This window comes from Cupressus sempervirens, chromosome 3, assembly GCF_028749045.1.
Source record: "Cupressus sempervirens isolate cs-2001-9-10 chromosome 3, ASM2874904v1, whole genome shotgun sequence".
Taxonomy (NCBI): domain Eukaryota; kingdom Viridiplantae; phylum Streptophyta; class Pinopsida; order Cupressales; family Cupressaceae; genus Cupressus; species Cupressus sempervirens.
In genome coordinates this window covers 145,602,901-145,674,989 of record NC_143120.1, presented here as the reverse complement: position 1 = coordinate 145,674,989, position 72,089 = coordinate 145,602,901, and the positions used below count along the sequence as shown (strand labels likewise).

Here is a 72,089-nt window from a genome sequence, read left to right as displayed (position 1 = left end):
TAGCTTATATGTTTTGAAATTTTTGTTAGGCCTTGTAGTTTGTATAATTTGATTGTTGGAGAGCTTCTACAGCTAAGCGAGAAGGCCATTGCACAAGTTATAGCTGCGCGCTCGGGTATGAAAATTGTATATTTTTTATTCTAATATATATTTTAACTAGACTTTTAGCTTATATGTTTTGAAATTGCTTTTAGTGGCTTAATGTTGTAAGGTCTCTTGAAATAAGACCTTCAGGCGGTTGGTCAAAGTTTTACAAATAATCTTAGGAATAAAGTCAAAGAAAGTATTTTTAAAATATTAAAGTATTTAGCTAGGTCTAAGAAGATTTGTGTACTTTTGACAATTTTGCTTAGTTTGTGAAAGTTGTAGATCGAAGTTTTCATAGCCCGATTTTTGCTTCCTGCAAAGAATGATCATGTTAGATAATATAAGTGAAGAACAAAACAGGGAGATAATCGCTAGATTGTGGTCTAACTTGAAAAGAAAAGGTGATGGAAAATGTTACTGTCCTTGCAATATTTGTAAGGGCTTAAACTATAGAAGACTGCTAATCAAAATAGTTAAGAGACATTGTAGGAAGAATGGTCACATTGAAGGGGGGCATGACTATCATCCACTGGTAAGTCGTTCATTATATCATTTTAATAATTTATATACATATGAAATCACTTGATGATGATTTGATGATCATGGTTTATTTATGTTAATCAATTTTATATAGGTTGATCTTCCCAGGGAAGTACATGATATGAACCACATCAATATGAAGAATATGGTTTTTGAAGTGGAGGAACATGGAGGTGCAAATATCCAAGGTGAAGATAATGATCCCATGGAAGATGACGATCATGCACCAGAAAACATAATTGAAGAGGATGGTATAAATACATTGATCCATGACACATCTAGTCCAAGCATATTTGATCATCATGATGATGATAGCCTCAATGTACCTCTACTTTAGAAGGCATACGAGCCCCTATACAAAGGCTCCCAAAAAAGTCTTCTCTCTGGTATATTGTTGTTGTTGAACTTGAAGGTTATGAATGGTTTATCCAACATAAAAATATCACGTATGTTAAGGTATGTCATATATGTCTTTATAGTTAACAAAGGGTGAATAATGTACCACTAATATTGTTTATATTAACAACTTATATTTTTTGCTATAGATTGATAGGTGAGTTTCTGTTACCATCATCAAATATTCTACCTTGCTCATATCGAGAATTAAATACTATTATGAAAGATATTGGAATGGAGTATGAAGCAATACATGCTTGTCCCGATGATCATATTATATATTATAAAGAACATGAATTTGAAACACAATGCCCTGTATGTCATACGAGTAGATATCGAACAGATTGACTAACAAAAAAGGTGCCTCAAAAGGTTCTTCGTTACATCCCCATTATTCCACAGATGCGACAATTATTCAGGTGTAGTAGCTTGGCTCAATTTATGGATTATCATACACGCAATAGAAGTCAAGATGACATTATTCAAATCCCTGCAGATGGTTCGACATTTATGCACATAGAGGAAAAGTGGCAACACTTCAAAGAAGAACCTTGTAATCTTAGGCTTTCATTGGCAGCGGACGGTGTCAATCCATTTGGAGAGATGAGATCTGTTTACTTGGTGTGGCCTATTTTTGTTATCAACAATAAAATTCCTCCGTGGATGTCAATAAAGAGGGAGCACATTATGTTGAAAATGATTGTTCCAAGTATCTTATCATTTGATAGTTATTAATTTACATGTACTTACAAATCTTGCAGTAAAACAGTCACTGCAATAATTATGTAATGTTACTGTTCATTCAAGTAGGTAAATATCAAGTAAAAGATATGAATGTATATATTGAGCCTCTTATCGACGAGATGGTGGAGTTATGGAATGGTGTCACTATGTCTGATGTGTCTAGACCAATAGGACAAAGACAATTTCAATTCCATGCAATACTTGCATGGACAATACATGATGCCCCAGGGCTAACACATTTTTGTGGTATGTTATAGTGAATTCAAGTTGCGCACAATAATTCTAATTATAAAAATCAACATATTTAATAATCCAATTATATCATTATCTTGTAGGTCTTCAAACAAAGAGAAAATTTGCATGTCCAGTTTGTGGTCCAAAGATTAAATCTCATCATTCAAAAAGTTTAGGAAAGTAGGTGTTTGATGAGTGTAGACACTTCCTCCACAGGAATCATAAGTATCAAAGTACAGAAAAACATCTTTTCAATGGGAAAGAAGAGACTACATCAGAGCCACAAAGAATGACACCTCACCTATGAAAGTTGGAATATAATAGAATTAATCGTCAAGGTAATGCCGTTCCACCTAATGGTTTATGTTTGTAATTTATATATTTCTATTGTGATTTTTGTTGACTAATTATGTAATTGATGATCATGAAGTTCATCAAGGCAATACTGACAACCTTCCAAAAGGACTAAAAAGCTAGCCTAGACAATTTAGTAGGTTGCCCTACTACGAGCACTTACAAATTGTGCATTTGTTTGATACTATGCATATTGGAAAGAATATAACAGAGACTCAAAATGCATGATTAGCATACTTTCATCAAGGTAAGTTATGTTCTTCTGTATTTACAATATATTCATAAACTACGTGTATTGTTCGTTATGTTATGTTAGAAAACAATGAAATGATTGGTTTATAATTACTGCAGTACGTGCTTCCTCTATCTCTCCCAGAGCACTTCAATAATAACATCAAACAAGTGATATACGATCTTGGAAAATATATGAGGTAAGCAGTAATATCTGTTCAATTTGTTGTATATATTTATTATATTCACGATTTGTTTTTCTTGCTATGTAATCTATTGTATATTATTTTGTAAAGTCTCATATCTATATATTTTTTGTGACTTGAATATCTTAATGTAGGTGGTTGTAATCTAAAGAAATCCATAAAGAAGATATAAACTATTGGAAGAGAAGAATTCCACATTTACTGTGTGAAATGCAAAAGTGTCTACCTCCAATTTTTTTCAATGCATAGGAACACTACCTCATACACCTAGTTAAGGAGATTGAATTGTGTGGACCTGTACACACTAGGTCAATGTGGATGGTTGAGAGGCATTTGAAATCTTTGAAGGCTTTGGTTCGACAAAGAGCACATCCTGAGGGTTCTATGGTAGAGATATATATGGTATACCAGACTATGGTGTACATTACTGAATATCTTCCTAAGTTTGCATCAAATATCCATGTAGATCGCACTTGGGATCTCGAGCCTTTTAAAAAATTAGAAGGGGAGTACTTGATGGGGAAAGGTACATTGAGGAAAGTGAGAGGTAATAAATTATAAGATGTTATTGTAATAAATTATTTCTTAATCTTCAAAATAAATTGGTTGTAAGTTGTCTATTTTTTTTTTTGTATAGGTGCTCGAGAGTGGGATGAACTACATTTGTATATTGCAAACAATCTTGATTGGATGACAGTATAGATTGAACGATGTCAACATTTTGGTCGCACATTAACATGGGAAGGTGTATCTTCATTGGTTAAAGAAGCTCATCATAATGGAGATTCTAATGTTATGCAAAGGAAAATAGATTTAGCACGTGGTTCAAGAGATTTTTAGGTACGTACAAATTTATTAATCACCCGTATGTTTATCAACTCACGATACAATAATTTTGATATGTTTCACATATTATTGCAGGTTAAACACCACAAGGCTATGTTCTATAATGGTCAGAAATTTCGCGTCAAAGTGTTGGATGACACGAAGAAAACTTGTGATTTAAGAATAATTACAGTCTTTCTAGTGACTAATATTTCATCTAGAAATGACTTACATCGTCAAGAGTTTGAAAATCGATACTATGGTATTTTGGATGAGATACTTGAGTGTGACTTTAGTTCCTTCAAATTAGTACTCTTCATTGTCAAATGGTACAGGCTACGACTTAATCCAAATGATCCTGATAGAACTGTTATTGAACATGATAATGGATTTACAATGGTTAATACAAGGTCGTTTGAGCCAGTTGGGGATGAGCCTTATGTTCTTCCAAGCCAATGTGAGCAGGTATTTTACTCAGAGGTTCCACATAAATCGGGTTGGTCATTTTTTGTTAGACATGAACCAAGAGGAAGGCCAATAAAGTATAATGCAATGGAAGAAGAAGATACCGAAGAAGTAGAAGATGATGTAGATGGTGATCATGATTGATAGTTATTGGATGATGTTCCTGACACAAATTTTCATGAAGAAGAAGAAGAAGATGATGATGATGATGATGCTACTGATGATGATGATGAAGATGATGTTGATGTTGATGATGATGTTGATGATGAAGATGACAATGATGATGATGATGATGGCGACGATGATGATGATGACGACGATGATGATGATGATGAGGATGATGATGACGACGATGACGACGATGATGATGATGACGAGGATGATGATGATGGAATTTAGAGGTATGCCATCAATCCTTAATCTATTTAATATTCATTTCTTGATAGAAATATATTTGTCTTATATATATGGTTACATAGTTTATTCATTATCTATTTAAAAGCTACAAGTTTCAACTACAAATAGAATACTGCTAATCTAAATTAACTATTAATCTAAATTAATTAAATAATACTATTTAAAACACATATTGATGTGTGAATGTATTGAGCCTTATTTTCTTTCAGTTCAAAAGCATTTGTAAGTGTTTAGTTTAGAAAAGGGAATCCATTCAATATCTATAAAAGGGAGTTGTACCTAGAATAAAATTCATAGGGAAAACATAATATAAGTGCTTACCCAATTTTTTGGTTAATAATTCTACCTCTGTAGGTGATGTAGAGACCCTAGGTGGACTTGCAATCATTCATAACAAGAGGGACTTCCATAGTGTTCTCACAACACCAACCAAGCATCTTCATAACATCCCTCTCCTTGATTCAAGCCAACTCCATAACCTATCAGAGTGTGCACCAAATCCTTATGCCACCTTAGGTTCTACATCTTTGGAATAATATCATGAATGTCCCTCAATCCATCCAATGGATTCATCCAAGCAATCTAATCAACAAACTATCAAATGCTCACAATGCCTCAATAGGCACCAAACTTGACTTCACCTTAACTAGGTGTTTCCTCCACCTCCACACACATCAAACAACTTCAAATAGCATGTCCCCAAGGTGACTAAGCCCTCAACTCATCAGCTGATACAAAAACCCAATTTTAGCCCTTCACTAGGCCTACTTCCCTAGTAGGCTTATAATGTGAGCTTGATTTAAGTGTTTTATTGTGTACCTTTTAATTTTTTTAATTTTTATGTGATGCTAATGATGGATGTGATTATGATTATGATGTGATTATGCTCATGATAATTGAATTACATTTGCAAGAAATTGAACCCCTTTCAAGAGCATCCCGCATAGTCTCATGGATCGACAGGTATAAGTCAATACTCCTTATAGATAGTCTATTTAATACACTTATCAATAGTAAGATTGATGTCTTCTAAGATCTCTCCCATTTGCAGGTACTAGTGAATAGGTATTTGTCAGAAGTGTCTTCCTCGAGTGAGGGAAATATAGGAATAGAAGAGGAAAGTGAGACATGCAGTTTATCTTGAACAGGGAGATTAACTAGAGGTCAAAGGACTAGAAGGAAATTCAATAAACACATGAAATTTTTCCTTGCTCAAGGGGGGTCATGTTCTTATGATGATGAGACAGAAGGTGACATCGAGGTGCCCTTGAGGTACCAACATCTACAGAAACATTGGGTACCCAAGGGACTTCCTCCAATAAACACTAATTTTTGTGTTAACAAGAGGATATATCGCATAGCACCATCATCACTACATGGTTTGGGCCTATTTTCTATGGACGGCATAAAGGTGTCTTACAAAAAAGTCTCTAAATTGATGGAGTATGTTGGACCATGTTACGATTACAAAAGTTGGATGCATATTGTTCAATATAAAAAAAGTATGCGTAGGTATGCCCTCTCGGAAAATTATATACAACAGCAAGACAATAATCAAAGTAAAAGTGTGGCTATATACATTGATGGAAGGCCAAAAGCAACAGGGAATATTGCGAGTTTTATAAATAGTACACGACCTGGGTCAACTATAAAGCAACCCAATTGCATATTTGAGGTGCATGAGGGAAATCGTGTATTCATCTGTGCGATAAAATCAATACGTGCAGGGGAAGAACTTCTTATTGATTACAATTTGAACTACATAGATACAAACGAGGCTACTATCATGGGGGTGGTACATACTATTAAACCAACTTCTAATCAATGACTCCAACATACCATTTAGGCAATAAATTTTTGGCTAACATTTTTATACTAGATCTTTAAAACAGGGGCACAATATGGAGCAACTGCTCGGAGGGGATGCTGGAGATGTTCCTGACTCATCTACACACGAGCAGGTAAAACTCATTGTAATTGTGCAAACTAGATAGAAGCAAAATGTTATTTTTTTAATGTTGTTTTCTTCATTGTTTTGGAGTAATTTTCATAATACTAATACTATTGTTGTCACAGAGGGCCAGTGGTCAAAGGGAGGGAAAGGAACCTGCAGTTCTTGATCAACAACCCTCCCTGAGGAGGACCCTTTTTATATTGATTTAGTAGACACCGATGACCCGATCGGTTCGACTAAAAAGTTGCTAAAGAAAATTAGCAGAGAAATTTTACATTTGGCAACCATAAAGCCTACTACTCAGGAAATAAGAGAAAGGGGAGTTGAATTGATGCACACCTCTGAAACCTTAAAAATAAGTATTAATGAAATTTTTAATTATAACAAGAGTTCAATAATGGTTTTTATGTTATGCTCTTTTATGGCATTAATTAAAATATGGATGCGTTGTCTTTACAGAGTTTTTTGCGTGATTTCGAGCCCCATTCCAATGATGAGGGTGCTACAGGTGGTTCTGGTAGATCGCATGTTCCATTCCCCACTTCTGTTTTCCACTGAATATATATAGGAATGATCATAATCATTAACAATACATGCTCAAACAATCCTTTTTTTAATGCTCTAACAATCTTGTCCATGCTAGTCCACACGTTCTATATTTATGAATGCTTTAACAATTTTATTCTTCAACTTCAGATCAATTCAATCCTATGATGACGCCGCCTCCATCCAGGATAACCAAAAATCTCTTTTTGACTGTTGAGTTAGCAACACGCAGCTTACAGGCATTGACCTTTGCACCATCTGCTGGTACACAAATCCCTCTTTTTCTCTCTTATGACAGCAACAAACAATTTTTTTTTACAACTTTTTAACATCAATTATCATTTGTTCTTTTATACTTCGTGACAAAGACTTATGAAACTTATGAAACTTTTTGTAATAGGAGTTGGAGCATCATTTCCTAGATGTTCCTATGTTCCTAGTACGGGAATGGTGAAGGATGTCATATTGATCATCAGCGACAATGAAGGCATTCCATTAAAAGTAGCCAAAGTTTTAGGTACTTTAAAGTTATTATTATTCTATAGTGATATAATAGTAATTTAGTTTTTGATCACTCTTCATTGACTAATGATCCCATGATTGTTTTGTAGGGAATGATCTTTTTTGGAGAAAACTTGGTGATGAGTGTTTGTGAATATTCGGGCCCACCTTGCGTACCTGGTGGAACATCATATCCTAACTAAAACCCCAAACCACTATTTTGATTCCATATCATTGCTATAATATTTTTCCTTTTCATCCATTTCTTGAACTATATTAAAGGTAGCTTCACTTCATTTATGAGTCTAACATGTTTTTTTTACTTAAAAGGTGGAATAACCAACACAAACTGTTGAAGGATGATCTTATAGAGAGCATGAACCAACTCTTTGGACCTCGTGCATTCAAGAGAAACAAGCTCCTTGAAAAAGCTAGTTTATGTTTGAGGTATATTAGGGACTAGTACAGAAAAAATTTACGGGATAACCCCAGATATGAGCGTCTGCCCTATGTTCCTAAGGCTGAGTGGCAGGCTCTGATTTTGGATGGAAAGTATAAAGCTGACAAGAAAAATAATATTACACTAGTGGAGAGTACAGCAAGGTATGTGATACTATTGAGAATCTAATTATTTACTAATTAACCTCTATATTTATACTATCTAACATATTTCAAACTTTTCATAGATTGCTTGACACATCAAAGGCAACAAAGGCAAGACCAGAAAAGCATGAGACACACAAGCTCGACTCTGGTGGTTTTTTGAAACTTCAAGCAAGAGTTGTAAGTATTAGTAAATGAAAAATTGTATCAAATTTTTTATATAATGTGATGGGAAATGCTAGAATAGACTAGCTTGTCTATGCTCCTGATCCTCAACTTGGATCTCAGTGTTCCTCCACACCAATTTATGATGCAGAGTAACACGCTTTGGAAGCACTGGTGTAAGATAAAACTCCTAGGCTTAGTTTTCCACTTCCACCAAGAGATTTCTTTTATCTCCTAGTATCCTATGCTTCTATAGGATCTCCTAATAGGATTAGATCATTAACTAAATCCTATTCACTCTTTACTACAAGAGTCACACCTTGAAAACTCCACCTTGGATGATCCACACCTTAATTTTGGTTCTCTTTCTCACTTTCACTTAGATGGATCTAAGTGCCAAATCCACTAAAACATCACAAATTTCAAACTTCATTGTGGGGACCTTCTTCACATTGAATTCATTCAGATTCCATCCCAATTTACTAATTTGGGAAGGTTCTTGGCTCTTAGGTTTATCATATTCAAGATTTCATCCAAACCCTTAACACATAACATGAAAAAGTCTTCAAAATGACTATAGAACACACCTCAACCACTATATCAACACGTTTTAGGCTTCAAGTATGACTGTTCCTTCAAAAATTGAAATATCACTTCAAAAATAGAGTTTTCCAGCCACTTCATTAACTCAAACTTTTTACAATATGCAACCAATGCTTGGAGATTCAAGAAATCAATCCATTAGGTGTCTTCTCCACCATTCTAGGGCCTATTTGGTCGAAAATAACCTCCCACAATCAAAGGAATCCAAGGCTATCCATGTTGCATGGAATATTTGCAATGAGTGCAAAATGTTGTTATGACAACATTCTTACAACACTTGGCAACTTTGATAGATGCCTTAATCCTATATTATAGGCTTCTTATCCTCACATATTTTGAGGATCCAAGATCATTCATGATCATCATATTAATTTAATAACCATTAACCATTCTTAGGCCTAAGAACTAATCTACTATTACAACATCTGCTCCTTTAATTCATGGACCCAACTCATCACGTAAGGCTGCATACTAGTTACTTCTCCCTTGTACCATTCAAGGCCTCATACACCCAACCTTGACACCAAGTGTTTTGGAAAACTCCAACCCTCTAACATAAATGGAAACCAAAACAAACATCAACACAACCCAAAACAAATTAGGTCCAAGGAAAACTTGTTGTTACCAGTGACAGGGCAGATTGCAGCACTTGACCTTTATTCTACACACCCAACCAAGAGTGAAATTGGATCCTCTAGGACTCCCAAAGACTAGAGACAATTTAGAACAACTCCAACATGACCAAAATAAGGTGTAACAAGGGTTGGAAACCCTACTAACTATTTACCCTTTCCTTTTGATATTTTAACTACCCTCCATTGATTGATGAAACAATGCAAGTAAAATTCACCATACCCCGCAAAAATGCAGGGCTCAGAGTTCAAGAGATGCCTCATAGAAGAGGATAAGAGAATTGGCTTCCAACAAGGCTATAGAGTCGTGGCTAAATGGCTATGAGCTAAAATCAGTGTGGAAGGTTCTAATAATGATGCATCTAAGCCACAGGTAAATAAGCTAAATGAAATTTATTTCAAATTGAATACTTTACCAATTAGTCTATTTGATGTTAAGTTCCAATATAAAGTGAGTATATCTGTTTTAAGCAAGCAATGATAACAATGTGTAGGATGTTGGAATGCAGCCTGACAATCCTTCTACAGAATTTGTGGATGCCAAAGGTTCGCATGATGTGCATCCCAGTGGTGGAGGTATACATTTGCTATTAAATTTTGTATATGTAATTGCAATTGGTGTTTGGATTAACGTAACATTTTGTATAGCAGTTGTAGAGGATTGAGGGGTCAATGTTCATGATCGTGTTGACGTTGAGTCCAGACAAAATGATGTGGTCAGATCAGGTAAAGAGCGCCACAGTTATGTTATTTAAAATAATTAAATACTTGTAACAATTCTAATAAATTATTTTTAATTTAACTCTTTTATTTGTTATTGCAGAGGACCCCCCTTTGCAACAACATAGGAATTTGAGATCATCAAGAACAGAGAACAGAACAACTAATGAGGGGGGAATTCATGATGACACTGATGCTCCTCTTAGAGCTTACATAGAAAAAAGAAATAGAAAGAAAAAAAGAAATGATTGTCATCTACATACCTTAATTGATACTGACAAAATTTTATGTCTCAATGAATTTAATTATGTGCTAATGAATGTTCATGAATTATGTGTTAATGCAGAATATTGATGAATGTTGCATGTTAACGAATCTAATGTGTTAATGAATGTTATCATGTGATATTGATTGAATGTTATCATGTGATATTGATTGAATGTTACATTTTATTAATGATTGAAAGAATGAATGAATGTTAGATGTTAACGAAGAATGTAGAGTGATGTTAGGGGGAGGGGGGTGGGGCCAAATGAGCTTCCACCTTCATGTGGTTGGCCCTGTTTAGTAGAGAATATTAAACTATTCTTGAAACAAAGTGAAGCTCAATAAGATACTAACAATAGGTAGAAACAAGAAGCAATAACAAGCTCCTTCTAGAACATAACTCTTACCAATTATTGCTATCTTCCCCACACTAGGAATCTCCATCATATTCTCATATGCTTGCAACAAAATTAGAATAATAAACCAAAAATAACTCATATTTTCATACTTCTCCATGCTTGGAATATAATCACCTTGTTTAGCCTTCCCTTGGCTCTTCATCTCCATTGTCTTCTCATCCTTAGTCTCTTTGCACCTTGAGACCTCTACTGCTATCTACAACATGTCTTCACACCCTTGCCATTTGCCTTGGTATACCAACTCCTGTTTGGTGGTTGTTCTATCTGATTCAGTCATCATTGTCTTTGTGAATTTTCTTTGTCCAACTTTCAATGGACACCATATAGAACCAATCAATATCATATCTGCTTCTCCAAGCCTTGTTTCTTTGCTATTTACATCAGCATTTGTACTTTTCATCTTTTTTCCAATCATCTCCTTTCCCTCAAGCCCTTCAAGACCTAATCTTTTTCTATCTTCATCAACATCCTTTCTCTTTACCTCTACTACAACCTTTTGAAACTTTTTGGTGTTAGGTTCTCCTTGCTCTTCAACACTTGATTGTTGCTCATTTGTTATTTGTCCTTCAAATGGACAACTTGTCTTCATATCATCCTTTTCTAGGTTCTTTTCCTCAACCTCATTCTCATTAGCTGTTTGCTTCAAAGCATCATCCTTTTTTATCAAAACATCTTCCATTGCCTCACCATGTTCCTCTTTTCTTAGGAACCTTTCCCTCTCAAAGATGCCAATGCTCACTGACACCTTCCAAGTTATCTTGTGCTCCTCCAATGGTGTTAATACCATCTTCTCTCCATTATTTGTGAAAGTGTAGGTGTTCTTTCTGCCATCATGTAGGGATCTCTTCTCAACCTGCCAATCCCTTCCTAAAATTATATGACAACCACTCAAAGGTGCAATGTCACACAGTACAACATCATTATATGATCCAATGGTGAAGGGAACATAAGCTTGCTCCTTCACATCAACAAAACATCCAACATCCAATCCTTGTGCTTTGTAAGGCCTAACATGTGCTATTCTTGGTAGATTCAATTTGTTAACCATCTCAAATGAAACAAGATTTGTAAATGAACCACTTGAAACAATAACCTTTTAAAATTTCACAGATCCAATCTCTAATCTCTAAACTTTTAAAATTTAATAAAATTCATATTCTGACTTGTTTATTATTTGACAGGTTGTTCCTGGAATCATGATTGTAACTTAGTTTCATCACAATGATCCTTATGAACTTACATGTACATTCACTAACAAGTAACTCTAGATGAAACTTTAAGTTTATTTATCACATTTCAACATTCTCACCAAAATCTGAACTACATTATCTCATGATTGTTGTAGAGTACCACTGCTCACATGTGAAATATGCATCTAGATTATTGAACCCTTCTTAAAATTAGTTTCATTGAATTAATATACGTTATGCTATCACTGGGTGTGTAACTTGAGCATGAGAATAATTTCATATCTATCTATGTGTTTTGCCTAACAAACTTCTGAAATATAATTTCTATAAGTTTTTAAAATTAGAGTAGATGAATTATTCTATGCGAAAAGGTGTTGCATTTAAGCATTTATTGATGGGTTTGGACATGAACAATTTTCTATTTCTAGTAGATTATAATGATGATAGTATGATAAAAATATCGTTAGTATTCTAATTTAAAAAAATCCAAAATAATATAGTTATTTGTTTTCACTCCAGGATTTTCTAAGACAACTAATTATTTTATCTAACTGTCTTTCAGCTTGCATAAGCAACTGCAAGATTATTATTTTATCATAACTCTAATTTCTTACGATACCATCCTTATCTCTTTGGAAACATTGTAGGTAACAATCACTTCCTTGGCTTTGATTTTTAATGAATGTGCTCTAAAGAGCCAATTTGAGACAAGCATCTACCTTCAGGTGAGTAATTTGTAGTGATCTACTGATATCCTAGAGATCATTACTGGTCTAATACAGGTTTGTCAATTAGGCATGCTTAGTAGAAATGAGGATTTTCTATTGCTCATTAAACCTAGTAAGCATATGATAGTATTTTCTATGATATTTATATTGAGTAGAAATTGTGTCCTTACTATTTGTGAAGTGCTAAAATGTTTTTCAACAAACATGATTGGTTTCACCCTGAAAGCTTTAGTTTCCCCCAATAGGTTGGCTATCTGAAACTTGAGGCATTTGTTCAATTCTTGGACGAGTTTCAAGAGGAGAAACCTGGGGATTTAGTCCTGGCAAAAAATGAACATGAGATTGGATGGCTTAAAGCTGGGAAGCCTTTCTATCCAACAATGTTTGATCCTGTACTTCAGATTTTTAGTCATGACCAACCACTTAGTTGTTTAGGAAGACCCAGGTATGTAATTGCATTGTATTAGATATGGTTTACGTTTTTGTCGAGATTCTATTACTACAAAAATGTTGTGCAGTCTGTAACTTCTAATTGTATGGTGTTTTAACATAATTTTTGTTTTAATTTGATTTAGTTAGATTGAAAAATGTCTACACAGTTACTGCTAGAAGCTCTTTCAATTTTCACCTGATGGAATTTAGAAATCTCATATCTTCAAAAGTTTAATAGAATATGTATATGAATTTTTCTCACTTTCTTTTATTGCGGGTCAATTATTCAACTAATTTTTTGGAATCGACATTTGAACTTCCATTTTCAGAGGTTAGAAAGTTAGGTTTAGAAACTCAAGTTATGCTGAACCATGCCTGGACATCAATGTTTGGTTCAAATAATAGTAAATCTACATAGGAATCTCAATCTAAGAGAAGCTCTAAGGTATTCTTTTGGTCAATAAATAAGTTTTGTTCTTGAATTGTGTTCATCATTGAGGTTGTACTGAGATTTGAAACGATCTATTGTTTTAAGTTCTTTCTATCAAGCTTTTGAGTTTTCTCTCCAATTCATGCCTTTTTGGATTTTGGATTTTTTGGACTTTGGTTATGGTAGTTTTTATAACCTTGTGAGTAAAGGAAAAAATAATTGGTTCTAGTTTTTAGGATTGTAACAAGTCCAAGCAGGTCTACATTCCTCATTAATAGACTAATAGTTTATGTTAAATATATTTATGCTAAAAAAAAAAGGCTTCTAGGCACATCAATGTTACCTACACTACATAGTATATTGATTGTTCCTACTTCAAAATATTTTATTATGGTCTTTGAAGAAATTTAACAAGCTTAGATTATTTTTGTCAGTGAAGAAACACAACCCACTGAAATTCTTTCCACCAAAGCTTAAGACATTGATAGCTTGATCCAATTTATCTTTACTGCAAGATGGTAGTCCATCAGCACGATCATCAATTTTTTTTGGCCTGGCAGGAATAATATAGTTTATCAATATTTATATATGTTTATATTCCTGATTTATTGTCAATTGTTGTTGATATCATTCATAGGGCATATAGGGCATATTGTAGGGTTCTTTGGAGCCATACCTAAAAAAATATTATGATAGCTTTATTTCTTTTTAGTCTTCTTGCTTCATTCATGTCAGTGATTCTCGCAAATAGGTTATTCATGAGTTGTTCACAGTATAGGGTTCTGAAATTTAAAAATTTTAATCATTTCATTGATTATATGGTTATATGTGGAATTTGTGTATCTTTTCTTTGTATGATAGGCAATTGGCTTCATGGAAGAGCGAAATTGAGAAAAAACAATTAATACTTACATACATGCATATACTTGGTTTTGTGTCATTTGTTGCTGGTTGCTGATACTAGTTTAAGAGCATAGGATGGTTTAATGCAACCTTGATCTTATATTTAATATGGCTCATTAGATCTACTTCCTATTTCCTTTTTATTTTCTCTATCCCTTGATTTTAACATTGTGTCAACAGAAATTAATGGATTAATCTGAGTTGTGGTTCTGATTTCATTTTCAATTTATCAATTCTCTTTTAGGTCATATGTATGAATTATTAATGTTATATTTGTGTAGGTATTGTTGTATGGTGGACAAGTGACCTCATGGAAGAGTGAAAATGGAGAAGAGTTACTTTTCATGAGTAGTAAGGTGACTGTGACATCACTAATGAATCCATTATTTATTCCTTAGTTACTAATTAAGAAACTTGTAACTTTATAAAACTTGACAAACCCAAATTTGACTTGGACTCAACTCAACAAAATTTCCAAACATAAAAAAAGCACATTTAACAACATTTATAAAACTGATATTAGAGAGCAAATAAGTGGTTTGTCATTCATTCACAAAAAATAAAGAAGCTTAATACAATCATGGTGTTATATGATAAAAAATTGCAATTACAATTAATATTTTACAAATTTCTTCTATGAGTAGAACTTCTTAGTGGCTGTGTGGGTGCTCTTGAAGTTGATGATATTGATTCAACTTGAGAAAAAATATCTCTTTAATAGGCATATTGTAGGTAGCTGCATCCATTCACATACCTTCTGCCTTCTTATGTGGTTATACCTTCTGCCCATTCTGCTACTTCTTTATTAATTTTAGTTTTACCTTCCTTAAAAAAGAGTGTCTCTTAGGCTCGTCCATATCATTGACAGTTGAATTTAAATATTAAAGTATGTCATGAAGGTCAATGAGAGGTAGATGCTAAATGTATTGCACAAGAACAGGGTTATTTAAGTACTATTGAGTCAGTATTTTGCACTTCTTGGTGTGGAGGGCTTCAAATGTGCTCAAATTCCACTCACAACTAGAACTGCTACAGGGCTGGCAAACTTCGAAGATTGTGCACCACAATCTTCTCACTACAAATCTACAAAGACAAAATTTAGAGATTGAAAAGCTGGAAAATAAATTGAAAGTTTTAGTAAATGATTGATTTATTTATTTATTTGTACAAAGTTGGTACTTTTCTAATGTATAAAGGTGAAGATAACAGCCTTATGTCTGTGTCCTTGTAAACTTCTTCAAAATTTTGTCCTTAAGGTTATTGTGAGGGACCATCCTCTATATTCATGTGTTGGGGCCATCCACGATGTTAACTTTCAAATTGTGTTTATTTCTATTTTTCAATTTACTCATGCCAAATATTGGTAAGTGGTGTAAAACGTACAAATTTAACTGCCAATCAATGCATAGTGCTATGTACTAAAGACTGATTCGTGCATATGTAGAAGCAAAGGGTTTGTGCATGAGAAGAGTAATATTTCTAATGTCAGTCAATCAAAAAATACATTGTGTGTCAAATCTAATCACCTCGAGGAAGATAGACAAAGAGATGTGATAGTGAAGGATAGGAACAAGTAGGTGAGAAAATGTTTTGATGAAACTATGGCAAGCAAAGAACTAGGGAAATTAAGGGATTGTGTTGAAGATGTTGAAAGAGCTCTATGATATCTAGGCATGCCAAGATGATAGCTTCACAAGAAAGAGAGAAGTTGCAGAAAATTAAATAGGAGAGATTGTTCAGACTAAGTATTGTAATTCAAATATTTCTTCAAGAACTTCACTCGCATTTACCTTGTCAAAAATCTCAACATATAGCATTGAAGTCCTTTAAGGATGAGGTAACAAGATAGTAAGCAAGAATAGATCAACAACTATATATCGTAGGACCTTGGATTGATATAAGCAAAAAAATGATAAGTTGATAGATGTTCATGAAAACATAAAAAATAGAAAATCAAGGTGTAGGAACAAAACACTTCAAGGAACCAAAAGACAAAGGAAGAAATGATAAAGTGGACAACCTAGCTGAGACCTATGACCTGAAACGTTGTCCAAAGAAATCAGACAAGGAAAGTTTGGAAGAAGAGAGATTTGACTTCAGAAACAAGGATAACTTTCAGCTTGTTAATAATCCCTTATTTGAGGTTAGAGCTAATGTTTGATGTTCCCTTATATGACTCCTAAGGGTCTGTGACTAAATCCTTATATTTTAAATCACAATAAACTTCTTTCTCTTATTACTTATACTCAATTCTTTATTTTGCCACAAATAAATGTTAGGTATTAATAACAATATTTTTTCGGGGTAGATATATCAATGCAATTGTGCATGTATCTTGATGTTATGTACAAGTAATATCACCCATGCTTCTGATATATTCTTTAATTCACTGCTAGAGAGATGCAACTGATCTTTGGTAAAGAATATAGACGAACAATATGCAAATGTCTTTTTAAGTAGTTCTGGTATCTTCAATCAAACTTTGATAACCAAAAACACTTCCAATAATGATGGAAATGACTTTGTGAAAATTCCCAATCCAATCAATATCAAAGACTACACAAGGATTATATATATTGAAGTTGGAAGTATAGTGATAGTCAACTAAATGACCTAATGTCATAGATCCTGATGATCTAATGTTGATTACTGATCTGCAATAAGTATCATTAGAATTTTTGTAGAGCAATTTACAAGACCAAGTAATCACTGTTACAGATTTATCATAATGTAAAAGTGATATGTACCATACTGGTCTGAAGTTATTCACTGTATCTGATATTTGCCTTATTGAAATGTGATACGATTGATTCTGTTTGGTTTGTAAAGACGTTGGATATTTATTTGATCTCTGTCTAATATAATATCTTTGTAATGGTGATGATCCAATGATGGGTGATCTGTACTATTGCAATTTCTAATGTAACTCTTGTTACTTATGTGATATATATGTCACTATCCCTGATCTTAATCATTGTACTCATGGGATATGGCTTTCTGATGTCTAGTGGATTACTACCACTTATGTCTATATAGAATATAAAGTAATCTTCTGTCTGAATAATGTCCTTGGATTGGTTATTGGTGCCTTTTTAATATCATTTGAAGAATTGCAACTCTTCATTACATCTTTTAGTATTTGGCCCCTCTATCATTATTGCACCCTTTTGGATAACTAATCTGTGATTAGTATTTGTGATCAGCATGATATAATTTAAAGAGAAAACACTTACATTTTAGTATCAAGCTTGTTTTATGAATGAATGGAGAAAAACTAGCGACATATCCATTTCAGCTTTGTGTTTTTTACTGTTAGTATTTGATTATTAGAACATAATTATACATCCTTGTGAATTGGAGTTTCAGCAAAGATTTAATATTATTTGGATTTCTTTCTTATTGTAGCAAAGGTTATGGAGGCCTTGAACATTCCACGAGGTGTCCTACGTGTGCTTTTTTGAACACTTAATACTGATAGGTATTTTAAGTTTTAATAATATGGATCTGTATAATTCTAGTTTTAATACAATCTTATTGCAGGTTGATAGATTTTCTTAACAAGTTTTCAAAGTGTTTTCTGTAAAGTTATTGTTCACTCCAGTTCGATCATCCTGACTTTTAGCTGCAAGTGCCTTGCCTTTGGTCAAGCATAAAGCTTTCCTTAGGCCCATGTAATATGGTGGGTAATTTTTTGGGTTTCTCCTTACCAATGAAAACTTTGATGTGACCCTTACTGTGTGCTTTTGCCATGCATAACATGAATAAAAAACTAGCAATACTACATTGATGTGCAATGGGTACACTGAAGAGGTAGAAAATCAAATAGAAAAAATCCATTGTTCTATGTTTTGCATGTATTTATGTAATACATGCTTACTAGGCACCATTACGAATATCTTCCTTATTTTTCCAATGAGAAAGGACTCTAATTGGAAAATTTAGGAGCATATCTCATGATTTGTGTCTTCCTCTTGCTACCTCTCCCTATCTCCATCTCTGCTTTAGCTCTCTCTACTTATTTTATAACCTATTTATCCCTCTATCCCTATCACCCTCTTTCTATATCTCCTTATATCTTTCTCTCTCATTCACCATCTATATATCTCTTTATTGCCCCTTCTCCTTATTCCTCCATATCTCTTTATCTGTTCCTCTCTATCTTTCCCACTTTATCTACCTGAACATCTCAGCTTTTAGAGAAGCAAAAAGCTTTTGCTAGTTAGGATCAAGTGAAGCAAAAGGCACTGCAGGCTGAATATGCTTGCGGCGGGGTCGCTGTGGTGGCGACGGCAATTGGCGTCGTCGCCACAGCGGCCCCGCCCAAGTGCTAGCCATTGCGATGAAACACGCGTCGCACGCATAGCGCCTCCATCGCAATTCTTGCATTGACGTCGCAACTGTGACTCCATTGGAAGAATTGCGACAGCCGGCGGCGTCGACGCCATAGCTACCGCGCCGCCAACGCCGTCGCATGTCCCCGTCGCAATTGTGACGTCTAGGGAAGTAATGGGATGCTGCCGCCCCAGCTACCCCATGGCCAGATGCCGACGCGACCCTTTCGCAATGTGTGGGCAGACGTTGAAATTGTGACGGGGGCCGCATGCATTGCGACGAGATTTGTGTCGAATTAGAATGGTGAAATTGCGACAGAGTGGCATCGAAATTGCGACGGCAGAGGATAGACGTCGTAATTTGCGACTAAAAAACAACGACGTTTGTTACCATCGTAGTGGCGACACATTGCCGTCGTAATTGTGACACTTAGCTGTTGCAAATTGATGCCAAATGTATTAGTGCAAGGACAAAAATGGGTATTCAGAAATAAGTTGAATGAAAATGGAGAAGTTTCAAGAAACAATGCAAGGTTAGTTTGCAAAGGTTATGCTCAAGAAGAAGGTATTGATTATGGAGAGAATTTCGCTTATGTTGCAAGACTAGAAGGTGTTAGAACACTACTTGCCTATGCTACACATAAAGGATTCAAAGTATATCAGATGGATTTAAAGTCATCTTTCTTGAATGGAATCCTCAAAAAAGAAGTTTACATTGAGCAACTTGAAGGTTTCATAGATTCTAAATAAAGGGATATGGTTTGTAGATTACACAAAGTTTTATATGGTCTCAAACAAGCCCTAGAACTTGCTATGAAAGATTGCACAGTCATCTGGTAAAAATTGGTTTTCAAAGGACAAATGACAACAACAGTCTATACATCAAGGAAGGATAGATAAGAAGGTAGTGTTGGCAGAAATCTTTGTAGATGATACATTATTCACTGGACATGATGATTTATGCAAATCTAAATGAGTAAACAATTTGAAATGTCAATGTTTGGAGAGATTAAATTCTTTGTTGGCTTGCAAATTCAACAGAAGAAAGATGGTGTCTACATTACTCAATCAAAGTACATCAAAGAGATATTGAAGAAATTTGAAATGGAAGATTCCAAACTAGTTATAAAACCTATGTCTACTAGACATAAGCTTTCCAAAAATGATGATTCCAAATAGATAGATCAGACTACGCATAGATCAATGAATGGAAAACTTCAGTATGTGGTACACACAAGACTTGATATTGCATTAGTAGTTGATATGGTGGCAAGATTTTCTGCTAATCCAAAGGAAATTCATATGATGGCAATAAAAATAATTATGAGGTATCTAAAAGGTATTGAAGATTATGGTTTGTGGTATAAGAAATGAGACAACTTTGAATTGAAATCCTTCACTGATGTTAATTGGGTAGGAAGTATTGATGAAAGGAAAAACACTAGTGGTGGAGCATTCTTTCTTGGAAAGAGACTAGTGTCTTGGATAAGCAAGAAACAAAACTGCATCTCTTAGTCTACAACAGAAGCAGAATATGTTGTAGCAGCAGTTAATGGTTCCAACATCATTTGGTTCAAAAAACTATTGGCGGGTATGAAAGAAGAAATCAAGGATTCAATAGTTATCTTTTGTGATAACACCAGCACTATTAACATATCTAAGAATCTAGTAATGCATACCAAGACAAAGCACATTGCAATAAAATATCATTTTCTGAGAGAATTAGTGCAAGAAAAAGAGGCGAGATTGGAATATGTGAATAGAAAAGAACAAATTGCAAATATATTCACCAAGCCATTACCTAAGGATGCATTTTTGTATATAAGAGATAAGCTAGGGGTCATTCCCCTATCTAAAGCTCGCTAATCAAATTTTAGTGATGCATCAACCAAGAATTTTGAAGATCAGACAAGTTGATGTAGTATTGTCAGAGTAGATTGCATATGAATCAGTATATCAGGTACATGGGAAATACATTGATTGGTGTCTTTGGCATGAGATGTCAAAGACGGAGAGTTTTTTGTCATATTAAAGATATTTTGTTATCAGGGGAAATTTTATAGAAAGAGAGAGTTTGTTGTCTTCAACAAATTCATGTCAAAGAAAATCATTCCAGAGGGAGATATTGATGTTAGAGGGAATTCTCAATGATAGAGGGAGTTCTCATGGATGAGAATTAGAATGAAACTAAGGATATTATCCTTACTTTTGTTTTGCTCTAAAAAAAATTAATATTATGATATGTTGTGTTGCCATCAATGCCAAAGAAGGAGATTGTTGAAAACAATTATGCAATTGTATGTTGTCTTTGATGTTACACAAAATGTCAGGCCTTTACCGAAAAATCACTGATAGCTGAGCTCACTCGGGCATCGAAGGTAGTTTCCTGTGTATGTCGAGCATTTAGTGATAACCAAATTCAGAGACAGTATTGATTGAGCTCGGTTGGTTAATGAAGCAAATCCTGTATTGACCGAGTTCACTTGGTTACCAAAGGAAAGTTAACATGAAGTTAGTATTGACCAAGTTGCGTTGGTTAACAATAGAACTTTTGTTCTAGCCGAGTTGGGTCAATTAACAAAGGGATTCTCAGTATTGACACTCAATTATGTATTAGCCGACTGTCAATATAGTAAATTTGATAAATGTATAGGTTAATACAAGCCGACTTAAGGGTTAATATTTGATTGATTAAAAGAGTATTCAAGCTAACTTAACAAGGTGAATTTTATATATATATATATATATATATATATATATATATGAAAGGCCAAGTTGAGGATTTAAGTATGGAATTGAAAAAGATAAATTAAGGAAGCAAATTTGAAGGATATTTGTAAAGGAAAAAGCATCCAAGTTGACCGAGCTGCAAAGAACATTCTGATCAAGGAGGATCAAGTAATCATGCCAGAACTAAGATTTGAATCAACAAAATCAATTGCATCAACAATCAAGTCAAGTCATTGTTACTCTCTAATAATTGCAGCAGTGAATCAAATCTCTTAATAGAGTTAGCCTAACAGCTATTTGGCAAATCCTCTAACAAGGTGGCATTTCTAGATTGAAGTGTCTAAAGACCTCTAACAAGGCTACTCCTAACAGAGTGAAATAAATCCTCTAACAAGGTTACACCTAACAGTGTGTTTTGTAACCTTTATCAGGGTTGGCTCCTAACAGAGCTCAGTTCAGAAAAGTGAAAAACAGTAACTAGTTGCAATTGGTGGTTTTCTCAAATTGGGTTTCCACATTAAATCTTGGTGTCTCTTATGTTCATGTTATTTCCTTTACGCTTCTACAACTATGTTAATAAAGGCTAATCACATTAATATCTTAGCATCTTTGTGCTAACTGAGTGACAATAGTATATTTAGTGTTAACTAAGTTACAACAAAATATTCAACAAAATATTTAGTGTTAATTGAGTTACAGCAAGCTTTTGGTTTTATATTGTGTTGACATATCAAAATGGACTTTTGGATTTGTTTTTGTAGTAATTGATTCACCCCTCCCCTCTCAGTTACTCATTTGCATTTCCAATAGAGAGTAAGAACCTTCCACTAAGATGCCACTGAGATGAGTTTGTCATGAACCCTCCCAAATTCTGTAAAACCTCCAACTAAATTCAACACAAAATATTCGACTTGGCATTGGATAATACAATTTTCCTTCGTTGGTGACTAGCTGCACTAAGAACAAATACCACAATTTGGAAGAAAATTTGACAAACCCTCCAAACTATTGCAGATGAGCAAGATGCCTCAAAACAAATTGTAAGGTCAGATGATTTGAAGTTTCCAAAGCATAGTTTTTTGGGGGGAAGTGGTAAAAACCCAAAACTTGGAACCCCTGATAGAAAATCCCAAGTGAACTTTGTGACTTCTAGAAACCAGAACAATGTTTGAGGAGAAAAATCGACAAAAGCCAAATATCATTGTTGACGTGAAAAAATGATCAAAATCAAACAGATAACTAACACAAAATCTTAGACATGGATTAGCATACATAACATCATTTTAAAGGAAAAATGATAAAACCTAACAAAAACTAGAGAGCCTTCTCCAACTAGAGAAATTATGACCAAGGTATGCATGAGCAAACTCTTAAACTTTTAGGAAGATATTATAAACCCTACAAATATTTTTTTAAGAATTATTTTTTATTAAAATCCCAAATATAAATTTTATGTCAAAAAATTTGGGAACCTTAGTTTAGCCACAAATTGAAATACAATTTTTGGAATTAGGGTTTTATAGCAAAAAAATAACAAATAATATTTGAGGAATCTTTTTTATTTCGAGGCCATGCAGAAAAAGAAGAGGAACAATTGAGTCCAGAAATGCAAAAATACCTCAATAACCTTGTCTTTGTTAAATATAATCTTCAATAAGTAGAGAAACCACATGTTGGTCCACTTGAGTTCAATGACACAAATCTTTACTATGATTCGACATTATAGGAGAATACTCAATTATTTCAGAGGATGAGATCTATGATTTTGAGAAATAGGCTATGGAGGAGGGTGGCTTCGCAATGGGATTGGATGACCATGAGGAGGATGAGGAGGTTGAGGATAATGAGTCATTGCTAGAGCCAACACTATCCCCATACAAGATGGAGGTTGAGTTAGAACTAATTGTGCAAAGTGGGGAATCACAATCCCAATTGACTTCTAAGACTAAACCTCCTACCCATCCTTTAGTTTTTGCTAGAGTTGTTGGGAAGAGGAAGAGGAATATGTAGAATATTTTTGTACTTGTATTTATTTGTAGTGTTACAAGAACAACTTTCTAAATAATTTATCTTTAGACTATCAAGCTACTAGGCATTAGCATTCCACATAGGAATGTCATTTTTTACCCTATTTGCATGTGAATGTATCTAGACTCGTTTTGTTTCTTTTGATTACTCAACTATAGGACCATTAGATGCATCTCCTTATTTCATTTTGCGAAATAAATGCATTTCTAATTAAATGTAAGTAAATTTATATGTTGTCAATTATTTTGCCACTAAATAGGTGATATTTTTATTTGCCATTTGCAATATGTTGCCGATAACAATATTTTCATGTACGTGTGTATGTTAATTTCAACCCCACCCCCAAAAATTTGAACAAATTTCAAACTCGAATCTGAAACCCCAAATTCAAACCAACTTCATTTTTTGTTTTAGCAATCAAATTTTCTCTAGGTGTTTCTCTTATGCTTCTTCATGTTGCATGCTATATGTTAACAATCTCATTTGGTATAGGACCTATTCTTTTTCCTAGGGCATTTCTCAACTCCTCTTTTAGGGAGTCCACATAAATTGGCTACCACCCAATAATATGAACTACACTACTAGAAGTGGTCTTATAATATCAATGTACTTCAAGAAAGGAGAATCAATTTTTTGATCTATTTTTCGTTGTTCGTTGTTGACATTTTCCCTATGAAGAGGTAGATGTCACTATAGTCCCTATGACAAGAAGTTTCACACACATCCAAAATAAAAACAAGAGAATGGAGAAAAACTAGGTGGATCTTATGAACAATTAAAGAGAAATGAAAAAATATATAAACTTGAACAAATACAAAAATAAAATAAAAAGAACCTTCCTCTTTTATCCAATAGAAGCTTGTAAAGGAAGACGATTGAAGCTCAAACACTTGATCAAGCTTCACAAATCAATCATCCAACTCCCTCTTGCTCAACCAACCTTTTGCTCCATATTACAAGAATATAATTTGTTTGCACACTAAATAAGCCATAAAACCCACCTTAAGCTATTTTAAAACACCCTTTCAGTATTGGATGTCAAAATTTTATTAAATTCTCTTAAAAAAGACTTGAGCGACACTTTTTTGGTATGTTCACATATAGTCAAGCTAAAACTTTTTAAAATAGAATTGATTGCATTAATAATATGCTCTTAAATAGAGTTTACATAACATCTAAAACTAGAACTAATTAAGAGAGAAAAAGAAAACCTAAATGACCATTAATAAGTTTATGCAATAACAGGCTAGAGCCTACAACACAACGGTAAATTGTGACCCTCTTATCTAGAAGGTTTTAGGTTCGAGTCTACTCGAGTTTTATAAATAATACTAATTAATCACAACAACACACAATAATAATTAATCTTGGTACCAACCTCTTACCTATCAAATAAAATAAAACAAAGTTTCTACAATAAGTGCTAAGTATAACACGAACCTAGGATACCAAAAATAAAATAAAATAAAGTTTCTGGAATAAGTGCTAAGTATAACACGAACCTAGGATACCAAAAATGATCTAATACCTTACCTTAATGGTCATTTAATCAACTACCTATAAAAGACTACTAATGTCTTGTGGTCGTTAATTCATCAAAACATTTTGTTGCTACTAAGACCCTCCTTGGATTTGTAGAATATCAATGACCAAGAGTAGCCAAAAATATATAGAAGGTTGTCCCCTTCTTCAAATTGCTCTACAACAAGAGAGAAGAACCTATCACTAAGATGCCACTGAGATGAGTCTGTCATGGACCCTCCCAAAATTTGCAAAACCTCCAGCTAAATTCATCACAAGACATCCAACTTGGGATTGGATAATACAATTGTCCTTCCTTGGAAACTAGATACATTGAGAACAATTGCCACAATTTTGAAGAAAATTTGACAAACCCTCCAAACTATTGTAGATGGGCAAGATGCCTCAAAACAAACTACGAGGTCAAATGGTTTGAGGTTTTCAAAGCATAGATTTTTTGGGGGAAAGGTAAAATCCCGAAACCCCTGACAGTAAATCCCATGTCAACTTTGTGAATTCCAGAAACTAGAACAATGTTTGAGGAGAAAATTTGACCAAAACCAAATATTATTGTTGACGTAAAAAAACAATCAAATAACTAACACAAAATCTTAGACATGGATTAGCATACATAACATCAAGAAGAAAGAAAAATGATAAAACCCAACAAAACCCAGAGAGCCTTCTCCAACTAGAGAAACTATGACCAAGGTATGCATGAGCAAACCCTTAAACTTTTGGGAAGAAATTATAAACCCTACAAATAATTTTTTAAGGACATGGCTATCCTCCATCCAAATTGTATAGTTGACCAATTTTTAAAAAATCGACAACATCATAGATTTTTTCGAAAATTTCAGCATTTGATCTTCATGATCTGCATAGTTTGTAGTCGAAAACAACAACAAAATTGGAAAAAAAAGAACTACGTTTTCGTGAATCTGTAAAAACAAAAAGTTTGACTTTATTTTGTCTATAGTGCATTTTGGATGTAGATTAGCCTGTCCCCAACTTGAAATACAATTTTTGGAGAAAACAGATAATTTCACGTACTACCATAATTCCAAGTCCTCGTTTCATAGCACGAAAATATGCCATTATGATGACAAAATCCTAAAATCCAATAGGATTGGGGTCAGAGTTAATTGCTCTTAAGTCTTTTTAGTGATTGGAGTCAAAACATAGTATTGAGATTGACAATAGAGTGAGATAAGATTATACTTGTCATGTACCAAAGAGAGGAGCGAGGACAAATAAAATGTTAAAGACAAAGCACAGACGGAGTTTTGGGGAAAAAAGATCTGAATAGCTTCTTTTTTGTCACGCATAGAGATGATCAAAATATTGACAAAAGCAGTGAGAACTACTCACTTGAACGGTCTACAAAGTTTACAGCAAGCAGAAAGTGAAACTGAAGGACCATGATAGATAAGAAAAACTTACTCAGGAGTACAAGCAGATGTGAAGAGAGAAAAAGCAAAATTGTTATTGGGGAGGGATCTAGCACATATCCTTGTAAGCAAGGATGAGAAGTGGAATAGTGAACCCTTCCACAACCTTTTCTTTTATAAAATTATGTAACTTCAGAAGTGGTAATCATAAGATAGCCATTGGAGATCATTTTTACCATTATTTATGACCCTAACAGAGCTTCTAGCGTGAAGTCTCATGGCCCATTTAGTTTAAAAGATGCTGTTTCTCATAAGGATGAGCAGAAAGATGGTAACAGAGAGGGTATGGAATGAAGATTTCGTTTTGGTATCAGCTGGGAAGGGATGTTTGCAGCAGCTTGTGTGGTTATGGTGCTTGAGACTGCAGATTGCTGCTATTGCTGCTATGGAAGCCATACGGGCAACTCATACTCAGACATTATAGATGGAGAGCATGAATAAAAAGTTATGCTGGTTTCTATGTGGGTGAAGAAATTTCAATTAGCATCTGCTGTATATGCTTTGCTAGAAACTTAAAGATCCCCAGAAGCTATGGTGAAAGCAGCAGAAAAGATTCTTAATGTCCCCTATTTAAAGTTTACCTGTTTCACATACAAACAACAATTGTAATAATAAAATGCTAAAGTGAAATTGATCAGCCATCAACAGTTAAGAAAAAAGAGTACATAAACATTAGCTGGTATGTAAGGAGTTTAAGATAATGTAATGTCCCCTTTCTAAAATAGGATTTTATATTAAATGAAAATAATAAGTTTAAATATATATATATATATATATATATATATATATAATTTAAATCAAAATTTAACATAATTAAAAAATTAATGATCAAAGTGCATGTAATAGACATTTCAAAATTAAATGTATGAATGTACAGAGTTCAGTTTTATGAACATATACTATATATATTATATATAGTGCTTCTCCATTAAGTTGCTTCTGCAGAAAATATATTATATCCTATGACATTTATCCATTACACAATTTATTACTTCATCATGATTTATTTGAGAACATTCTATCCACACGCTGCAGAGTAGTATCAACTGGTATAAAACACAATTTCTGACAGAAGATTATTTGTCTTGCTTTTCCTATAAACTGCCGTATGTGATATGTGAAGCCTTATCAGCATTTACCTAAGTTGAATTAAGACATCATTACCTGCAGCTAACCAAAATTAAAAGAAAGTGATCAAGTCAAATAATATCGGTCAATAACAAATGCAATTCTGTAAGGTCAGATGACTAGCCAATCTCACTTTCAAAATAGAATTGTTTTGCTTTGGAAGCCCAATCAATACTAATTATAATTAGAATTCTAGACTGAAGGCAGCAACGATAAACCAGCTATCATGAATAGTCAGGTTTGCATAACTAATCATATTGCTAATGTTATTATTTACTCGATGTGGAATAGGAGATAAGCCATTAGAAATTACAGTGGAAAGTGTTAATGTTTTGAACCAGAATAGCAAAACCAGAGAGTCGATATCTTAGACAAAACACAATAACAAATAGACACAGAGATTTACCCTGGGAAAACCCTCCTACTCGAGGGAAAAACCAAGCCACACTCTACGTAGATCCTTTATTGAATCATTAAAGCATTCAGTACAAAGCTTCACAAGCTAAATCAAAATAAGAACTTTTTCACCGAGATTGTTATCTCATAACAGTCATAACAGAATATATACTACTCTACAGAATATGGCTTGCCCCTTTTACAAAGTTCTACAATTCAGAGCAATAATAGTGATCTCACGCTTGATCAGGTAGATGAAAAACCAGCAATTGTTAACATTTAACAATCAATCAATAGATGCCTTCTTCACAGTTCGAATGCACCTCCCATGTTCATAGTTTGAATACAAAAGTATAATGCTCTAAGTATCTCATAGATACTACTAACATAAGGATAATATGGTAGCATAGTGGATGTCTGCAGTAATCTCCAATGCACGGAGAATAACACAACATTGCATAATATCTGTCGTGACCTTCCAATACACTGTTTCTATCCTTCAATACTAATGAAATATACCAAAGAGCATGCTGAATAACCGATACATGCACCACTCGAGACTCCGCACAACCACAGGAATAAGAAGAGACCAAGAAAACTGACCTCTCTTCCACTTCACTCAACATCACATTAATTAGCAACAGTTACACAAAGGCATTAATCAATAATTTTTTATGCCTAAAATAAGAGAGAGAGAGAGAAATGAAATTATTACGAGATATGAAGGCATGTGTTTAAACTTTACATGCTGGCACATGAGTTGGCAGCTGATATGAAATAGAGATGAAGGAAGACATAGTATGAATTGATGGCAGCACAAAGGCATAAGACTCGAGCCATATAAAAGTTCTTTAGATACTGTAAGAAACAAAAATGCATCCACCTGTTCATTTGTATATTTAAATTTGGTATGCTGATATCTCCTGAAGCTACAAACTTTTAACACTCCCTCTTAGCAAAGGAGATATCATTTCTAGATTGTTTGTCATGGAGTCTCTCAACATGAAAAGCACAATGGTTACACCCATATGTGTTAACAACAAAATTTTATCACGGATTCTCCCAATGTGATATTGTCATCTCAATATGATGTTCACCAAGGCTACTCCCAGAGGGGGACTAAACACCAGTGCTAAGTCATGGAGTCTCTCACATGACATCCACCAAGGCTACTCCCAGAGGGCGGATCCACCACGGCTTCTCTCAGAGGGTGGAACAAGGGATTTCACCTCAAACTTCTCTCTCACAGAGAAGAATGCATTAACAAGGTTTGCTCCTCAAACTTCTCTCACAAAAAAGAATGCATTAACAAGGCTTTGCACCTTAAAACTTCTCTCACAAAGAAAAATGCACTAACAAGAGCTTCCACCTCAATTTTCTGTCTCAGAGAAAAATGCATTACAAGGGCTTTCACCTCGAATTTCTCCCTCTCGGAGAAAAATACATTAAGCTCATAATAAGAACGACTGAATGCTGAGACTCCTAAGCAGAAACGCCTTCTTAGCAAGGGCAACATTTACACATTTGATTATCTCAATAAATTACAGACGACTCCAATGTTTGACCAAACAAGGAGCTTTTGTAGTCACACTGCTACATGAGCTTCTTGATTCTTTACAAGGAAAATGGCACTTTCCATCTGCTGCTCAAGCTCCCTCTAAATTTTAAAGCACTTGCATCAACCTCCTGACCTTGCTCAAGATTTTCTGCAATGCTCGCCTTAGAGGAATGATTACAACAAACATCTCTGAAACTTCCAATGTGCACAAGTCCAGGGCTATCCTCCTTGACCTTATTCCAGATCGCCCTATATTGAAAGTATGTGGAGCTACCAATGTCAAATTTAGATTGGTTGTGCAATTTTGTTCTCTGCGAACTTGAGCACTTGACCTTGCAACAATGCAATTCATTTAGCTGATACATATTCACTTCTTTACAAGACAACTTCTAGATCTCTGCTTTGTCAGGGATTGCAAAGAAGTTCTCTGGGATTGAACTCCCTCTGAATGTCGTTTCCTCCTCTTAAAGTAGCTGATCACAATGATAGTTTCTCTAAAGTTAGTGTCTTCATCTTTCTCAATTTCCTTGTTGAAGAAAACTCTCCATTCAAGGCTAACACAACCTCGACATGTGACATCAACTTAAACTCATGACTGCAAGTTAAATCCTTATGTACGATCGCATCTCCAGCTGTCATGACTTCCACACTAGATATTTAATCTCTTCCTCCTTATGTGATTTTAGATAATTAATTCATCATCCTTTTGCTCCTTGATCCATCCTGCAACCAAGAGAGATCAATCAAACTATTCTAAAGAGAAATATGCAGGCCAATGCTAAAAGAGTACAAGAATTACTATTCTGAAGAACTACATGAAAGATTCATGAACATTATTCAGAAGTACAAAATACTTATCTCTTGATTGCCTAAACTTCCTCACAATACACCAATTATTCTTTCCTGATCTTTGCACTTGATTCAAATCTGTACAACTGTTGTCCTTATAGACATGAATGTCAAATGTGTAAGCATAGACAAGCATGACAGCATCCTTTCTGTTGATATAAGAGAAACTTCGTAGAAGATTGCATGAAATGCTTCAATAGTTGAGATTCCATTGGTGTTTGCTCAATAATAAGACCAAGATCCCAAGGCTGAGAACTCCCAATGCACAGGTCCAAACTTGAGTTGATTGCAGCAATAAATAGCTTGAGAAATTCACATGCAGGTCTGCAAAAATATTTCTTTCCAGCAAAACCAAACTTGCAGCAATGAAGAATAAATTCACAGAAGTCAAGGAATAGAATTACATAGAGATTTCCTTTATTCTGATTTAATGGAAGGCTGCAATACCACACTGGTATGGCTGGAAGCATCTCCATGCCCTTTTCCAACTGAAAGTCATGCCCAGTCAAAGGTATTGTAGCTCTCTCACACTTCCAAAACTTTCAGAATGGCTCAGAAAAAATATTCTCAATACACACCAAAGACACTCTACAATAAACATCCAATATCCATGACTAGGTACAGCTCCAGCAAACACGATAATATCATAAAAATGAATACTCCAGCACCACTGAAGATCCTATCTGCTCCCAAACAATGATAATCAATTAGAAAGATATCAATCGCTTGACACAGCAATATGAACTTCAATGAATCAGCCCAATAAAGTTTACTCCATGGTGCTCAAACTGGTAACTTATCAAAATCATCTTCAGAATAATGGAACATTTTCACTATAGAATCCCATCATACACTGCCCCCAACGCTTGTATGAAAATACAAATAGTTGTAACTGAAAAAACACTTCATCGTGTACTCAAAAGTGACATGGCAACACTGAAAACATTTTACCTTCCATCATGATGAACATGCAATCATATACGATAGACAGTTACCAACTTAACCACCCAGAACTTCAAATTGCATGCACTAAGCATGAATCAAAAAGACAAAAAGATTTCACAGCAGCTACCAAATAAATGTGAGCTAGCTGTAAAGGAACAAAATGCACGGTACAACCAGAAAATTCGCCAGTCACAAGGTGGAAATGATTCAATGACTAAACTAACTCAAACAGCCACATAATGACTCTTCAGATACATGGCAATGTGTAATGTCCCCATCTTTTTAGCAGCTCAGTGGAGTTCTTAGCCTTTACGTTCTCCAAAGGCTAAGTGGAGAAATAATAAATTGATTAAATTAATTTTTTATAAAGTCATTAAATAAATTAAAATTAAAAGGTGACTTCATATTTAATTAATTTAATTAATTATTGTATTGCAAGGAGAAGCTTCTAGATAGTGCATTAATTATTGGAAGGGGGGAGCCTCTAGTAATTTAATTTTCTAAAAGCACAATTAATTATTGTATTGCTAGGGAGGAGTTTCTAGAGAGTGCATTAATTATTGGAAGAGGGAAGCTTCTAGTAAATGCAATTAATTAATATTTTATTTCCTTCTAGAAGGGTGAAAGAAAAGTATAAATAGAGGGGGGAGCATCATTGTTTGACATCGGATTATGGTGAATTGCATTTGATAAGAGCTTGGAGGTGTGAGTTATAGATTTCTTCTTGGCATTAGAGGACGTCTATTTTCTCTTTTGACATTCTAGACGTCATTCCCTTGGGGTTTGGCCTTTGGAATTCATTGCTATGCATTTGATTTTATTAGTTTGAGAACTAATATTATTTCAGCAGTGGTTCAATCTTCAGTTTGCATAAATTCCTTCTTGTTCATGTTATGTGGTTTTAAATCTATGCAAAGACATTAAAATATCTTTCAGCAGTTGGTTCAGTTCTTGGGCATTTCCAGGGTGTCCATTACAGTAGTATCAGAGCTATAAGTCCTGCCATCCTGTGGAGGTCTTATAGGGAATTTGAAACAGCATTTATGTTTGAGCATGTGACAAGGGCTTTATAATTTCCACAATACCAAAGCAAGACAAAGTAGGTGCTTAGACTTGCAGAGTGGACAGTCTAGTTCATCCGTGCAGGGGGACATACAAACCAGTCATAAAGACACAGAGGAAATATTCTTTGAACAAGACAATAGTATGGGTGACCAAGATGATAGGGATACAGGATTAGGTGGAGGCAGGAATACCGGTCCAGATTAGGAGGATGTAATGTTCAGATTACTGGGTACATTAGAGGAGGGTCAGTGTATGAAATAGGAGCAAAATAGGTGAATGGATATGATGTTGCAGCTTATGGCTAGATAGATGGGCATCAATATTAATCCAGGTGATGCCAACAATGGAAACAATAACAATGGGGGAAATGAACAACAATAGGGGCAATGATAATGGAGGCCGAGGCAACAACAGTCCTGAGAATAACATTAATGGTAATAATGGACATGGCAACAATGGAAATGAGGCTGATAAATTTAGACATGTACGCCCAGCTCGAATAGCAAGCTCCAGACCTCTTCTACCCACCTTCCCACCTAGCGATCCAGTTCAACCAGTTAATGAACCGCAGATTACAAAGTTACAAGATCTAAACAGGAGGGATTGGGAGACTAGTGGACTAGAGTTTCAGGCGGTTATTTCCCTCAGAGATTATATGGACTTGAGGATGAGACACATGCCCAGATTAGGAGAGAGAAATCAAAACTTTGAGCTGAGAAAGAAAGTTGGGAAACTTTCTTTACCTTACTATGATGCTTCAGGGAAGATGACAGCACGAGCTTGGGTACAGAAGGTAGATACATACTTGCAGCTGAATCCTATGTCTGAGGAGGAGGCTATAAAGTATGCGGCTATTCACTTGGATGGGCTAGCGCATGAGTGGTGGCACCATGGCATGGTAACCTTGGGACATAATCAGATCACATCTTACAAGTTCACTAAGAAGCTCATAGAGAGATTTAATACCAGGTATCCCGAGTTATAGTTTAAGGAGTTGGCACAACTCAAGCAATGGGGATCGGTTGAGACATATATCAGTGAATTTCAATGTGTTGGTCACAAATATTTCAAAGAGGAGGTTAGTAGTGTTCTTTATGGATGGACTCTCAGATCCCTTGCGAGGATGGGTCAAGGGGCATGACCCAACTACGTTGCAGGAGGCCACTAAAAAGGCTCGTGATTTCAATGTGTTGGTCATAGATATTTCAGAGAGGAGGTTAGTAGTGTTGTTTATGGATGGACTCTCAGATCCCTTGCGAGGTTGGGTCAAGGGGCATGACCCAACTACGTTGCAAGAGGCCACTAAAAAGGCTCGTGACTTAGCACCTTCTTCTTTCAGGAGCAAATTTCAACACAAGGATTCTTATATGAAAAAGGACAAGGAGATGGACAAAAAATCTTTTCACAAGGATGCTCAACCAAAAAGAGATAAGTTGGATAATGACACCCTGAATGATTTGAGAAAAAAGAAGCTATGTTTTCATTGCAGAGAGCCTTGGGATTTATCTCATAAGTGTCCTCTCAAGGCTAAGGCAAATCAAATGGAGTATTTCTTAGCAGAGGAGTCACAGTCAGAGAGGGAGGATCAGCACTCTGATTCAAATGAGGATAGCACTACAGAGGGGAGCAGCATTCCTAAGGATGAGAAGTCATTGGCACAATTAACGGGGGCTCAAAAGGCAATCACATTTAAGGTCATGGGTACTATCCAAGGGTAGAAAGTGATCTCACTCATTGACACTGGGGCCACACATAATTTTATAGATGCACAATTGGTAGCCAAGAGAGGTTTACAGACCGAGGAGCACGCTGGGTTTAGAGTCATGGCAGCTAATGGTGACAAACTATTATGCAATCAAAAGATATCTAATCTTCACATCAGGTTTGGAGATGGCTATGAGTTGGAGGATGAATTCTATGTAGTACACATGGGAGACTATGATGTCATCCTCGGTATGACATGGATGGCTTCGGTAGTTGAGTTCACACTCAACCTAGCAAAATTGGAAATGAGGTTTCAGCATGAAGGGAGAACTGTTGTACTTAGAGGACTTTCAGACGAGAGTTGCAGAGTAGTCTCCCTGAGGAGAATGCAAAGAATTTTTCGGCATAATGACATAGAGTGGGTAGCAGAATGTTTGACTATGCTAGCTTCATGGGAGCCACAAGTGAAGAGTCATCCACCAAATATCTAGGAGATACTTGACAGGCACACTAAGGTATTTGGCGAGATTCCGCATGGGGTTCCTCCTAACATGGGGATAGAGCATGGTATTGAGCTCAAGGAGACAGCCAAACTAGTTATGATTACTCCCTATCATCATCCTAAGAAACACAAGGATGAGATAGAGAAGGCAATTAAGGAGTTGTTGGAGATGAGGCATATCAGGCCTAGTAAGAGCCCCTTTGCTTCAGCAGTAGTGTTGGTAAAGAAAAAGGATGGAACGATGCGCATGTGCATCAATTACAGGGCATTAAATAAGAAGACCATTAAGAACAGATATCCCATCCCACAAATAGATGAGTTGATTGATGAGTTACATGGTGCATGCTTTTTTACAAAGATTGATCTACGGTCAGGGTATCATCAAATTAGGATAAGGGAGGAGGACATTGAGAAGACAGCTTTTCGATGTCACTATGGCCACTTCGAGTTTTTGGTTATGCCATTTGGGCTAACCAATGCCCTTGCTACGTTCCAGAGTTGCATGAATCAGGTATTTAGGGAGCAGCTTAGTAGATTTGTCTTGATTTTCTTTGATGACATTTTAGTCTTCAGTAAGACTTGGGAGGAGCATTTACAACATCTTGAGATGGTGTTGTCCACTTTGGAGAAAGAGTCACTATATGCCAAGGAATCTAAGTGCAAGTATGGGATGACTGAGCTACTATATCTTGGGCATATCATCAGTGCAAATGGAGTTCGGATAGATCCTGAAAAGATTAGGGCTATTGTTGATTGGCCTACTCCTATGAATCTTACACAACTTAAGGGGTTCCTTGGTCTCTGCAGGTTTAATAGGAGATTTGTTAAGGGATTTTCACAGATGTTGCACCCTTGACAGACCTTACTAGGAAAGGGGCCTTCACATGGACAGAGGTAGCTCAAAGAAGCTTTGACCATTTCAAGAAGGTGATGTCATCATGTCTAGTATTGGCTCTACCGGACTTCACGAAGCCATTTGAGCTTCATTGTGATGCATCAGGTGATGGGATTGGGGCAATCTTGATGTAGGAGAAGCACCCCATTGTTTTTGAGAGCAGGAAGCTCCATGGAGTGGAGAGGAGCTATTCCATCTATGATCGGGAGATGCTGGCTATTATGCATGCATTGGCCAAGTTTCAACCCTACCTAATTGGGGGGAAGTTTGTTATCAAAATTGATCACAACAACATCAAGTACTTCATGAGCTAGCGTGATTTGAATGATAGATAACAGAAGTGGATTACGAAGTTGCAGGCCTATGACTTTGACATTGAGTTTGTCAAAGGTAAAAAGAATGTGGTGGCAGATGCTTTATCCAAGAGACCTCATATTTGTGCTCTAGCTGAGATTACAGGAGATAGGAGAAATAAGATTACGACAGAGTATGCAAGGGACACTTGGGCCTTTGGAGTGATTGCAAGCACCATATAGGATGATCGTTATGTGGTGATGGACGGATTGATCAAGTTCCAGGATAGGATATATTTGATTCCTTCATCACAGTTTAGGGAGGTAATACTGAAGACATTTCATGATGCACTTACAGCTAGACATCTGGGGGTCTTTAAGACCTATAGGAAAATCCATGAGCAGTTCACATGGAAAGGGCTCAAGGATGATGTTCAGAAGCATGTCAGGGAGTGTGCAGTTTGTCAGCAGAATAAGGGAGAGCACACATATCCTGCAGAGTTGTTACAGCCTTTACCCATTCCGGATAGGAAATGGGAAAGTATTTCTATGGACTTCATCACCGGGTTACCACGAGTACAAGGGAGAGATTGCATGTATGTGGTAGTTGATCAGTTGACGAAATCTGCTCACTTCTTTGCTATTCCATCCACTTACACAACAGCACAAGTGGCTGATCTTTTCTTCAAAGAGATATTCAGGTTACACGGGCTACCTAGTTTTATTGTCAGTGATCGGGATAGTAATTTTATGAGCACTTTTTGGCAGGAATTGTCTGGGTTGTGTGATACAGATCTTATACCTAGCACTAGTTATCATCTGCAGATAGATGGGCAGACAGAGATTGTGAACAAATGAGTGAAAGGATATTTGAGGAACTATGTGACTGCACAACAAAGGGCTTGGGTCAAATGGCTACATATGGGAGAGTATTGACCACTTATCATATGTCCATCAAGATGACTCCATTCATGGCACTGTACGGTTATGAAGCACCTAGTTTCATGGATCTAGTTTTGGGGAATAGTAGAGTGCCCAAAGCAAGAAACTTCTTGCAGGATAGTTAGGATATTTTGAGGGTGCTTAAGGAGAATATACAGCAAGCCCAAAATCAGCAGAAATTGTATGCTGACCAGCACTAGATAGAGCGCAGCTTTGAGGTTGGGGATATGGTTTACTTGAGGCTACAACCATACAAACAGTCATCACTCAAGAAAAGCAGAGCAGAGAAGTTGAAGCCTAGGTTTTATGGTCCCTACAGAGTGATTCGCAAGGTTGGCGAGGTGGCCTACGAGATTGAGCTTCTAGAGGGCAGTCGGGTGCATAATGTGTTTCATGTGTCAAGGCTTAAAAAAGCCATCAGTCAGAGAGTTGTGCCTTCTGTAGAATTGCCACCATTAGATGAGGAGGGAAAGCTCATATTGATTCCTGAGGCTATTCCGGATACCAGGGAAAGGACTCTGCGAAACAAATTAATTAAAGAATATTTAGTCAAATGGACACACCTGCCAGAGGAAGATGCTACTTGGGAGAGTGAGTAGGTGCTACAGCAAACAGGACTGAGATTGCTTGAGGACAAGCAATTTCAAAGAGGGCGGACTGTAATGTCCCCATCTTTTTAGCAACTCGGTGGAGTTCTTAGCCTTTACATTCTCCAAAGGCTAAGTGGAGAAATAAGAAATTGATTAAATTAATTTCTTATAAAGTCATTAAAGAAATTAAAATTAAAAGGTGACTTTATATTTAATTAATTTAATTAATTATTGTATTGCAAGCAAAAGCTTCTAGATAGTGCATTTATATTGGAAGGGGGGGAGCCTCTAGTAATTTAATTTTCTAGAAGCACAATTAATTATTGTATTGCTAGGGAGGAGTTTCTAGAGAGTGCATTAATTATTGGAAGAGGGAAGCTTCTAGTCAATGCAATTAATTAATATTTTATTTCCTTCTAGAAGGGTGAAGGAAAAGTATAAATAGAGGTGGGAGCGTCATTGTTTGGCATCGGATTATGGTGAATTGCATTTGATAAGAGCTTGGATGTGTGAGTTATAGATTTGTTCTTGGCATTAGAAGATGTCTATCCTCTCTTGTGACATTCTAGACGTCATTCCCTTGGGTTTTGGCCTTTGGAATTCATTGCTATGTATTTGATTTTATTAGTTTGAGAACTAATATTATTTCAGCAGTTGGTTCAGTTCTTGGGCATTTCCAAGGTGCCCATTACACAATGTCTCTTTGACTACCAGCAAGAAACTCTTCAAACTTCATATGCTATGCAAACATTATAAAGCTTTCAATTCTGAACATTGATAAGAAAGAAAGACACTCAGTAATTTGCCTAACAATACAAGAAGTGGAAAGCCTTCCATTGTCCAACTCTTCACAAGTTATGTTGAGATTTTTCATCTGTTGATGAAGAAGACTCTCCACAGTCTTCGGAAGCTAACACCAAAAGACAAGGCTCTGCTGCAAGGAGGATTTTTCACAATGATGACTCGGTGGTGGCCTTTCCAAGGAGCTTCCAGAAACAACAAGGTAGCCTTCCTCTGCCACCCAACTATGGACCTTTAGAGCCCCAGCCATTGCATTACCAAACTCTAGTTGTTGGTTATTTCCTGACTCCCAATATGTACAATCATTACAGCTATTGAGCTAACAAGTGCAAAGTTGATAAATTTACAATTTCTCCTTGTACACACACACAGACAGTCAATAAAGAGAAACTGCAATGGTATGAAGGATTTCCAAACTCAATCGATATTCAAGCAATTCAACTCAGTATAAATTCCAACCTGTCGATGCAACACCTGGGACTGCTCATCATTGTTGGAATCTGAAATAAACAATCTTAAAAATTTCTAGTTCTGGATCTTTTCATTAAACCTGGCTCTGATACAATGTTAATGTTTTGAATCAAAATAGCAAAACCAAAAAGCCGATATTATATACAAAACACAAGAACATATAGACACAGATATTTACCCTGGGAAAACCCTCCTACATGAGGCAAAAACCCAACCACACTCAAAGCAGATCCTTTATTGAATCATTAAAGCATTCAGTACAAAGGTTGACAAGCTAAATCAGAATCAGGACTTCTTCACCAAGACTATAATCTCATAACAGGCATATACAGAATAAATACTTTTCTACAGAATATGGCTTTCCCCTTTTACAAAGTTCTTCTGCTCAAAGCAATAATAAATCCCCTCAGAGCAATAATAATGATCTCACGCTCAATCAGGTGAAAGAATAACCAGTGATTGTTAACACTTAACAGTCAATCGATAGATACCTTCTTCACAGTGTGAATGCACCTCCCATGTTCACAATTTGCATAAAAAAATATAATGCTCTAAGTATCTCATAGATACTACCAACACAAGAACAATATCATATTGTTTTGCACCTGTTGCTCTCTTTTCATCCTGATGATGGATCACGTAGTGTGATTCGAAACGTTGATGGTAAAAAATCTCTACACAATCAAATCCAGAAAAAAAATACTATTAATATCATATATGATCGCATAGAAAATGGTTGCAGTAATCTCCAATGCACAGAAAATAACAGAAGATTGCATAATATCTATTGTGACCTTCCAATACACAGTCTCTATCCTTCAATACTAATGAAATACACAAAAGACCACCATTGAAAATCAAGTATCGGCACTACCATAGTCCATGGAAATACGAAAGAGATCAAGAAAACCAACATCTCTTCCACTGTACTCAGCATCGCATCAATCAGCAACCATTACACATAAAGGCATTAATCAATAATATATGATGCCTAAAATAAGAGAGAGAGAGAGAGACAAAATTATTACAAGATACAAAGGTACGTGTTTACACGCTGGCACATGAGTTGGCAGCAGATACAAAATAGAGCTGAAGGAAGACATAATATGAATTGATGGCAGCACAAAGGCAAAAGACTCGAGCCATATAAAAGTTCTTCAATATTGTACAAAACAAAAAGGTAGGCTGATATACCGATAAAAAAAAGGTATGCTGATATCTCCTGAAGCTACAAACTTTAACAGAAAGATGGAATTAATTGAGGAGATGTAATTATGATTGTTGTGTCTGTTTGAAGAGAGGCATCTATACAAAAATAAGGATATAAGCAGGAGACCAAACACACTCATTCAGGCATGGATGAATTGGGAATTATTATTTATAAATGGGCACTCACCAAAGAAAATAAATTACATTATATTTCTGACAAGCATCTTGTGACAGAAAATTATGCTGTAACTTATTCAAAAATTAAATACTGATCTACAGAATATTATCCTGAATTCCATCATGAATAGAGGACCTATATATGGTAGAGTATATGTTCTGTACCTCAATATTGGTTTATAGTAATGAGATTACACACACACACATATCAGTAATATTGTACTTTATTTATACATATCTATTTATATCTATTGATACTCCAACTTAATACACTCAATTTAATAGTGCAAAGCAAATTTTAGTGAAGGTGAAAATCAGAATTGCAATAAAATCAAATGCAAATTAAGACCAAATGCAGTTTGGATTCAAGCAGACCAAGGTGATTTCCAGCAGTAATGGTGATCTATATCTGATTTGAAACCAAAATAGGATCATATACAAAGCAGATCCTAGTGAATTAGCAAAGGAAACAAATTGGAAATCAGAAATTCAAATCAAAACTAGAGATTGCGTAATGATAATGCATGGGTAGGGTTTAGATGGTGAACAAGAGAAATTCCTTCACCCAAACACAACTTCGATGCTAAATTGAAATCATATTATTAGGAGAAGATGTTTTACAGTTTTAGAGTACGCAAGGTTTTTCTCTTTTTCGGCAAGGAAATAAGGAGGATGTTCAAGATCAAGCCTCTTCATGTGCAAGGAGGAGCCATTGCAGAATCAGAGGTAATGTGGATAAAGGAAGGACATAACGGCTTCAAGACTTTAAGAAAGATGAAAGTAAAAGGAAGAGTTGGAATTGCAAATTCCAAAAATCAAGTCACAACTACAAGGGAATCAAAGATTAATACAATGGAGATCCATTATCAACATGAAAGATGATAGCAAGTTCAAGAACTAACATGAGATTTCAAAACCAATGGCACTTTCAAGTGGCGTGCCAAGCAAAAGAAGAGGTTTAAGGTTAGAAATCAAAATGAAAAAAAGGAGGTGCAAGTGCAATTATCTGCAAGGGAAGGGATTGTGAAATGCCTTGCTTACATTTTGACCTTGTGAAATGATATAATGTCCCAGAAAGAAAGTATCATTGATGTGATGATCATGTTGTACATCCAATTTTTTTGTAAACCTCAACCAAGGGTGATGATCGAATTGCAAATATACACATCTCATGGAATGAAGAAAGTCAAGATGCAGATCAAGTTCAAAGACAAAGAAATTGCAAAGGAAGATGAAGGTTGGCAAGTTCAAGTCATGAAGGAAGATTGAGGCTAAGATACCATGACAAGTAAAATTCAAGATTGTGTCAATGAGAAGATTTCCAAAGAAAGGAGGATGAAGAAGTGGAGTTGAAACAAAGATTGCAAAATAAACACGTTCAGGTGGTGTCCAATCAGAGGATTCTGAATTGATATGTCCAAGTTCATCCAATCAAATTCATCCACAAGTGGCTTATGGATTGCATTTAATGTTTTACCAAAATGAATTTTCTCATTGGTTCATCCTCAAACCTCAATGCAATTGAATTTTTTCATTGGTCAAGATTTGTTGTTTGTTGTAAGTAGTAGTTGTAACTATATTTGAAATAACTTGGGCTGTTGATCTTAGATCAATCTGAGTTGTCCATTGTACTTGAAGCCTCTATATAAGAATTGCTCAAATCATTTGTACGGGGAGTTTTGCAGAAAGTGTTGCTGAAATATTGCCAAAATAATTGCAAATTGATTGTTGTTTCATGGTGAATACTTGTGTTATTTGGGAGTGTTGCATGGTTTCCATACTTCTCACTTAAGAGTAGAACCTGCTTAAGTAAAAGTAGAAATTGTTAAGTAGTTAGTAGATAATGAAAGATATTATTGTTGGTGATTAGTGGTGAAACTTATATTCATACCTTTTGGTACATGTTGATTGCAAGTAACAATGCAAGGTTGGATTGAACTCTATTGCAAGCAATTAACTTCATTTGTTTCATGCTCATTGATTTGCATAGTTTATGGCTTTGACATGTATGAACAATTTGAAACTCATCCATGCATCCTTAGAAGATAGCAACCTCCTTAGTTTAGCAAGGACTGGTTTAGTTTCATAAAATCTTCAGTAGTCTCCTAAATTGGTGGATTAGAAGTAGAGGTAGCTTAGACTTCTAGACTCATATCCGATTTGCAATTTATTCAAATTATTGTTAGGATTGGTTGAAAAGCTCAAATTGCCAAATCATTAGTCGTAAAGAAAGTTGATAGATCCTCCACAGAATACCAATGTAAGGCCCCAGGTGGTTGAATTGTGTCCAACAGAAAGTCGCTTGTCCACATTGTAAACCTTGGGGTCACTTCCCTTGTTACGAAATATCATTATATTGTTTAGCACTTAAAGTTTCCTTGTCCAAAAGAGGATTAGTTACCTAGTATTCTATCCTGCATGTTAGGCAGTGACAAAACTTGCATAAATAGGACCATTACAAATTGCCATTTGCAAGCGGATTCCAAACCCTAGTTGGGAATTTTAGGGTAAATCAACTAGAGTCCCAATTGAGGACATTATGGATACATATTACAACTATTTATAGCTAATCATAAATTCCACTTTATATATTTCAATGTAAGGGAGAGTCGCACTTCTTCAACATATCTGCCCCTTTGCAATGGTTTTTCAAAATTACCACACAACCTTTCATTATTAAAACCCTTTGAAAGAGTTACAAACCTTCATCATTGTTTTCATTAAAAAAGTAACTTGTTTTCTTCTGTATTCTTCCATTAATCCTTCCTCAATTCATATTCTCCCTCTTTCTTCCTCCATATCTCCTCTCAAATGAGCTTTTCTCCCTTTAATATCTTATGTCGAGGGAGTCACAACTCTTCATTGCATACTTCTTAACCTTTTGTTAAACTTAATTAAATTGTAACTATATTGTAGTATATTTTATTTTTATTTTTTTACATTTCAACTTTATTAATATTCATTATTAAATCCTATTTCAGAAAGGGGACAATGTAGTCCACCCTTCCCAAAATTGCCCATCTTGAAGTGATGCCAATTTTATCCTAATCTTTCAATGTGAGTAGCTTCTACTACATAACTCTAATATTAACTCAACTTGCAAATTTAAATCAAAATATTCTTTTGTATTATTCCTAACTGGGGTGTCCTAATAATTCTCAACAATGTGAACTAGTGTTTATATTAAGATGACAATTAGAAGCGTGACATACAATAAATTCATATCTTGCCATTGTCACTTAGTTATTGTCATATATTTGGACCAAGTTAGTAGAGCCTTCCTCATTGACTTAAATGCAGCCATTAATTTATCTTTACCCTGCAAGCTGGCAAGATCAATGCTCTAATACCACTTGTAATGTCCCACAATTTGACAAAATAATGTACATACATAAGCTACTCCATAAGGAGTTTAAGATAAGTATTATGACTATTTTGTATGTAATCATAAATTCATCTTGGTAGGAGCTACGAGAGGGCACCAGTAAACTAGCCAGCCCATCTAAGCCTGAGAGTACATAAAATTCATATCACAGCAACTTGCCCCTGTTCCACAAGTAAAATGAACATCCAGTTATGACTAGCTCCATCCCTTAGGGCATCCCACAAGTGGCAAGAATGTCCAACTATGACCAATCCAGCACTTATGGTAATCAAATTGCCTCTCAGCCCAAAAGAGGCAGGAGTGTCCGACTATGGTCAATTCCATCTCTTGGGGTGGCATACTTAGTTTGGTGAGCCTATAAACCACATCTCCCTATGATCCTCCAACTCATATCATACATGTCAACACAAAAAATGCATAACCTTATCACCCAATATACATACTATCACATACATCAAACATAATTATACCCTTTCATGCATACCAGTCCTAAATCAGAATTTCTACCATTGTCTGTTGTAAATCTGAATCTGATTCCCTTAGATAAAAATATTCTCTTAGATCAATATCTTTTTTGATATATTAGTAAATGATGATTTAATGATTGTTAATTTGATGAGTGATGAGTGATTATTGAATGGATCTCATTTGATCGCTGAATTTTTGTTCCTTTGATCCCAAGACAAAGTGATGATTGATGTGGATTTGGTAATTGTTTGTTTCATCTTGAGGATTGATTGTTTGCTTGATTTTTGAGGGATTAATGATTGATGGATGAATGAAAGATTTTTTTGATGGATTCATCAGTGAAGATTCATAAGTAACACTTGAATGATTAAAATGATCTCTTTTATACTTCGTTGGTAAAAGAGCCACCAACTTTCAAAAGGCTTGAGTCAACACCCCTCATTGCTGCCCTTTGAGAGAAATAAGTTATCTCCCAAATTGATTTCAATGATTTGTCTTCAATGTATTCCTCAAATGAACCCTTCTCCTTTTATATCTTACAATGTGAGGGAGGTCATGCCTCTTCAACGCATCTGCCCCTTTGCAATTACCACCCTTTGAAAGAGTTAAAACCCTTAGATTTCTGCCCTTCAAGAGAGACAACCTTTCATAATCACTATCTTTTAAGAGAGTCACAACCCTTCATCAGTGCAGCCCTTGAAAGAGTCCCTTATTTTCTTCTCTTCTTCCATTGATCTTTCTTTAATTCCTATGCTGCCGTCTTCCTTCCTTCATCCACATCTCCTCTCTTATAAACTTTCATCCCTTTTAATCTTAAGTTAAAGAAGTCACAACTCCTCAGTGCAATCCTCTTAACCTTACGTTATATTTATTAACTTGTAACTATATTATACTATTTTTTTAAATTTTACTTATTTATTATTAAATCCTATTTCAGAAAGGAGATGTTACAGATCCCAAAGGTAGCAATGGATGGGGAGGTAATGGAGAAAGCAGAGATTTATGCAGATCTGATACTAATTAGTAATTTGTGGGTTTAATCATTTTTGGCCAAACTTAGGATTTACATAAATGGGTTAAATTTTGGTTCCACGTTGTATCTGCATATACAGAGATTTTTCTTCGTTTGCAAGGTTTTTCCATTTCTGTATTTGAAACTAAAGCTGATAGAGATTGGATTATGAGAAAGGGTTCTTGGGTATGGGATAATGCTGTTCCCTATGCTAAATCCTGGTTTCCTGATTTCAATCCTTTATCAGAAAAATTCAAGGCTTGTCAGTTTGGGCAAGGTTGCTCAATCTTCCATTACATTTTCAGCTCCCTTTTTCGTTGAAAAGAATAGGGAAATTATGCCTAGGTAACTTTGGTAGAATGGATACTCCTTAGCTCTCAGCCAAATAAATGTCACCTCAGACTTGTGCTCTTATATCGGGTTGTAAAAATATTCTGGGTTTATAACGAAACCCTCCAACTAAAAAATGTAGTACAAGAAATTCTTTGGAAAAATGTATGTCTTCTGAAACTGAAAAGCTTTCTTTCTACTTTTGCATAAATTCTGGCATAATTGTAAACAAATTTGTTAATGAAATTGCCAGCAAAAAATTGGCTGAAAGAAGGAAATAGCATATGGAAGCAATGCCATGATTACAAAAAGCTGGCTTTTACATTTAGAATCTGTTTTGGAATTGGTCATTTGTCTGTTTCTTGTCAGAGCAGAATAAGGAAATCTTTTGGCAAAATGTCATGGTGGCATAATGCTGAGAAGCAGATTTTGCTTGTGTTTGCTCTGTACTCTGTAGAATGGGGAACTCTTGACCTCTTCCTCAAGGCAGGATTTATTAGCTGAACCTCGCCTTCTGTGCTCTAAGAATAAAACAAAGATGCATCTATATATCTTCCGAAAGATGCATTCTTCTCGAACAGGATAATGAATCTCCAAATTCAATAATCTATGTAAGCTCCTTCTAAGGAGATTAGGGAGAACGTAATCATATGAAGAAGCCTATGGCTGAGGCACATTCAGGCCATAAAGATAGTGCAGTACTTAAATAGGTCTTCCCTCAAAAGCATACTATTATAGATGTGGAAGAAATAATGTTGCTGAAAAATTGAGAGCACACAATTCCTACTGCTCACGGAAGGAAGCTGGTAGCCTCTCAAAAAGAATGACGCAGGTATTTTAGAATTGTCATTCCTAATATTTTGGGAGTAAACTATGTTCAAAGAATATAGAGAATTCAGAAGTAGATTTTTTCCTAGGAGGTAAGGATTATAAAAATATATTAGATAAGATCTCCCTGTAGCTGGATGGCTGGAAATGTGTCACACTGAAAACACTGAATTCCAGAAGAATGTAATATTGTATAGTCAAAGAAGATGAAAATTGTGGGTTAGAGACCACCATTAGTTATTGATCATTTTATGCCAAATGTTCGCTTGCAACAAATTAAAAAATTTGTTCCAAGGGTGAGGGCCCCTTTAAATCTTTCACTAGTTTATTTTAAAAACAAAAATCATAAGAGACGTGATATGAAATAAGTCAATTGTGTCTGTTTCCTTGAACCCCATGAGTGTATAACATTTGGTGCTTGGGAGGTCTTGGCAATGTGACATAGATCCTATATGCAAAAGACTATTTATTACAATGGGGAAGCAAACATTTGCATTGTGATGAAAGGATGGTAAAAAGAACCTTTTAGAATCTTTATGAAATTAAGGAAATGAGTATACTCATATTTGGCTCTTCCGTGCTAAAATCAGAAGATTTTTGAAATTGTCAGCAAATCGTGAGGTGCTGGGCAGAAGGTAATCATGATATCTGGGAAGGAAAAGGATCTCAACAGTAAACAGATAGAACCTTTTGCAGAGTAAAAATGTCTTTAGCAGGGTTGCCAGTAGTGGTTTTTAAGTTTATGCACAGTTCTGAAACTGCTTAGGAGCATACTTGTTGATGGTTGCAACTTTATAAAATTCAATGTGTAAAGGTGCAACCTAAGTTTGATTGGTGAGGCAACTCATAATGATTTGGTTGGTCAGCAGAATCCAAGTAAAACATTGGAAGCCAGTGCCAATAGGGGAGAAGTGTGAAATGCTTTCAGAAGAAGTTTACAATGAAAGTTACCAGTTTCCATATGCCACTGCTCAGTTTTTGGAGAGAAAATGGAATCTGAGTTTGATTAGTAACACGACTCACAAGGAAGATTTGATTGGTGATGCAAAATACCAGTAAAATTTAAGAACATAAGAAGCCAGTGCCAAGAAGTAAAGAAGACTTTTGGAAAAAGTTTACAATAAAAGATAAAAATTCCATATGACACTGCTCAAGTTTTTGAGAGGAGAGACAGTAATGCTTTCAACAAGGTGGACAATAGTGTGGCAAAGTTGTTTCTTGTCATACACTCATAAACCAATTGTTATAGATCTATGCCAATGAATAAACAATGTGAGTTGGAACAGAACTTTTTGTGGGCCCCAATCAACTGTATCAGCATACAAGGACTTTGAAGTGAAGAAAGAAAAAAGAGATGGAGAAAATATCCAATTGGGAATTTGGGCAATGACAGCTGCAATATGAAGAACAACTCTAGAGTTCCAGTGATTATTATGACAGCAAGAAGATACTGCAAAACATAAATATACATTTCAGTATATGAAATAGCTCAGAGTTTGCAAATTCACTTTCGTTTGCAGAATGTGAAGAAAGCTAGAGATTTTGTTTTAAAAAATAATAAAAGCAAGATTTATATTTCATTCTATATTGGGCGTCCTCTTTGTTACACAAAATGCAGCATTTAAATTGGAAAAGTTTATACAGAAAATTATTGGACCGACAATCACATGCAGTTCAACAGTTAGCTACAAAATGCAATCCTGTTGCAGGGGAAAAAACAGCATAAGTGAGTTATCTAAAGTGAACACTTTAATATTTTCAAATTAATCTAAAAAATCATTCCACATTTGAATAAGACATCACCTCAATCGACTTCAATGCCCCTACTTGCTGCAAGTATAATTATCAGTATAAGTATCAGATGCAACTGAAATTGCACTCAACTGTCTGATTGGACTAGGTGGACATTACAGGTTCATTTGTGGTCAAACTCATCTGATGCCAACAAATTAGCAGAGCTGAAACTCATTTGGGAAGTTGCATTTGTTCTTATTTTGTCTCTTCATACAGTATAAGTTCCAATATCTCTTCTGGAATCTTGTGTTCATCCTTGAGCATAAATACACCCACTGACATATGTGATGAAGGAGGTTTTTCCTTCTTGGGAAGGCAAGGACGAATTAGAGAGATAGAGTTCAACTGTCCCATAGACTGCCTGGTCTTGTGGGTGTCATTAAAAATCTTCATTCATCCATCCAATCAAGCTATCTCACTGCTGTAGACACCTAAAAACCTTTAGAAAATAAAGTATTTTTATTTTTTGAAAAATTCCTGATGACATCATCATTTATTAATTAATTAATTATTTAATTAATTTATTTATTTTTATGCCATTAAATCCCTTTATCTTAATTAAAAATATTTAATTAAGAAATCCCTCCCAAAAATGTTTAAATCTTATTTAAACATTATTTCCTTATTTATTAATTATTTAATTAATAAATTGACCAAAAAACCCAAAAAAAAATTTTTTAAAAAATTTTGCCCAAAACTTGGCCAATTTCCTTAAGACCACTAACCTCTTCCAAAATCTTCTAATCCTTCTTTAATTTTGATTAAAGGCTAATCCCATCATTTCCTACCCTTAATCCCAACTCAAAATATTTAATTAAGATTAAATATTAATCCTCATGTTTATTAAAAAAAATTTAATAAATATCTCCTCAACCCAAACCCTTGAAATAAATAAAACTTTATTTATTTCCTAAAAATCTAATTTATCCTCATCCTAAGAAGTTCTAGACTCTTCTAGAAAGTCTTCATCCTCATCCTAAGAAATTCTAGACTATTCTAGAAAGTCTTTATCCTCATCCAAAGTCTAGACTCTTCTAGAAGATGTCTTTAAACCTAATCCTAATCCCCTCCTAACCTTGTCACATTCCCTAAACATGGGTTAAGAATTACTAACCCAAGCCAAAGTTAACAAATATCTCCTCCTTCACCCACCCTCATTAAATGCCATCCACTTGCCTATCCCTAAGCTAATCTTAAACCATCCTAACCCATCCTCTAATCATTTGCACAAGCCTAAGCAAGCTTAAAACCCTCCTAATCAAGCCCAAGTCGAAATTGCTCTCATCTCCTTCAAAATATCTCAACCATAAAACTTTATGAAGCCCACTAGGCCATAAATGACTCTTCCAAGCCCTTTTATTGCTCTTACAAGTCATTATGAAGGTCTTTATGAAGATTTTATCCCTTGAGCCTCCTTTGTTGACTCATCCTTCCCCTTTCCTCCATCCTCTCACCATGTGACATGTGTCACTCCTTGATTGGCTGTAAGGAAGCACAATCCATGTGCTCTCCTCTCATGCAATCTGAGCCTTCCATAAGCTTTTTCCAATCCTTGCATCCTAGCCCTTGATCCCTCAAGCCCTTTGCCTATTTAAGAAATCCTCTCCCAAGTCATTTTAACACAATCCATGAAGTAAAGTCATAATGTCATTTTGAGAAGCCATTTTACATCAAAACCATACACTCACACCCAAATTCCAACTCCATTTGAAGCCCTTTTTGAAGCATAAGCTTGAGCATACATCCTATCTATTTAGACAAAGCTACTCAACAAGAGAGCTTCTCATTGAGAGAGTCCATTAATGACTCATATTCTCAATTGAGAGTTCATCTTAGTCTATCTTGAAGTTTATGAATTTTGTTTAGTTTGTAGAAGCTTTATTTAAATTTGGTTTCTATTAGCATACTAACATTGCTCATATACATTTTGGCATGCCCGGTGGGACCCCGCATGGGTCATCTTCATTAGCTTTTTTAGTCAAGTTTTGTATGTCATTTGCTGATTTTGGCTAATTTTGCTTGTTTTTGTGATTGGTAGGATTGTATAAATTGGTTTTGTAGGTCCACATGAGCATGAAGAAGACAAAGGAACTCATAGTATATCTAATAGTGTTTGCAGATTTTTCAAGTTTATAGGTGGACAAAGAACTTGGAATTCTTCTTCCTCTTCTTGTCTATATTCTTCTTATTCCATCTACTTCTTCTTCTTCTTCTTGTGGGAGATCTTGGCCATTTTTTTTAAGGAAGCAAAATCATACACACTTCTTTTTAGTGCTTAAAATGAACCCCCAAATCATACTTAAATCCATTAAAAACTAAAAATTTGTCAAAAAAAAAAAATCTTTTAACAAGTGAAACTAAACCAATCCAATCATTTGCATCCTTGCAACATCAAGGTTTTAGATGCATTCATGCAAAGTTAGGAACACTTCATTTTTGAGAATTTAAAAAGAACTTCAAGTTTCCATTTCAAAAGGTTCAAAATCAACACTAAGTGCACACTAAAATCTAAATCAAACTCAAAGCATCAATCAAGGATAAAATGAACCTCATTTGCAAATATTTTAAAGTTCTTTTAAAAATCTCATGAAAACTAAGAGTCCTAAATTGTTGCCAAAATTGTCCTAAAAAGCTTTGTTATTTGTTCCAAACAAATGTCTTGTTGCAAAATCTTGAATGTTTCTTAGGTTTTTCATGCATCAAAACAATCTAAGAATATCATTTTTGGGGCTTAAAATATGCAAACTATAACACAAAATCTTGAATGAAAACCAAAGTCCAAAGAGTCATTTTCACTTTTGAGTCCAAAACAATCTTGGATGATCTAAAGTTAAAACAAAGCACTTCAAAGTTTTTAAAACAACACACAAAATCTCAATCTTGAATGCTCAAAAGAAAAAATTTGAATGTTTAACCACTTGTCTTTGAATGCATGTTGCTAAAATCACTCTTGAATGCCATGGATTAAAATCAAATTTTCCTTGAATGCATGATTAAAACAACAAATTCAATCTTGAATGCCAAGGATCAATTAACCATTGCAATATCAAACACTTCATTTGGAACTTCTAAAAATTGAACAAAACAAATCTCTTTTCCACATGCAATCTAGGTAAAGTTTGATTTTTGGACATTTAAGAAACTTTGTTAAGTTAAAATACAAATTTGCAAAAATCAATTTGAGTAGTTCCTTGGACTCACCTCTTTTCTAATCACCCATCAAATATTAACCATTGGTTGCAATCTCAGCGCCATTTATGGAGATGGGTCTACTTGAAAAGGGTGTTAAATGTTCCACAATCTAACTCACTCACTTGGTCTTTGAATGTTTGCTTTAACTTTATCAAAATTCTTAAATGATCAAAACTCTAGGTTAAATCGATCACACTTCAAGTCTGGGCACTAAAATTGAACAACAACTAACGTGGAGAGCCTCGGGGCACGCGCTTGAAATCGAATCTCACACACTTTTGTTTTGGGCTTAAAACAAACTCACACTCAATCTTAAATGCCTTAAAGAAAATTAATCGATACTTGACGTGGAGGGCCTCCGGGCGCGAGTTTTCTTTTGTTGACCCTAACTCTTCTTATTGTTTGCATTCTTCGATCGATTTACTTTTGTTGGCGCTTCAAGTTGGAATTGAACATTGTCTCTTAAACATGAGTGCTTGCAAAGTCTAGATTAGCACACATAAGAGTTAGTTGGTAAAAGAACAAGCGTGTTTTTTAGCCCAAGGTCATCCAAGTCTTCTCTCCCCTTGTCGTCTTTCGAGGCCATCTTGGGTGCATAAGATTAGGATCCAAAACCTTGTTTCTTTTTAGGAGGCCTGCTTGGGGATTTCATCACCCCTTGGACGACTTCAACTCTAGCGTTCTGGCGGAGTATAAGAATCGGGAGGTAAATCGAAAGACACCTCTCTTGGGATCAAGATTTTGTCACTCGGGCTAAGCCTCAAGGAACTTTATACCCTTGAGAAGTGAAAGAGGAGAAGTGGGTTACCGCTCCTCTCGGCTGTGTGACATCTTTTTGGTCTCATCTACGGATTTGGACCTCACGTACCTTGGGTATATCGAGGACTCCTTAGCTAAACCAACTGTCAGCCTTGTAGACAACCATCTAGGATGTTAATGTGTTTGAGGTGACTGATCGAAACATTTGTAGAACATACACACTCCTTGGCGCAAGTATCACTTACTGAGAATCAAAAACTTCTATCTGGTTGTTTCTATCTATTGCTTGATCTTTTATTTGTTGAATGAATGTTTGCCAAACTTGGTCAATCCTAGCTTAGGGCATACTTAGCGTAGTCACTGCCTATTCCAGAAGTTGAATGAGTTGAAGCAAAACAACCAAGATCTCTCAAAGCCAAGCAGATTCAGGAATTGATGTCAGAGCAACCCAAACTCAAACAGAAGTTCCACAAAGTTAAACTCAAACCATCTCTAGCATACCAAGAACTTTCAGCCAAGAGAAAAGAAATAACACCAAGCCCACGAATTGCCAAACTCCACAAAGCAGAGGACAAAGCTACCGACGAAGCACTTCAAGAGGCCTAGTTAGAGCGCAACATCAAATTTAGCCAACATCCAGGAGTTAATCCTGCTTATGCCTTACCAACTAGGCATGATTTCTATGATTAGACACCCTTGTTTCTCCACATCTTCTTGGATAAGCTTCACTTTAGAGTCATCTTTGTAGAAAAGCCAGCCATCTTAGATTATCCCCTTAAGCATTATTAGCTCATCCATCTCATTTAGAATCAAACCATCTAGCCAGCAATCCAAAATCTGCACATCTAAGCTTTCAAAATTATTGTCACCTTGCCAAAAGTTTGCCATTCCAAATATCTTTCAAAATCCACCAATCTCACCAAGGTTATCCCTTTGACAGAGCTTTGTCTAGGGTAATCCAGCTTTGTCACTTGTTATCCCTCATCACCTTGAGCTAAAGGTTGGAATCCACAAGTGGTCAATCTCGTGTTCTTCCTAAAGGATCATCAGTCTATCCTTAAGTTGACACAATCACCACCAAGCTTGCACATAGGAAAGCAGACCTTTTGTGCTTTGGCAACATATCTTTGAAGTTAGAATCCCAAACCCAATCCTCCTTAGGTTTTGTCATATAGCTTTGCCTCAACCTAAGAAATCATTTGCATAGAAAAGCCTTCCCCCCTTTTTTGCATCCACCAGCATTTGTTGCATCCCATCCCTAGGAGAATTTTTCATGCCACCCGTCACTCGGTTAGCCAAGAAGAAAGAAACAATGGAGCCCTATCATTTGGATCGAACAGCCTCACCCCCCTTGAGCACTCAGCCATCCTTCAGCCCAGAGAAAGCTATGCCATCACCTACTGACATTGAAGCTTTCATGAACCAACCAGGGAATGCAGTATTGGTAAACGCCATTATAGACAAGAACAAAGAGACAATCATGGCTAATTTTTGAAGGGACAATGTAGGAACCTTTGACTTTGGAAGACCCCCTCCATTATCAGATCCATCTCAGCCGTTGTTTGGGCAGCTGCCACCACCCATAGGCCCTTATGATCCAAATTATCCTCAATATATGCCAAAAGAAGAACCTCCAGCCAATCCATATGATCCAATAGACCCAAACATACCATCATCCACCCAAGTTGAAATCTCCATGCCGCAAGCCAACCCAGCCACCACCACTCCATCCTTGGTTCATACCTCTCCGCTCCAAACCCCCTTTACCCAAAACAACTCACCGTTCACCCCCTTCACTATTGCTGCTGCTGCTCCCCAATCCAGCCTTCCAAATCCACCCATCTCCCAAATCAGTACTAGCATCTTTGGCCAACCTTAGCAATATACAACAGGGATGTCACCCATGGGGCTAAGTAATCAACCTTTCATTACCCCAACTTGTTCACCGCAGCCCAAAGCACAATCCCATCATTTCCATTAGGTCTTGGGAGCTCAATACCATTAGCCACAAATCTACAAGCTACTACCCTCACTCCACAAAGCTATCAAATCCCACAAGCTACTACCAATTTTCTACCAAGCTCCCAAGTGACCCCAGCCCCTGCCACCACTCTACCAAGCTTCCAAATCCAACCACAAAGCTATCAAACCCCATCAGTTCCATTCCCAAGCTTTCAATTCCCACCACCTCCACCACCAACTAATCCATTACCTCCAATTACCAACTACTTTTCAATGCCACTTCTAGGAGGTAATCCACCACCCCAGCCAACCACCAATTATTTGCAGATACCATCCCAAATGGGGGCATAACCCACATATATTGGTCAAACCCCACAAGCCCCCCGATCCTTTCCCCAAGCCTCACAACCATCTTATACCTTACCTCCACAAAGAAATCCATTTATCCCACAGCCAACTTATGTTCCTCAATCCCAACCTCAAATCCCATATCAACAGCAAGCCTCGCAGCACATGCAGCAATATGCGCCACCTCCCCCTCAGCAACCTGTCATCCACCATGCAGCTGCCCAAACAATGTACAATCCCTATCAGCAAATCCCTCACAGCCATCCATATTCAGTGGCCCCATCCAGCACATACCTACCTCAAGGCACTCCTACATTAGAGGCACCCCAGCCATCACCTATCAATTCAGAATGGGAGCAAATGAAGACAGCTCTGAAAGCCATCCAAGAAGAGAATGATCCAAAGACATTCAAGTTTGAGAATGTGTGTCCTTACCCATTTGACATAGCCATTACCATGACACCATTTCCCAAACACTTTGAGGTACCCAAATTTGACAAATTCAGAGGAAAAGGAGACCCTGTCACACATATCAAAGAATTTTACATGCACTGCCAGGACGTGGCATACAATGATGTCTTCCTCTTGCGCCTTTTTCCCAAAAGCTTGGCTGGACCAGCTCTTGAATGGTTTTATAGAATCCCCTATGGCACAATTAAAAACTTTGCTGAATTATCTGAGGCATTTGTAGCCCAATATGCCCATCTTGTTGAAACAGAGCTATCAATAGTTGATCTTGTCCACACCAAGCAAAAAGGTGGAGAAAGCCTTGCCGAATACCTGCAAAGATGGCAAACCCTTACCACCCGCATATCCTGCACCTTGCCAGAATGCCATGTGGTGAAAATGTTTATTGATAATGCCCATCCTAGCTTGGCTCACCACATGACCATGAACTGTTTGCAGACCTACAAAGATATCAAAGAGAAAGGAATGATCCTTGAGCAAGGACTCATTAAAGATGGTGTGGTCAAGATTTACAAGGAAGCCAACCAAAATCAATCACATTCCAATGACAAGTCTAGGTATTGGAACAAAAACAAGCACGTTGCAACAGATGGCGTCACTGACACCAGACATGTGAATATTGTTGGTCCTTCTCACAACCAGTCCAACCCACCATATCAACCAAACAATCAACAAGCTATCAACTACCAACAACAGAATAACCAAAGCTATCAAAACCACAATCCAAGACCCAACTTCCAAGGGTCTAGCAATCAAGCTAATGCCATCAATGTAGCTGCAGGACAAAAGCCCAGATTCCAACCTACACCTAGAAACTATACACCCCTTGGTGAGCCATTGGATGTCATTTTTGAGAAATTAGTCAAGGAAAACCTCATCAAATTTCCTCCTACCCAGCAAATTGACCCAAGCCAATCCAAAGCTGCATGGTACAAAGATAATGAGTACTGCAAATTTCATAGCGTAAAAGGTCACACTACCCTCAGATGCATGAAACTGAAAGACTATGTGCAGGACCTCATTGATCGGAAGGAAATCACTGTTGGTGCCCAAACCTCTCCCAATGCAGGCTTACAGATCTATCAAAATGCTTTTCCTCCACACCACAACCAAAATCCTGGAAAAGCACCTATCCAAACCAACAACAACAACACCAACAACCGTCAGCCAAACCAACAGCATGGGAAGAACAATGACCACACTTCATCCTATATAGACTATGGTAGCCTTATAGGTTGTATATCTGAGAAAGAGCCTTCTATCAATGTTATCAATATCCAAGGACCAAACAATGAGTGTGCAGTCACCACTCGAAGAGCGCGATTTAACATCGCAGGCCCGCCTGTTCCACCAGCACCATCAGCTCCATCAAAAAGCCAGTACAATATCTTGGAACACCTTGGGAACATGCCAGCCCAAATCTCAATTTTAGACCTTCTTCGCACTAGTCCTGTGTACAAGAACATCCTTGACAGTGCTCTCATAGAATCCCGTGTCCCTTCAGATATCAATGATACTGATTTTCGTAATCTTGTTGGACACCTATCCTCCTCATGTGCCCTATCTTTCAAGCCCACCGACATACCCGTGGTCGAGCTAGATCACATCCTTCCGCTTCGCATAGCCATCATGGTATCCAATTTTGCCGTGAAAAGAGTAATGATAGATAATGGATCAGCCTTGAATATTTGCACCCTAAAATTCATAAAACAAGCTGGGTATACTGAGGTAGATATCATCAGTGAGGTTATCACCATCAAAGCTTATGACAACTTAGAAAGAACCACAGAAGGAACTATTTTGCTGCCAATCAAGGTTGGGCCAGTCATCCAAGAAACACTCTGCCATGTTATTGATCTAAACCTACCATTCAACATCCTCCTCGGTCGCCCATGGATTCATGCCATGAAAGCCGTTCCATCCACTTACCATCAGTGCATCAAATTTCCGCATCAAGGCACTGAGGTAACCATCCATGCCGATCCAGAACCCTTTGCTTACTGCAATGCGGTTGAAGCTTCATATACAAACCATTGCCCTGGAATTGATATCGACACATCCATCGCCAGCTCATCCCACACTTGTAATGACCCAGAAACCATCCTCGCCTCTACCCTGTCTACCGTGAAGATCAATAACAAGGGCTGTGGAGAGTATAGTCTATCGGATGCATTTGTTGTCAGGGCACTCCCACTTGATCCACATGCCCATGGACGACCGACATATCACAAAGCTAAGGAGATTCCACCTCCTCAATACAAACAGTTTGGCCCAACAACCTTTGTATCCTCGAAAATCCCTCTTCATGAGGAGCTCACTCCAGATATCAACAAATGGTTACATAAGGATCCACCTCAAAGAAATCAAGCACGCCTTGATCAATTCAGCCAAAAGTATCCCCAAGAACATAAGCTCATCACTGACAAATGGAACTATCAAGGTGGTGGTCTAGGTCCAGAAGAAAGAGGCATGCAGTGCCCCATCGACACACACAAGTGGGAATCAAAGTCTGGTCTTGGCTTTGGCATACCCACAACTGAGGGCACCAATACGAATGGTCACGCTTTTTTGAACATTCATCGCGACCTTGTCGAAATTGAAGACATTCCTGAGGAAGTTGAAAAGAGAGCCTACGACGATATCCTAGACCAAATCTCCCTTGGAGACTCTGTTCTCCAAGAACTATCCATCCACCTCATTGACCTACCACTCGCCCATCCACAACTCATAGATTGGGACCAACCAAGCGTCATACACATTGATGAGTTCACATCAGAGGAAGCGCTTCTGAGATTCATGGGAGCTAAAACACCTCACAAGAAAACAAAGCCAGATTTTGCCTATATCTACAAGCTAGATCCCAAGGGGTATTTTGGAGAAAATCCCCAACCTAGTTCCGATACACCCAAAACTGGAACTAAGGTGAATCTGAGACTAGCTAAGGCAACGAAGAGAACCCCTCAGCAAGAAAATCCAGAGCCACAAGATGAACATGAGGATTTAGCATTGCCTCCTCAAGATAATCGACCAGAGGTGTCTTCTATTCTAATTGAGGATACTCGAGAAGTCAACATTGGTTCTTCAGAGATCCCCAGACTTGTTCACATTGCTGCATCCCTATCACAAGACCAAGTTGATTTCCTCTTTGAAGTCTTAAGAGAAAACATTGGTCGATTTGCATGGTCATATCAGGACATGCCAGGGCTTGATCCAAAGCTTGTAGTTCATCATCTTGCAGTCGATCCAAAGATCAAGCTCGTCAGACAAAAGCTTAGAAAAATGCACCCCAAGGTGGCATTATTGGTCAAAGCTGAATTAGAAAGAATGTTAGCTGCTAAGGTTATCCAACCTATCGACTATTCAGAGTGGATCTCCAACATGGTCCCCGTCACTAAGCCTTCTGGTGGCATCAGAATCTGCACTGATTTCAGAGATCTTAACAAAGCTTGTCCAAAAGATGATTTTCCCTTGCCCAACATAGATATGATTGTAGATCTTACAGCTGGACATGAAATTTTGTCCCTCATGGATGGATTTTCTGGGTATAATCAAATCAAGATTGCAGAAGAGGATCAACATAAGACAGCATTCACGACCCCTTGGAGAACCTTTTGCTACAACATGATGCCTTTTGGCCTAAAGAATGCTGGGCTACCTATCAAAGAGCTATGACAGCCATTTTTCATGATCTCATCCATAGCATTTTGGAGGATTATGTGGATGATATCTTGGTCAAGTCTCATACCTTCATGGATCATCTTGCTGCCCTGGAGAAAGTCTTTGATAGGTTAGCCAAATATCATCTCATGCTAAATCCCAAGAAATGTGTCTTTGGGGTCACATCTGGCAAGCTTCTAGGCTTCATAGTTTCTAAACGAGGTATAGAGATCGACCCCAAGAAGGTCAAGGCTATCTCAGACATGCCTCCTCCCCAGACACTGCGACAGCTTCGCTCTCTTCAAGGAAAGCTCCAATCTGTTCGGCGCTTCATCTCCCAGCTTGCAGATAAGTGTACACCATTTTCACATTTACTGAAGAAGGATGAGAACTTCAAGTGGGATCCTTTATGTCAGCTCAGCTTCGACCATCTCAAGCAGTATCTCATCAATCCCCCTATCTTGGTTCCACCAGTTCCTGGTCGTCCCCTGATTTTGTACATATCAGCAACACCTACTGCTCTAGGGGCACTTCTAGCACAGCTTGATGACTACAGCAGAGAAAGAGCCATCTACTACATCAGTAGAACCCTAGTTGGTTATGAACTCAATTACACTCCTATGGAATAAGCTTGTTTGGCAGTTGTTTTCTCAACTCAAAAGCTTCGCCATTACATGCTAAGTCATACCATCCAACTAGTCTCCAAGATTGACCCTCTCAAGTATATGCTCTCCAGAACAGCACTTACAGGCCGTTTGGCCAAATGGGTTATGCTCCTTAGCAAATTTGACATCCAGTATGTGGATAGAAAGGCAATCAAAGGGCAAGCTATAGCAAATCACCTAGCTGATGCACCTCTAATAGATGCTTATCCGTTGATCACAGAATTTCCAGATGAGCATATCTGTCTAATTGAAGAACAACCCCCATGGAAACTTTATTTTGATGGCTCATACACATCTCATGGATCAGGGGCAGGAATATTGTTGGTCACACCTCAAAGAGATTACATTCCAAAAGCCTTCAAGCTACAATTCCCTAGCACCAACAATATAGCTGAATATGAGGCCCTCATAGCAGGATTAAAGATAGCTGTAGAATGGAACATTGCTGATCTACAAATCTTTGGTGATTCTCAGCTCATCATCAAGCAAGCCCTAAATGAATATCAAACCAAAGATGAAAAGCTATTACCCTATAAAGAGCTAGTTGATCAGCTAACCCAACATTTTACAAAGCTTCAGTTTACACAAGTGCTTCGAATACAGAACAAAGCAGCAGATGCTATGGCTACTATAGGCTCGCTCTTGGAAATTCCCCAAGCAGCTACACAGTATGAGTTTTTAGTGGAGCAGCTCCTCACACCCACCTATGCGAATGAGGATTCAAACCGTGTTTGTATCTTGGTTGGTCCCCAATCCCCTTGGTACCATGAGATTCACGCTTACCTTAACGATGGTATCATATCCCCTCACCTCACACGTACCCAATGCCAGAACCTCATCTGAAAATCATCCCGCTATGTTATCATAGCCAATACCCTATATCGTCGGGGTTATCACGATACTCTCTCTCGATGTTTAGACCAAAATGAGGCCACGATGGTGTTAAAGGAAGTACACTCTGGACTTTGCGGTGCCCACACGAGTGGTATTGTCCTAGCGCGACAAATCCTTAGAGCAGGCTACTATTGGCCTACCATTGAAGAAGATTCTTGTGACTTTGTCAGAAAGTGTCTCCCATGTCAACAGCATGCAAATCTTGTGCATGCTCTAGCACAGGATCTACAGCCTATTGCACCACCTTGGCCTTTCGCTTGTTGGGGCCTTGATCTAGTTGGAACTATCACACCCCTCTCATCTGATGGACATAAGCGGATAATAACAGCTACAGACTATTTCACTAAATGGGTGGAAGCAGTCCCCCTAGTCTCAGCTACAGGAGTTCAGGTCTCCAAGTTCATCTTGTACCACATTGTTTGCCGCTTCGGCATCCCATCCACCATCTTCACCGACCACGGAGGTAACTTTGAAAATCTCAACATGGAAGAATTATGCACTTCCCTCCGCATCCATCACCGCTTTTCTAGCCCATATTTCCCACAAGGTAACAGCCAGGCAGAGGCAACTAACAAAACCCTCCTCAAAATCCTAAAGAAAGTTGTCAATGATTCCGGTCGTGATTGGCACCTACAAATAAATCCAGCCCTATGGGCCTATCGAACTTCCTTCCGTACATCCACAGGCACAACTACATACTCCCTAGTCTATGGTGCCGAAGCGGTACTACCTATAGAGGTTGAACTTCCCTCCTTGCGCATATCTTTGCAAGGGCAAATATCAGATGAAGAATACAGAGTAGCTCGGCTCACCCAGCTAGATCTCTTAGACGAGAAGCGACAACAATCCTATGATCATCTTACAGTCTATCAAACTCGTCTCAAAAGGAATTTCAACAAGAAGGTGCTTCCACGACACTTTCAGCCAGGTGACATGGTCCTTAAAGAAAACATGAAAGTCCAAGCAGATCGAGAAAAGAAAGGCAAGTTTGAACCTACATGGCTTGGTCCTTATGTTGTCACTGCTTCCTTTGGCTCCGGAGCCTATCAGCTATCTACACCGGAAGGAGAACTCTTGAATGATCCTACTAACATCATTCATCTCAAAAAGTTCTATGCTTGAAGATCCTTGGTATACCTAGCTTTTGAAAAATACAAAAAAAAGTAGTAAAGAGAAATAAGCGTCCAATGGTGAAAACTTGGCAATTCAAGCGCCTTGGATAGGTACCTTGGTGAAAACTTGGTAATTCAGGCACCTTGTGTACTAAAGACTAATCCATTATCTATCACTATCCTATCCCTCATCCATTCACCCACCATCCCATAAGACACACTTGCTTGTTCCCTTGGTGTTCCAACCAAATATCCAAAATCTGATGAAGCTTGTAAATACCTCTTGTACAGCTTGTAAATCTTGTACCAAAGCTTGTATTATACCTTGTAAATCTTGTACCATGCCTTGTCTATCCGAATCTTGTCCAAGGTTTGTACCATATTCCAGCCTGTAAATAATCTTGTATCCTAGCTTGTATACTATCACATGCACACACAAAACCCCATTTTCACTTAAGCTTTTTGCAAACTATCTACCTATCCACCTATCACCTATTATAGACATCCCATCCTTCACAAACATTTCCATCTCACAAAAACCAAAACATGAACAAACTTGTACATTTGTAACATATCTTGGTCCATCAGCTTGTACATCCTCTTTAGCTTAGTACCATTGTATCTATCCAGCGTTCGTGTCAGTTCGTCCTTGATCAGCATCTTGCACCCATCACACATCTTGGTTAGCTATTCCAACGCATCCTTTAGCTAGATTTCCTGTCACCAAAGTGTTATCTTTCTTAGTTCAGCTTGTCAGACGCATCACTCATCCAAATCCACCAGCTTCGGTGCTCTCCAATAGGTCCTTGCAGGATATAGCTTTCCTCATGTCTGATCTTGGTCCGTTAGTACCTTGTCCTACCCATCTCGTTGGCCAACGGCTCTCTTTTGGATTTTCACTTTCTTTTGATTCGGGATCTTCCCTTTTGGGTCTTGAAGTATCTTTTCCAAGCAATCTCCTTGTTCCCTCCTCAAGGTTGCCACGATCTTCCATATCATGGTATGCTGCGAATGGGGCAATTAGAGCGTAAGGTCTTGATCAGGTTTTTCGTTTGTTTTTCTTTTCTGCTTGTGGGTTCTCCAGTGTCGTTTCCACGTTGCTTCCTCTAGGATTCATGTGTGATGTTGGGGCAATCCTTGTGTGTTTGTTTTGAGTTAGTTTGTCAGTCCTCTAGATAGTTGGTGAAAAGGCCTTGATGTTCTTGATAACCTTGGTAATTAACCAACAGTCCTATAGCAAATCTAGTGCTCAACTACGTGGTGGTACTTCTCTTTGAAGTATCCCCCCTGCTCAAAAAGCTTCAATGGTTTTCCTTCATCTCCATTATCCCCCATCCATATCCAGCATTCGTCTCTCCTACCCCAGCTTATGCATCAGTATCTCTTTGAATCACTCTTCACCTTTAGCTTTAGGGATCCACAATCTTAGTCTTAGGGATCCACCAAGCCTCATCTTTCGAGATCCACAATCCTAGTCCTAGGGATCTCCGAAACCCATCTTCCACCAATCTGACTCTTTGAAATCCTGTTGCATCAGCTTTTTAATCCCCTCATCCATCTCCCCATCCTGGATTCCTTTTATAGCGCTCCGCTCCTTCATCCTCTGCAATCCTTCAGAACTTAAGCTCGCTTCCTCTTGTGCCTCTAATTCTCCCTTTATCATTCTCCCATAATGAGAGTTTGAGCTAATTCAGCCCCTTCTCTTTGCCAATCTGAGTTTCTTTGCTCATCCGAGATTTTTGTACTTTTCAAGAAGCCATCGAGCCTCCCTTTCTCTCCCCACCGCCTTCTTGAGGGGGCATCTCACAGTCCATTCTCTCCTCTTCTACTCTAGCCTTGGGCATCTTATTTTCTTATCTTTGATGCCATGCCACTTGCGGCATCACATCAAAGAGGGGCAAAATGTAGACACCTAAAAACCTTTAGAAAATAAAGTATTTTTATTTTCTGAAAAATTCCTGATGACATCATCATTTATTAATTAATTAATTAATTAATTTTTATGCCATTAAATCCCTTTATCTTAATTAAAAATATTTAATTAAGGAATCCCTCCCAAAAATGTTTAAATCTCATTTAAACATTATTTCCTTATTTATTAATTATTTAATTAATAAATTGACCAAAAAACCCAAAATAAATAAAAAAATTATTTTTTGCCCAAAACTTGGCCAATTTCCTTAAGACCACTAACCTCTTCCAAAATCTTTTAATCCTTCTTTAATTTTGATTAAAGGCTAATCCCATCATTTTCTACCCCTAATCTCAACTCAAAATATTTAATTAAGATTAAATATTAATCCTCATGTTTATTAAAAAAAGTTTTAATAAATATCTCCTCAACCCAAACCCTTGAAATAAATAAAACTTTATTTATTTCCTAAAAATCTAATTTATCCTCATCCTAAGAAGTTCTAGACTCTTCTAGAAAGTCTTCATCCTCATCCTAGGAAATTCTAGACTATTCTAGAAAGTCTTTATCCTCATCCAAAGTCTAGACTCTTCTAGAAGATGTCTTTAAACCTAATCCTAATCCCCTCCTAACCTTGTCACATTCCCTAAACATGGGTTAAGAATTACTAACCCAAGCCAAAGTTAACAAATATCTCCTCCTTCACCCACCCTCATTAAATGCCATCCACTTGCCTATCCCTAAGCTAATCCTAAACCATCATAATCCATCCTCTAATCATTTGCACAAGCCTAAGCAAGCTTAAAACCCTCCTAATCAAGCCCAAGTCGAAATTGCTCTCATCTCCCTCAAAATATCTCAACCATAAAACTTTATGAAGCCCACTAGGCCATAAATGACTCTTCCAAGCCCTTTTATTGCTCTTACAAGTCATTATGAGGGTCTTTATGAAGATTTTATCCCTTGAGCCTCCTTTGTTGACTCATCCTTCCCCTTTCCTCCATCCCCTCACCATGTGACATGTGTCACTCCTTGATTGGCTGTAAGGAAGCACAATCCCTGTGCTCTCCTCTCATGCAATCTGAGCCTTCCATAAGCTTTTTCCCATCCTTGCATCCTAGCCCTTGATCCCTCAAGCCCTTTGCCTATTTAAGGAATCCTCTCCCAAGCCATTTTAACACAATCCATAAAGTAAAGTCATAATGCCATTTTGAGAAGCCATTTTACATCAAAACCATACACTCACACCCAAATTCCAACTCCATTTGAAGCCCTTTTTGAAGCATAAGCTTGAGCATACATCCTATCTATTTAGACAAAGCTACTCAACAAGAGAGCTTCTCATTGAGAGAGCCCATTAATGGCTCATATTCTCAATTGAGAGTTCATCTTAGTCTATCTTGAAGTTTATGAATTTTGTTTAGTTTGTAGAAGTTTTATTTAAATTTGGTTTCTATTAGCATACTAACATTGCTCATATACAACTGCCATATTAAAAATCTTCGTTCATTCATCCAATCAAGCTATCCCACTGCCATATTTCTTGAGGCATCTACTATTGTATGTAAGACCATATTTAGACTCACTAAATTAGCTTCAAGTGAAAAAACTATAGAAAAGATACAAGATATGTACTTAGAGGGCTTACAGGGAAGAAAGCTAGAACAAACTAATTGTAATAGTGGAATTTTCATATTGGATTTCTATAGAGCAAATCTCTTGTTATGTCTTTGTTATGTTCTCTTGACTTACTTGTCTTATGCTATGTTTTTCCAAGTATTAACAGCTTTGATACAAAGAAGTTAGATAATGTAAATATTTGCAATCTAATTTAATAAAGGCTTCCATATTGCTCAACTTTAGGCATATGATTTGTAGGAAATTAGTTAATTAGTAAAGGATTCATGTTGGTGAAACTACCTTTGGAATATCCATGGAGTTTGTGAATCACTCTTAGATCTTAGCTTATAACATCTATAGACTCCAATTGTGAAGATCATGGGTGTGTGAATATTTATCACTTGTAGCAAAAATAACTAGTTAGAAATTGTTGTGCCCACACGCATGCAAGACGAGGAAAAATAAGAAGGGGTTGGTTGAAGCTTCTTCGGAAAATGAAAGAATACAGCGTTACCTAATTGAAGCACCCAGAGAAAGAAACAAAGCAGTTTCAGAGAAGCACCTGAGAAGAGGGAGGAACCTTGGAGTTAGTTCAAGAGAAAAGGAAAATGGCAGAAGAAAAGGGGCAAGAGGATTGTGCAAGTGAAAAGAAAAAAGATAAAATGTTGAAGATGATAACAATTTTTCAGAGAAAATGGTGGGCACTTGGGCCATTATTTGCAGAATCCAGAAAGATATGGGAGGAGCATACTAATGGGGTACACCAAGGCTGGGAAACAAAAGGTCACAGGCAGAGATTCGGGAGTTGCAAAGAGATGAGAATGAATGTGGCAAGAAAGGGCACTAAATAATTATGACAGAGAAAGAAACTAGAATTTGGTGTAGCATATTATGAGGAAAATGAAAATATATGGATAGAGCAACAGGCAATAGTAAGGGTATTGATGTATGAATTTTTGAAATCATAGTCCACAGCTGAAAAGAACAACAGAGAGAGCATCGAAAAGTACCTGAGCAAATTTAGCAGAGTTATTCAGAAGAGTTTTTAAAATGACCCTCGGAGTACATTTTTATATAAAGCCAAGGCTGGGAATGCAAGTGAGTTATTATATATTAGAATTTTAGAACAGGTAAAATAATATCAAAAGCAATTTTAAGTAAAAGGGTACGCAACTATAACATTGACAGTTTCTAACTTTGTCTGTTAACAGACTTGTAGTTTTTTTTCTCATTTTCTCTAGTCATGATACAGTAGGTAAGTCTACTCATGCTAAATAATTGTGTTTTAATTAAAACAACGGAGTGCGAAAATATCTTGATGTTGGTATTTAGCTAGGTTTCCTTAGCACTCCAACTGATGCATGTCAGTGAAGCTCGTGGGATCTGTATATAATTATATACTAGCAAAATTGACCAATTTGCAACTCGTCATGTTTATGCAAAAGTATCAAAGAAGTCACCTTTGTATTAATTTCAAGAGGAAAAAGTGTCCTAAGCTTATTAAAGCAATTTTTTAACTTGTTTTCCCTACTCTTAACCAATGGAGTATCCCGTGTCTACCTGAGCCACTTGAATACACGGCTGCTACCTTGCAGACAATACAGAACATTAGCCTCCTGGAGTAGGTTTTCCCTATGGAAGAATAACTTCATTAAATCAGTATCATCTGAAAGTCCAAGCAAGAATCGTCTTAAATTGCAGTATATATCATAATCTTTAGCGCAATTTCTTCGTTTTACTCATAGCCTCCAGGAATCCACATGAAAGAAAAACTGGGACACAGCAATACTTTCCAGATTGACAATCTCAAACATTCCCTTGTACACATATCTGACAGGAAACACCATTTTTGAGTCATCTGCAGGGCTAGATTTTGACATGCTCGTGCATCATGGTGTGCTTTTTCTTAGAGCATTTCTGATCTCAGTAAATTTGCACTGGAGCTCTTGCGCCATTCCTTGCTTACCATTTTGAGAAAGACTTGTGCTGACTTTTCTGCAAAGTGAAAATTTGGGAATGAGGCCCTTCTCAATCATTTTAAGCAACACACGCTGGGCCTCAAGCATCATATCTGACTTCTCAAATAAGCTTGCAAGTAACATATAATTCATCGAATCTGCAGATGGATCCTTCTTACTAGTTTCAACTAAGAAAATATAGGCCTCTTCAAACTGTTTAGTGCGAAAGTATCCCTTAATGAAAGCAGCGTATGTACTAAAACGTGGTCTCAAACCTTCTGCAATCATTTTATTGAGAAATTCAAGACCGCCGTGTATTTCATTCGATTTACAAGCATGGCAAATCAGTATCTCATAAGTAATTGTATCCGGCTTATGGCCTGACCTCTCCATCAAATCAAGCAGCTGACAAACATCAGCAATCTTTCCCACTTTACATAGGGTGCCAATGAGGTAATTATATGAATTTGTATCTGGCTCGCATCCATATATCTTCATCTCGTCCAGAAGTATTTTGGCCTCCGATATTCGCCTCCGCGAACATTTTGCAGCAATTAAGGCATTAAAATAAGATACACTTAGAGATTGCCCTCTATCAACCATTTGCTGTAAAACCCAATTTGCAATCGCAACAAAGTTTTGCTTGTGGAGAAAAGATAAGAGACAGTGAAATGCAGTCAATCGAGCTAAATGCTCCAAATTACTTAATGTATTCACCAAGTTTTCAGTGACACTCCTAATAGAATGACAGGAAAGCATAAATGAGAATGCCCTTTCCATCAACGAATACCCTTCTGCTACTATTTCTTTTATCAAAGAACCAATTGCTTTAAAGTCCCCGCTAGCCCCAGCTACGTTGACAATCTCATTATAGGCAGCGGAGTTATGTCTATATTGAGGCTGAGATTTTGCCCATGTAAAAAACCTTAATGCCGAATTTGCATCTGTTGATGTTTTTCTGATAACTTCTATTACTAATTGCGGGGATAGTCTAACATTCATTTCAGTAAGCTTATTTTCCATTGTGTCTTCACCTAATTTTACGAGTTTGCAAATTCTTCTGAAATTACCAGCCGTAGAATACTTGTTTGCATCATCCTCAGAAACTGACCTAACTGAAGAGACTGCCTTAATTTCACAGCATTGCTTGGAATTTGTATCTGAATCACCAGAAAAACTCCTCGAATGTACTCCTGGAATACTTCCATGAAAAGCGAGAAAACCAGAAAAGAAATACCTATGGTTTCTGCATACAACACTTTGTGTTAAGCTGGAGAGATCATTTCCCGATGGTTGAAACTGTCTTTTCTGCAGGTATTGAGTCGTATTGTCGCTGAAAGTATTGTAGTTTTGCCCTTGAATAAATGATAAGTAAATTTGAAACACTTTGATCATTGGGTAGTCAAGGAAGAAATCCTTGCTTCGGTAGATTGAAGAATTGAGCAATGTTCGTGTCCGCATCTTCCATCACGCTGCTACAGCTGAAAGTATTTCAGAGTTTCCTGTCGTAGCATTTCTGTCTAGAAAAACCTTTTAAAAAGCCCTGTTAATACTGTTAATACTCTCTCTTGCTCGAATTAACTTGGAATAAGGAAATCGGAATAGGAAAATTGGAATAAATTTATTTCAATTTTGATGATAAATTTAATTCCTAAAAAAATTTGGATCAAAATTGGAATAAATTTATTTCAATTTTCCTATTTCCGTTTCCTTATTCCGTTTCCTTATTTCAGGTTAATTCCAGCAGCCAAATGGATGTTTAAATTATCGAATATTTTTCATAAAATCTCAAACGTTGACAGGATTGTGGCTCCGTTATGATAATTCGGACAATTTCAAATGCATTTCCAAGTTTTCGACAATTTTATACAATTCTACAAGCAAGCAAATATACATATATTCATTAATTAAATGCTGCAATATTTTGTAATTCTGTGATTCAATTAAATAAGATATCTTAATTTTCGTAACTTTTAATTGTTATATTTTTATTATATAAATAATAAATTATTATTTTTATCATTTTGATATTTTGATTAATTATTATTGTTTGATGAATAGACCTTTCATACTAGCAGTCGCAAGTTTTTGTGCTTGCAACGATGCGCTGATAGGTGTTTATTTTAAATAAAATAAAATCTAATTTTTTAATAAATCAAATAAATAATATTTATTTATTTATTTTTGTAATAAATCAAATAAATAATATTTATTTATTTATTTTATAATAAATCAAACAAATAATATTTTTATTTATTTATTTTTATATATTAATAAATTATCATCTAAAAAATAAAAACTAAAAGAATTATAAAAACTAATTTAACTAAACTAAGAGAAGTCTCGGTGCTTCACCTTGAGCATCACCTAGATCCAATGACTACTAAGTGTTCTATTTATTATTAGAGATGGATTCTTATAAATCACTACTCATTAAACACAAGTCAATGAGTTTGACTCAAAAACTACATAGTGAATGCCTTATAACAATATCACAAATCACAATTTAACTTGTTCTGAAAAATATCCCCTACTTATTAATTTAAAGTCTATTAGCTTAAATATATGAATAAAATCATTTTTTTTTTAACTAATTTAAATCTACTTACTTAAATATATGAAAAAAATAATCATTTAAAAACAATTTCCATCTATTATGAAAAATTAATATGAGAAATTAAAAAAATTATACACATTAAAAAATAGCAACTCACACAAATATCATATTGGCTAAACTAAAAATCAATATTTAAATGAAAAACTATACTAATTTAAAATATATATTAAAACAGTTTAAAAACTAAAATTTCATTCATACAAATATTGTTCGCTAAGCTCAAAATCAATATTTAAAGTGAAAAACTAAACTAATTTTAAAAATAAATTAAAAACTAAAACTTTAAAAAATAATTATAAAAATTAAAAACTTAACAAATTTAAAGTCTATTGGCTTAAATATATGAATAAAAAAATTATTTTTAAAAAAAATTAAAAATAATATGAGAAAAATTGTATATAGTTAAAAAATAAGAACTCCTCCCACAAATATCTTATTGGCTAAACTAAAAATTAATATTTAAAGTAAAAAAAACTAAACTAATTAAAATAATTTAAAAACTAAAACTTCAATCAAGTTTTAAAATTAAAATTAAATAAAAAGAAAGAAAAACATGAGTTAAAAGTGTAGAGAACAACTAATTAATTTTTTAAATAAATAGGGAAAAAAAAAAGAGTTAATAATTATAGATAAATTAATTTATAAATTAAATACAAGAGTTAAAAATGAAGATAAATAAATAAATAAAGAGTTAACAGTGTAGATAATAGCTAATTAAATTAAATAAATAGGAAATAAACAAGAGTGAAAATTGAAGTGAGATAAAATTGGTTGGAAAATAATTAATGACAAGGGGCATAGTTTTCTATCAAAGGCTAACAATTTTTTGGCCAAAAAAAGTAATTTTGTTCTCACATATAGCCTATCTGCTAAATAAATAAGAATGAAAAATATAGTTGTACTTCATTGGAATACGAAGACAAAAATGATAGGCTAATAACACTTATTAAAATAAATTTAAATTACTTATCACATTCACTTAATATCCTTGGACAGAATAATCAAGTTGATAGTGTTGCGGGAGTAGAAAAATGACATATGTATGATCCAAAGAAATAACAACAGTTATTCCATGCCATTTATGATAGGTCGTTATCGGAATCACAATTAACTCAATCTTGAGAATCGACACGTTGCCCAACAAACATTGATTACATATTTATGAGGAGCAATTTCTCCTATTTTTCATTCTCAAAAATTTGATTTTTCCCCAGAAAATTGATTAGGGCCAATCAATATTAAGAAATTAACATGTTGTAAATGAATTAAAACTAGCAGTCGCAAGCTTTTGTGCCTACAATGAGTGTTTACTTTAAGTAAAATATAATTTAATTTTGTAATAAATCAAATAAATAATATTTAATTATTTAATTTATTATATACTAATAAATAAACATCTAAAAAATATTCTCATAAAAAAGGGAAATCCCAGTGCTTTGCCTATGTGAGCATCACGTCAATCCAATGACTACTAAGTGTTCTATTTATTATCATGAGCGATGGATTCTTGTAAATCACTACCCATTAAACATAAGTCAATGAGTTTGACTCAAAAACTACATAGTTAAACCCTGATAACAATATCACAATTTAACTTCTTGTGAAAAAATATCTCTTACTTATTAATTTAAAGTTTATTAGTTTAAATATATGAATAAAATCATTTTAAAAAATTAAAAACTAAACTAATTTAAAATGTACCAACTTAAATATATGAAAAAAATAATCATTTAAAAATAATAGCAGTAAAAAAAACTATTGTGAGAAATTAATATGAGAAATATAAAAAAAATATATATTAAAAAAATATCAACTTCCACAAATATCATATTGGCTAAACCAAAAATCAACATTTAAATGACAAGCTATACTAATTTAAAAATAAATTAAAATAATTTAAAAACTAAATTAATTTTAAAAATAAATTTAAAACTTAATCTTTAAAAAATAATTATAAAAACTAAAAACTTAACTAGTTTAAAGTCTATTGGCTTAAATATATGAATAAAATAATTATTTTTAAAAATCTTCAAAATTAATATAAAAATTTAATATGAGAAATATTAAAAAATATAGTAAAAAAATAGGAACTCATCCCACAAATATCCTATTAGCTAAATTAATAATTAATAATTAAAGTAAAAAACTAAACTAATTTAAATAATTTAAAAACTAAAACTTCAATCAATTTTAAAAATTAAAATTAAATAAAATGAAAGAAAAACATGAGTTAAAAGTGGAGATAACAACTAATTAATTTTCTAAATAAATAGAAAAAAGAAGAAGCTAAAAGTATAGATAAATTAATTTATAGATTAAATACAAAAGTTTAAAATGAAGATAAATAAATACAAGAGTTTTTTATTTTAAAATAAAGGGGTAAAAACTTTATTAAATATCAGAAAGCACTAATACAAAGAAATCAAGGACCTAAGGTCTCGAGAAGAAACATAAGTATAGCCCCAAATAGAGATAAAACAGCCAACACCATCATTTGACATCATTCTCAACCCTATCCTTATCAAGAATGCTCCTTAAGTCGAGATGGAGCTATTGAGGAACCAACTCCCATTCCTCAATTCTCCATCCCTCAGCATGCTCGGAAGCCCATTTTGCCAAACAATCAGCTGCCCTATTCCACTCCCTTGGAATATGGGCAAAAGTAACCATTTCCATCAAAGAACTAATTTGCAAATTTTTTTGCACAATCCTAGCGAATTGCCAATTAACATCAGCCACTTTCTATTCAATAAGCATGTTGATCAAAACCTAGGAATCAAATTCACAAACTATTCTTCTCCACCCTAAAGCACGAGCTTTCTCAAGAGCAGCAAGAATAGCCAACCCTTCTACTAGGTTAATAGTCTGAATCCCATCATAGATTGAAAAGATAAAAATCACTAAGCCCATAGCATCTCTACCAATCCCAC

The 72,089-nt window shown here is 35.9% G+C and overlaps 1 protein-coding gene across 1 annotated transcript; it reads right to left on the bottom strand.

The window, feature by feature from the left end:
• Positions 1-39,008: 39,008 nt before the first annotated feature.
• Positions 39,009-68,125, bottom strand: LOC149565170 (uncharacterized). The gene is made up of 2 exons (XM_089818720.1): positions 66,145-68,125; positions 39,009-39,466 (listed from the first exon to the last, which is right to left on the bottom strand). Exon 1 carries the CDS (start codon positions 68,001-68,003, stop codon positions 66,474-66,476), a length of 1,530 nt encoding a protein of 509 aa, XP_089674846.1. The 5' UTR covers positions 68,004-68,125; the 3' UTR covers positions 39,009-39,466; positions 66,145-66,473.
• Between the last annotated feature and the right edge of the window lie 3,964 nt (positions 68,126-72,089).

What these genes read in the sequence shown, in the direction of transcription:
- LOC149565170 (XM_089818720.1), bottom strand. Translation starts at nt 68,003, where the DNA reads ATGCGGACACGAACATTGCTCAATTCTTCAATCTACCGAAGCAAGGAT.